This window comes from Suricata suricatta, chromosome 9, assembly GCF_006229205.1.
Source record: "Suricata suricatta isolate VVHF042 chromosome 9, meerkat_22Aug2017_6uvM2_HiC, whole genome shotgun sequence".
Lineage (NCBI taxonomy): Eukaryota > Metazoa > Chordata > Mammalia > Carnivora > Herpestidae > Suricata > Suricata suricatta.
Genome location: NC_043708.1, coordinates 84,577,353 through 84,649,441, shown reverse-complemented (window position 1 = coordinate 84,649,441; position 72,089 = coordinate 84,577,353). Strand labels below are relative to the sequence as shown.

The following is a 72,089-nucleotide window of genomic DNA, read 5'->3' as shown; positions in this document are numbered from 1 at the left end:
GATTTACTCTCTTCACATTTTTCCTATAGATCATTCATCAGTGTTAGTTATAGTCATGTTGTACATTATATCCCTAGTACTTATTCATCTCATAACTGGAAGTTTGTAACTTTAGTCCACCTTCCTCCAATTCCCGCCCCCCCACACCCACCTCTGGTAATCACACGTCTGATCTCCTTTTCTATGAGTTTGTTTGCTTTTTTTGGTATTTCATATGTAGGTGAGAACATATAGTACTTTTCTTTCTCTGTGTGACTTATTTCACTTGGCATAATGCCTTCAAGCTCCATCCATGCTATTATCACAAATGGTAAGATTTCCTCCTTTTTTATGACTGAATAATATTATACACACACACACACACACACACACACACACACAGCACAACTTCTTTATTCATTGATGGACACGTGTTGTTTTTATGTCTTGGCTAATGTAAATAATGCTTCTATAAACATGAACATGTAGATACTTTTTCTTATATATATATTTTTAACTTTTCTTTTGAGAGAGAGAGAGACAGAGATGGAGACAGAGCACAAGCAAGGGAGGGGCAGAGAGAGGGGAAGACATAGAATCCCAAGCAGGCTCCATGCTCTGAGCTGCCAGCACAGAGCCTGACACAAGGCTCAAACCCACAAATTGTGAGATCATGACCTGAGCTGAAGTTGGATGCTTAACTCACTGAGTCACCCAGATACCTCAACAGATACCTTTTCACGTTAATGGGTTTTTTGTTCTTTAGATATATTCCCAGAAGTGGAATTGCTAGATCATATGGTAGCTCTATGTTTAATTCTTTGAGGATCTTCCATACTGTTTTCCACAGTGGCTGCACCAAATTAGAATCCCACCAACAGTGCACAAAGGCTCCCTTTCTCTGCAGCCATGCCAGCATTTACTATCTCCTGTCTTTTTGATTATGGTCATTCTAACTGGTATCAGGTTTTAGTTTGCTTTTCCTTAATGACTAGTGATATTGAGCATCTTTTCATGTACCTATTAATCTTTTGTAGGTCTTCTTTGGTCCTTTTACCATTTTTTAATGTCTCATCAATCAAAAGTTAAGTCAGGCATTTGCATTGAAAACAAAAAAAGGAAAGGAAGAAAGGAGGGAGGGAGGAAGGAAGGAGGGAGGGAAGGAGGGAGGGAAGGAAGGAAGGAAGGAAGAAAAATCAGGGCTTGCACTATAATATGAGAATATGTATTTGCAATATAAGGTGATTATTAATCTACCTATTTATTAACAGCATCATGCATATAGGCCTCCAACTCTCCTCCTGATCCTCACCAGGTGCACAACTATTTATTAATCCTAAACTCTAGTCCCTTAGCTTATTCCCAAATCTGGCCCCTCAGTGCCTGCTTTATTCCTTTCTTAAGACTGCTTAAGGTATTTATCTGCCCCATCCTAACTCACCTCTCCTTGCTAGACTAGAGAATGTTGTTGATATGACTGTCACGATTATCCATAATGCTCTCTACTCAGTCCTGCCCTACCTGCCATGCTAGGGTCTGAGGATCTTCTGATGACTCCATGATTACTCTTGCCCAGACACCAGACCATGTCAAGTACATGTTCAGCTGGACAGAGGGATGTGCCCTCATAATCTTTAATAGCCTCAAGTGACAGCCTGACTCCCTGATCCACCCACATTCTAGATGTTAATCTTGTGCATGTATTCACGTGATCTAGCCGCTCAGTCTAACCTTGCCCAGATTCCCAGGAAGCCATTTGTTACTGAGATAAGAGTAGGGCCTCCTGGGATAGATAAGCCAGGAACAGGCAGCCACCAAGAATCTGCCTTTGGGTTGAGAAAAATGAGATCACTGACTACACAAGTGGGTGTAGGGGAGAGGATAGACTTGGAAGAATTGTGTAAATAAGGGAGGCCACAAAAAATACCTCAGAAAAAGTGGACTGGGGAAGGGTGGAAATTCATGGAAACGCTAATACTAACAGTGTAAAAGAAAACAAACCTTCTTATGTCAGGTCACAGATATTATCTCAGGCCTTGGGACAAAGCCCAACCTAAATTATGCCTTGAAGGGATAGAGATGAAGATGAGAATGGAACAGGGGTAGAGAAGAAAACAGGAAGGACTGGATGGCAGTGGGATTGGGGACAGAGAAGATGAGGATGAGGATGAGATTGAACGGAAGAGATTTGGGATCACGTGGAAGGGAGTGGACAGGCTGAGGAGGTGCTCATGCTGAGCTCTGTAGGAGAGTAATGAAGGCTAGCTCTTTGCCTCTTTTTCCCACTTTCCAGACTGAACTTCTGCCCCAACTGAGGGAGGAGAAATTTGACAAGGTGTGGAAAACTTTCTACTCATTTGCTAAGGATTTTCAAGTAAGTGGAGCCAATCTAGCAAAATAGTTAAAAGTAAGGACCCCTTGAGTCAAATTGGGTTTAAAACCCAGCTAGGTAACCTCAAAGGGTGCATGAGTGGCTCAGTCAGTTAAATGTCTGACTCCTGGCTTCGGCTCAAGTCATGATCTCACAGCTTGGGGGTTCGAGCCTTGCATTGGGCTCTGCACTGACAGCATGGAGCCTGGTTGGGATTCTCTCTCTCCCATTCTCTTTGCCACTCCCCTGCTAGTGCACACACATGCATTCACTCTCTCTCTCTCTCTCAAAATAAAAACATAAACTAAAAAAAAAAATACCCAGCTGGGTGACCTTGAACAGACAAAGGAAACATTCAGTGCCTCATTTTGTAGGTTATATGTGTTCAGGAAAAGATAATGTGTGGAAAGCCCTTAACTGTACCTGACACCTAGTTATTTTGTTCCAATTATTACTTTCATCAAGAGAAATTGAGGATCCAGAAGACAGAGCTTTATATCTGAGGAGTTTGGAGTCTTTGGGTCTTGAGTGATGTCAAATACCTTGTTTGTAGTCCAGGCCTGTCCTGTGTGACTGCTCCCCCAACTTTGTATTTCCCCAAAAACAGAGAGGAGGAGGCCTGCCCTATCCTCTAGAGATACCAACCCCCCAAAGCATCTGGAAGTCACCCCATCCTGGCCTTGTCTAATGGAAGGTGACAAGGTGAGCTGACCACTTCCCTGCTGCCCAGTCTCCAGAATTCTATAAAAGGCATGAGAATCTCTGCACCCAGTTTCTTCCCTGGAAAATTGCCTCAGATAAATTGTAACATGAAAGCACTCCCTTATCTGAGAGTGAGAGATTGGCAGTGAAATTCTAGGAGAGACTGCCCAAAACATTGGATGCTGGAATGTGGACCTGGGTTCAATTTCCAGCTGTTCTACTAAAATCACTGTGTAACCTTAGGGATGTCACCTAAGTTCTCCGGGCCTCAGTTTCCTCACCGTGAAAATAAAGGGATTAGGCTAAGACCCCTTGCAGACCTAAAATTTCACTCTTTCCTTCTACACTCCTCATCCCAAATGAATGGAGGCCCCTTATTAGGAAAAAAGACTTCTTTGGCTTCTCATCCAAAGTTCAATTGGCTGGGGAAAGGGAACTGACTTTTAAGGGTTTATATGTGTTAGATCCTATATCACGTTTACATAAATTTCCTCATTTAATCCTTTTAATAGCTTTTTGGATGAGATATTATTGCCCACATTGTGGAGAGGGGGTACCCGAGGCTCAGAGAACACTGCCCACAGGTATCCAGCTAGTAACAGACAATATCAAGATTCGAACCCAGGTCCCATGAAATCTCAGAATCTCTGCTCTTTCCACCCTAGTGCTTCTAAATGTCTAAAACAAGAAGGCAACGAAGAAGAAATCAAACTATAGCATGGTATTGTCTATAGTTAATAATACCATATTGCATGTTTGAAAATGGCTGAGAGTAGATCTTAAAAGTAGTCATCACAAGAAAAAGAATTGTAACTATGTATGGTGATGGATGCTAACAACACTAGCTGCGGTGATCATTTCAGAATATACACTACATCTAATCATTAGGTTGCACACCTGAGTCTAACATACTACTATATGTTACATGTCAACTGTAACCAATAAAAAAGAAGCAATCAACATTTTTATAATTTGTCTCTCATTGTTAATTGTTCAAAAGGTATTCATTGAGTGACTGCTGTGGACACAGAGAGTATGAGATCACACAGGGCCTAAAAGGAATGCAAGACACACTCCTCGTCCCCCAGGAGTGGAAAATCAGCCCAGCTCTTGGGAAGAAGAGCACTACCTCTTGCAAGCACAGTACTTGTGCAGTGTCTCTCTTTCCTGTTATGCTGTAAGCAACCAGAGGGTAAGACCTGTGCGTTGCTGTTCACTGTTATTTCCTCACTGCCTAGCATAGTGTTGGGCACAGAACAAATTCTCAGAGGGTATTTGGTGAATAAATAACATTGCACAATAAGTGATTGATTAAATGCCCAGCTGAGTGGGAGCGCTATGAAGGCTGGGGGAGTTCAGAAAAGATCTCTGGAGGAGGCAGACTATGAGCTGAACCTTGAAGGATAGAAAAGGTCAATTGTACAAACTCATCTCTGGGCTGGAGTCCACTTCTACTGGTCCAGTCTTGAGCTGTGCTCCCCCTCCGCAGCCAGACCTTCCCAAAGATAGCATCCTCAGAAGGAGAGAACATCTCTGAATTTCTATTATCTTTGGATGTGCTGACAACAAGTGTGATATGGTCACACTGGTCGGTTTCAGTGACCTCTGAAAAGGGTTGTCATCTTAGCATGTCATCTTCTGGGAAACAAGAGTCTCACCTGGTCTCGTTTCAGGAGAGGCTGACATTTTGGGAAGGCACAGGTTTTGGAGGATGAGCTGGAGTGGCCCCCAGATGGGACGGAAGGCGGTTAGGGCTGAGCTTTCTGGGAGACAGGTATGCCAGATCCTGGAGTGGTGGAAGTTGCAGACAGGCAAACAAAGTAATGGAGCTGCCCTCCAAGTCAGGCCCGTGGCTGGGTTCCCTAATATGCTTTCTTCATTTAATTTTCTCAGCTACCCTGTGAGGCAGCCGTAGCATCCAACAGCAAGAGAATAGTTAATTAAGTAAGCTACAGAGCCAAACAGAATATTGTGTAACCATTTACAATGAAATCTTTTAGATGAGTAATCTCATATTCAGGATATCTGGCAAATTATCTCCAGAGTCTTAAAATATTTAAGCCCTTCCCCCACCTCCACTCTCCCCACTAATTCTTCTTCTAGGAACCCATCCCAGGAAAACTATAAGAAATCTGGACAAAGATTTACATTTCTAGATGTAAATGCACCAAAATTGTAACAATGATTATTTCTAGGTGACAATGGTATGGTTGATCTTATTTTCCTCTTGTAATTTTGTCTACTTGTTCAAAAATACAAAATATTTCTAATAAGAGGAAAAGAGGAACATTAAAAATGGATTCCACTACTCTTTTTTTTTTAATGTTTTTTATTTATTATTGAAAGACAGAGAGAGACAGTGCGAGCAGGGGAGGGTCAGAGAGAGAGGGAGATACAGAATCTGAAGCAGGTTCCAGGTTCTGAGCTAGCTGTCAGCGCAGAGCCCAACGTGGGGCTAGAATCCATGAACCGTGAGATCATGACCTGATCCGAAGCCGGATGCTTAACTGACTGAGCCACCCAGGTGCCCCCGTGTTTCTGTTTTAACCCATTAAGTGTGTGTTAGTCTTTTTGTGCAGCAAGAGAAAACTATAACATCCTCTAACACATCATCCTGTTTATTTGACTTTCTATAATGTCTCCATCTGCAAGGGTCATATTTATCATCTTTTTCCTTCCAGCCACCACCTTGAGTTAAATGTCAACTCCATATCTGTCTTAGCCACTTCTGTGAATGGACTGGCATAAAATGAATGCTTGGAAAACTGAAAAAAAAAATCAGTGTTTCACCACCAAAAAAGAAAACGTGTTTAAAAGGAACCTAAGAGGAAGAAACAGTGGGAGAAAGCCTGAAGAATTACAAATATCCAATTGATTAAATAGCATTTATTCTGGAGAAAAGAAGAAAATATTTTTGCCTCCCCAAGGGAGCGTATGGGTGATCCTTGAAAATTGCATTAATATCCTAATACTAGTGTTTGGAGTATATCTGCAAGGATATACACCAAATTATTAACAATGTAGGGTTCTACGAAAATGGGGATTGAAGTAAGAAAGACACATTTTGTTTATCAGCTAAGTTAAATCTCCATTATAGAGGAGAGCAAATAATCATCAATGCCAAGAACACTAGCATAGAAAGCCTAAATAGAGCCAAATTAAACAATGAGTTGATCATAATGCAAACCACTCCTGTCCCCACCATTAACCTAAGAGCTAAACAGAGACAATAACACGGTACAAGGGCAACTCTGTGATCAAGAATATCACAAAGAAAATGCAGCATCACTGTGGTTGAGGGAATGGTCAGTGGAGCTCAACCCCCCATGCACCAATTATCTCCACATTCCATCATGCATTGAGCTTCAATTTCCTGCTGAATAAGGAAGATAAGTAAGATGAGATAATGTTTGTAAAGCTCAGAGAGCCACACAATCCTCCGTAACATTTCCCTGCCTGACGACTTGTCAAATTTGTAAATTCTATGATGAGATCAGGTAGGATCACATAAACCTGGGTGCAGTACTTGGTGAATGGTTAGTGGGGTCTGGGAAGAGATGTTTTAAGATGCTAGAATGAGATTTTTTAAGCCTCACTTTTCAAGCCTGGGAAGAGAAGAGCCTGAAAGAAAAGTCCCACAACATGAAGGAAAAGGAACTAGCAACATAAGATAAAGATCCCAGTTGTTGTTGACCCTTGAGGAGCATATTTCAAGGAAAGGAAACCCTGAAAAAATTCAACAACCGAGGAAATTGGCTGTAGAAGTAATTGATAATGACCATGGGGACATGAACACAGAAGTGATTTGAAACACCGAGGTCACATCTAATGGCATGAGGTCTAATTAAATGGTGTATCAACTTTGATATCCTGCGAACGACTATGCAAGTGAATAGTGAGATTCACAGGGTTTTCTCGACAACAATATGATATCAAAGGGTTAGTAAAGCTGGGGAGGAAACGTAAACTCATTTCTCTGAAGCAAGATTAAAATATGAAATTGGTAGTAGAAAGGATAAAAATATTCCACTAAAGCTTCTTACAGTAAAAACCAGTTTAAAAAAACTAGAAAGATTAGGTGACATTCCCTTCTGATCTAATTTTCAAGGACCTAGCAAACACAAAGTCCTCCACAGAAATTGCATATAGGGGAAAGGAAGCAAAAGAAAAAAGCAACTGAGGTAGGGTGAAGAGATGATGAAGGCAAACACATCATAGTCACAGCCATAGTGAGTACCCACTGAGTTCCTCTGACAGTGGAAGGGTCACTGATGATTCAAAAACAAAACTCACAGGGCACCTGGGAAGCTCAGTTGGGTAAGCATCAGCCTTTGGCTCAGGGCATGATCTCACAGTTATGAGTTTGAGCCCCATGTTGAGTTCTGTGCTGACAGCTCAGAGCCTGGAGCCTACTTTGCATTCTGAGTCTTCCTCTCTCTGTGCTGCTCCCCTACTTCTGCTGTCTCTCTTAAAAAAAAAAAAAAAAAAAAAAAAAAAAAAAAAAAAAAAAAAAAAAAAAAAAAAAAAAAAAAAAAAACAAAGAAAGAAAGAAACCCACATACACCCATCAAAAAATGTATAAAATAAATAAAAACAAAAATAAAATTCAGTGCAGTCAAGTCCACAAAACATGGCAAATAAGTAAGATCAAAAGATTCCTCCTATTACCTCCCCCTCAAGTAATACAAAACCTCAAGGGGTAACTGCCATTAACAGTTTCCTATCCATCCTTATTGGTATTTCCCCAATACATATTCAAACATATGTATGTATGTGGTGGGAGTGAATGGGACAAATTATTTAACTTCTGTTCCTCCGTTTTCTCAGCTTTAAAATAGGGAGAATTGGGGCGCCTGGGTGGCTCAGTCGGTTAAGCCTCCGACTTCGGCTCAGGTCAGATCTCACGTTCGTGGGTTCAAGCCCCATATCAGGCTCTGTGCTGACAGCTAGCTCAGAGCCTGGAGCCTGCTTCCGGTTCTGTGTCTCCTCCTCTCTCTGCCCCTTCCCCTCTCATGCTCTGTCTCTCTCTGTATAAAAAATAAATAAAAAGTTAAAAAAATTATTTAAAAAAATAAATAAATAAATAAATAAAAATAGGGAGAATTGTACCTGGGTGACTGAGTTGGTTGGGCATCTGACTTCAGCTCAGGTCATGATCTCAGTTCGTAGCCTCAGGCCCCGTGTTGGGCTCTGTGTTGACAGCTTGGAGCTTGGAGCCTGCTTCAGATTCTGTGTCTCCCTCTCTCTCTGCCCCTCCCCTGTTCGCATCTGTCTCTCTCTCTCTCAAAAATAAACATTAAAAAAATTTTTTAATGGAGAGGGGGAATGATATTAATCCATAGGGTTATTTGAGAGTGATGTGAGTGAAGACATCTGGCATTCTCGGAAGTGTCTGACCCACAGTAAGCCCTTGGGCATTAGCTGTTATGATTATTCCCTCATTCTTTTCCACAGCAGCTAACTGTTCTATTGTATAAATGATAATGCTCCTGAAAGAGGTTTTACCGACCTCACTACCGATGCCCAGGAACACATGCAAATTAAATAGCTCTCCTAAAACTACCTGGGATGGCGGGGATTTGCTTGTTCCAGAACCAAGGATCTGCCTTGGATTTGGTGTTGTTCTTTTTTATGTTTATTTCTTTATTTTTGAGAGAGAGAGAGAAAGCACAAACAGGGGAGGGGCAGAGAGAGAGAGAGGGAAACCCAGAATCTGAAGCAGGCTCCAAGCTCTGAACTGTCAGCACAGAGCCAACCTGGGGCTTGAACCCACAAACTGAGATCATGACCTAAGCCAAGTCAGACGCTTAACTGACTGAGCCACCCAGGCACCCTGGATTCAGTGCTGCTCCTACCACACCACAGGGACCCCCACACTCCCTCTTAAAGTCAAAAAATCCTGGAATGGGCAGCTGGTCCCCATCATATTTGGACTCCAAGCTGTCTCATGGGTCTTCATGGCTGGGAGCTCAAGGCTCAGGCGAACCTTCCTCTTGCTGCAGTCTCCGGACATGCCACTCCTGGGTCTTTGGGGCTTGACTTCCCCTTCTACACAGTGAGTCACGTCAGGGACTCCTGGCCACTCTAGGGTCAGCTCAGGCTGATGGCAGTGGCTGGGACTGGAGAGTGAGGTCTGGCTGCTTATCAGGCTGCGGCCATTTCCAGAGGTCCTTCAGAGTGTGCCAGATGCTAGCCAGTGAGGGATACCGCTATGCCTCCGGAATCCCTGTCCCACTGGACCAACTGCTCAGGGCTTCTGGGTGCAGGGCCTCCTCTGAGTGGTCTCAGGGACAGAGCAGGGCAGGCGGGTAAGAGGCAGCTCCTAAGCGCAGTTACTTGGCTCTCAATCCTGCTCTCTGTCAGGCCTCCAGGTCTACTCCTAGTGCCCTTGCTCTGGCAGGTTTATGGAAGAGCTAAGCGTGCTGGGTCACATCAGGCTGAGGCCTTTTCCACCACCCTGGGAACTTCTCACATACTTCCAAGCACCTTTGCAGACTCCAGGCTCAGACCTGTAAAAGTTGTGGGGATCAGCACCCTGCTCGTTTGCCACATGAAGAGATAAGGTTTGGTGAGGAGCAGGGGCACAGTCATGGTGCCAGGCACCAAGATAAAGACTTCAAAATCGAAGCTCTGTCTGGCAGTTTGATCCACTTTCATCGGTCCTTACAGTTGCTTTTCGGACCCCAGCCACCAAAGTGGCGAAGCAGATTGAAAGGAGGTATGCTTTTCAGGAACCTTGAACAGTGCAGGAGATAAACTTGTAGTTGTTGACTTCTCAGCCACATGGTGTGGACCTTGCAAAATGATCAAGCATTTCTTTCATTTCCTTTCTGAGAAGTATTCCAAGGTGGTGTTCCTTGATGTAAATGTGTATGACTGTCAGGATGTGCTTCGGGGCATGAAGTCAAATGCATGAGAGCCTTCCAGGTGTTTATTTTTTGTTTGTTTTAATGCTTATTTATTTTGAGAGAGAGAGTGAGAAGGAGCATGAGTAGGGGAGGGTCAGAGACAGAGGGAGAGAGAAAGAGAGAAAAAGAGGCGAGAATCCCAAGCAGGCTCCACGCTAGCAGTGCAGAGCCCAACTGGGGGCTTGAAATCAAACCGTGAGATCATGACCTGAGCTGAAATCAAGACTTGGTCACTTAACCCACTGAGCCACCCAGGGACCCTCCTTCTAGTTTTTAAAAAAAAGACAAAAGTGAATTTTCTGTAGCTGATAACGAAACACTTGAAGCCACCGTTAATGAATTAATCTAATTATGTTATGACCTAACAAGTCATTGGCTGTTTAAAACTTGTAATTTTTTTTTTTTTTTTTACGAAAAGACTATATATCCCAACTGCCATCTGGTTATTATTGACAATAAAACATTAATTCTACCCTTAAAAAAAGACTTCAAAATCACTTCATTCTGTTTCTAGGACAGCCTTGAGTTAGGTATTATTTTTCTTGCTTAAAGGATGAAGCACCTGAGGCTTGAAGAATTTAAGTGAGTTGCTTAAGGTCATAAGGAAATGGAGTAGCCTAACCTCTTTCTTACTGCAGGGAGGTCATGACATCTAAACATCCCCTGAGCCTCTTCCTTTGCCACCTCTTCCAAATGCTTGGGAGCTTTTCCTCCAGGCAGGCCCATGACAAGACATAGACTGGATGACAGAACCCCCATCCCCCCAGCCAACCACCCCAGCAATGTCGGTCTTTCCCTGGGAAACATCATTTCCTCTGGAACCTTATTCTTAGAGAAGGCAGCATGGCTTCAGGGGACCAGTGAACAGGGCAATGGTGTTCCTCAGGTTCTAGTTCTGCAGAGAGATGTGGGAATTGTTTACGTGGCACCAGGAGAAGTCAAGTCAGTTTGGCTCTGGGAAGCGCTGGTTGGAGCCTGTCTGTCTCTGTGCTGTGCCAGAAGCTCAGCTGCCCTTCACAACCAGTAGCCCTGAAATCCAAAGGCACAGCTGAGTCACTTTCTTCACCCTGCCCTGGATTACTAATTCCTTTGCCTCTTAGCTTTTTCCTCATTCACTCTTTCTCTGGTCATGCATTGTCCTCTTTCTGTTTACTGCTAACAGGTTTTTTTTTTTTTTTTGGTTGGTTGGTTTTGTTTTTGTTTTCAGAAATTCCTTAGAATCTCAATCCTTGGTACTATTAGCGATGTCGGTCCCATCCCATCCCACCCCATGAAGTGGGTGATTTCCTTCAGCGTTCTTGGAAGCACATGGCACCAATATATAAGCACTTGAAAATCTGTATTGTTAAGCTATATAAACACATTATATATATATATTTGACAAGAGATTAAAATAGTAATATGATGATTTTTAAATCACTCACTCAGAGGACAAGTCCTTAAGAGTCCTACAAATTGCCAATTTCTTGGGGTCTGAGAATCCAAAATTTGTATCTTAATAACTATTCCAGTTTATTCTATGCCCTGTGGATCTGCATAAACTTAAGAGAGGCCAGAGTCAAAAAGGAACATCTACACACACCACCCTCACTTGCTCCTTGTGACTTAGTGAAGTTTGGTGAGTAGTACCCGGAGTCCCCTGGCACTGAGGTTTGACATGTGGGAAGAGAGTCTTCCACTGCTCCATAGTAACCCAGCCACAGTTCCCTATTAATTCTCTGCCAGCCCGTTACAGGAGCTGTTTCTTGTCATCCTCACAGTAGGCCCAGAGCTAGAAGGGACCACTGAGTATTCTTAAAAAAGAAACTGAGGCATAAAGAGGTGGTGACCCATCCAAATTTATAGATGGTGAGGCCCAAGCCTCCAGCTTTCCCAAGACAGACCTAAAGCCAGAGAGCAGGTGGTGTCATGGCCCCATCCTCAACAGCCACTGAAAGCTTTCCTAGACCCCAGCGTCCTCCCACTTGTACGTGGCCTGGGGCACCCCAATCTCAGATTTTGTTAGGTAGTTTCAACAGTATTTTGTTTCCCAGTCTAACTATGTCACCTTTAAAATGTGCATGCCCTTGGGGCTCAGTTGGTTTAGCATCTGACTTTGGCTCAGGTCATGATCTCATGGTTCATGAGTTGAAGCCTCACATTAATCTCTATGCAGACAGCTCAGAGCCTGCATCTGCTTCAGGTTCTGTGTCTCTGCTCTCTGCCTCTCCCCTGCTCAGACTCTCTCTCTCTCAAAAATAAACAAACATTAAAAACAATAGAGTAAATTGTGTATACCCTTTAACCCCGCTATTTTCACCTTAAAACATAACTCTAGAAAGCAACATATGCACAATGTAATCATTGCACTTTGTTGTAAGTCACAAGCCCTGTAGACTATACAAATACCTAAAATACTGTGATTTGCTTTGAGTGACAATATATCCATGCAATGGAATATGGTGATTAGAATAATAATGTGTATAATTATTGACATAAAAAGGAATTTAACAATCTATTAAATAAAAACAATGCGCTGACCCCGTGGAGCCTGTTTGGGATTCTCTCTCCCTCTTTCTGCCCCTCCTCTGCTTATGTGCATGTGCATATGCACACACACACACACATGCACACACACTTTCTCTCTCAAAATAAATAAATAAACATTTAAAAAATAGTGACATTAAAACAAAACAGAGGGTGCCTATAATAGATTAAAAGAAACTTAAGGACACATCTGGGTGGCTCAGTCAGTTGGATGACCTACTTTGGCTCAGGTCGTGATCTCACAGTGGGTTTGCGAGTTTGAGTCCCACTTTGGGCTTGCTGCTCTCAGCCTGTCAGCGCAGAGCCCGCTTTGGATCCTCTGTCCCTCTCTCTCTGCCCTTCCCTCGATTGCATGCTCCACAAAATAAATATTAAAAAAATTAAAAAGAAACTTAAGACATTAACCACATGTATTTGGATCCTTGTTCAAGAAAATGGCATGAGAAAGTCACATTTCTTTTAGAGAATTAGAGAAAAGTTGTACTCAGCTTGATGGAGTGTTTGATGGTATAAAGAAATTACTGTTAATTTCATTAATGAGAATTATGATTAGTTTTGTTTTGTTTTCCATTTCATTAGATTTATTTATGTATTTACTTTTTATTTATCTTTTCAAATGTTTATTTATATTCTAGTTGGCATACAGTACAATATTAGTTCCAGGAGTAGAATTCAGTGATTCATCACTTACATACCACACCCAGTGCTCATCATAAGTGCCCTTCTTAGGATCTATTACCCTTTTAGTCCATGCCAGGCTCACCTCCCTCATTAACCCTGTTTTTTTGTTGCTGTTAAGAGGGAATTGTATTGTGAAATAAAGCGCTAATCTGTTATAGGGGAAAATGGGGGGGGATAGGTAAAGAAGATTCTCATTTCTGATTATAAATGCACATGCATGCCTTATATGTATAGAGATGCACAGAGGAAAGCTGGAAGATTTGCCTGCCACCTGGGATGTGGGCCCCTTTGTTGGCTTTCTGTATACCAAGCCTAGGCTGAGCTCATATGCAGAGGACAGTTCTGGGGAAATACAAATATCTAATAAATCCTATTTGCTTCCCACAATTTGAATTTCTGGCCCAAGCAACTACCCCACACGCCCCCACTGCTCTCCCAAAGGGAGTAAAATAGGAGCCAAGAAGGAAGAGGCAGGACTGTGTACAGATAATGGGGGAGGCTGGGATGGCTTGAGAACCAGGGATTCTCCAGAAGTGTCTTCACATCAACATCCACTTCAGCCAGAGACGGACTGCCAGAGAAGTTGCTGGAGCTGTGTCCTCTTTTCTCCTTTCGGGCCCATGGGCTATCCTCCCCCTTCCACACTCTAGCCTGCCTTCAGGGTCCTTCTTCCCAGCTCCCCACCCACACCCCACCCCAGTGCTGGGCGTGCCACCTGGGTGGGGTTCTCTGTTGATTGAAAGCCAACAAGGTGCCAAGCACTAGTGAACACACAGAGGCGGGCAGGGCCATATTCCTGCTTCCGGGACTGATTCACTGAGTTAATCAATATTTATTGAGTACTTAGTGGAGACAGCCGAAGAATCAATGCCTGGGCTTCCTGCAGTTCCTTCCAAACGGCAGTGGGGAACATTTCAATAAAGCTGCAGAGATGAGGGGGCCAGGCACAGCTCAGTAATACCAGCTCTGGCCCTCTCACCACCCAGAGGACTCACTGAGGGCACAGCGCACCAGGACCCCCTCCTGTCACCTTCGCTGCCCCTCTTGGGAACTGTGAAACTGCCCAGTGCTTGGGAGCAGTGAGGGGATTTGGCAACAGGAGGTATTCTCTGAAATGTTTTCCACCAGGTCATCCACTTTATCCCTGCCCAGGTGGCAGCCAACACACCAGGAAATGCTGGACTTCATGATTGTGAGATACGTGACCATGCCTTTGTCCTTGATAGCCCCACCTTTCCAGGGTCCCCTTTGTGGCTCCTAAGTCCCTCTCAGGTTCAGTGGTCTTCTCCCTCCAATAAACCACAAAGGAAAAGTGGCTACTTGTGAACTTCACAGCGAACCCACCTCCCTCAGGAGCATTTCTGTTGGAAGCCTTTTGTCTAGAAGGGGAAGACCTTCTCATTCCACATTCAAGGAACTCTGGACACTGTTGAGCTGGAAGGAGTTTCAAAGAGGCAGCTGTCAAGTCTGGCACTGGAGCTAAGTGGGACTCCAAGAAGTACAAGGGGCTGTGTGGCTGCTGAGCATGTCCAGAAGTCTTGACTCACACCCTCCTCCAGAAAGAATGTGAGAGAGGAAAAGCAGTGGGTAACCCTGAGCAAATTCCTTGATATCTCTATTTCCTGAGCTGTAAAATAATGACCTTTCTGGTTTGCTGTGAGGATTAGAGATCATAAACATAAATTTCCAAGTAAATGGAATTATGTTTGATGCAGAAAATGTGTCACTTTGAGAGATCCTGGATCCTTCCCTTTGTGAAAGGGGTAACCAGAGTCCATTCCTCCCTACAAAGGGGCACAAATGGGCAACAGCAGTCAGGTACCACAAGCACAGTTTATTACCAAAAGCAGTTTGAGGAATTCCAAGCAGTGGTCATGGTCTGCCCCAGGCACAAGAAAGCCAGCGCCTCTGGAAACCCACCCTCTACTCCCAGCTGAAGTGATGGATTACAAGGCTGCAGCCCAAGTCATGTCACAGCTGCGATATTCTCATTCTTGACCAATAATCTCAAAGTCACAAATGGGCATAAAGTGATTTATTTGGACCCAAATCTTACACAAGAAAATCCCACGATCAAAACAAGATTGGAGAGATCATTTAAACAAAGATACCGAGAGCTTGCATAGGCTATGAGGAGGAAAGCTTTCTGTTTATAATTACCAGGATTAAACGGAATTGTCTATCAGCAGCAGCGAATGTGAAGGGAAGCTAACACTGTGGGGCAGTTAGACCTGTGCGCTGGCCAGACCCTCCAGGCAAGCTCTGTGAGGACCCCCCACTGATTGCCTAATGACAAAGGAGCCCTCAGTTATACTGCCCCTGAACGCAGACCTGGGGAGGTGGGGAGCATCGGGAAGGTAGTTTAAGTCACACAGAACTCCTACGAGTTGAAGAAAAGTGATCTTCAAGCAGTATTGAGAACTTCCCTGACTCTTCTTACATTTGGAGAATGCAAGTTGGTGGGACCTTATGAGGGATTTCAGTTTTGTTTCCTTGATGGATTTAAAAATGACCCTAGATGCAGGACGGTCAGTCCCTTAAAGTCTTATACCATCAAACTAAATAGCATTTATGTCTAGAAACACTGTGCTCTAAACTAAAACTGCTGACAACCCTTCATCCCAGACTCTGAGCTGGGATTTTCATGAAAATCAATTTCTGGGCCAGTGAAGTCTTGATGAAATTGTCTCCTCATAACTCAGCTCCCATCCCCACCTGGCCAGCAGTGGTGGAACCAGGAACCCAAAGGGCAGATTTCTTTCCTTGCTCAACTTAGGTGCTCCAGGAAGAAGGGGAGTTCCCAGCACCTGCCTACCAAACTCTGCTTTATTTGCTGAACTTTGCTCTGCATGAACAGGTCATTCTGGGTGCAAATTCCCCTAAACTGTCCCTACTTATATTTTTAAGGCACACCAATTCCTCCATGTAAGGCTTTCTCCCTATAACGAATTATTTTAATTACTCAAGAGAAATTTCTGTATCAAAACCCATCCCTGCCTGGAGATGCTAGCAGTTGTGTCTGGGGGGCGGGGGAGGGGCGGATGATGAGAGCATTAATATTAGGGATTCTGGTCACTGGGGTCGCACTTGAGCATGACTTTCAACCCTAATCCCTTTCTGGATGTTTCAAAGGCTTCCAGAGCTTTCTCCAGAGGAAACCTATGGGTGACTAAGGGCTTTACGTTCACAGACTTGCATTGAAGCATTGAAATCGCCATCGGCCACCTGTAAAAAGATCACAAGTGTTACTTATATTCAGCCTGCAGGAGGAAAGAACTAGGTGCACAAACTACCAAGCACAAGATCAGCTTGGCCATATTTATTTATAGCACTGTGGTTCTGGCGAATCTATTCTATAGACCAACAATGGTGGAAGTGATCTTATGACTTGCAACTTGGGAGTCTAGAGTTTGTTTCCAAACGCTTCCACCCCTCTGCAATGTGTCACAAAGCTTAGAATGCCTTTGGCACGAAAGCATAAGGCATATTGAGGCCACTGTGAAAAGGCAGATTAGCCTCAGAGAAGTTAGTGATAACCCAGCCACACCCCTTTGCAGCTTGGCTTGGCAGAGTTTATTGGAAAACGGCACTCTGCTGAAGGAATGGTCACAGATGGTAATAGTGGGAGTACCGATGCTGGTGGGGAAGATGGTCCTGGGAAAGTTCTCCAGCTGGGGAGAGGGCAGAACCTCAGAGCATGAGGTGGGGTGAACTAAGACCCTCTCACTTCCCAGGGTGGGACCTAGGGCTCTGGGGTGGAAACTAAGGGACTTGAGGTCTTGCTGTTCTGTTGTCTCCTTTCTTTCTTCCCTTTAAAGGGGGACAATGAAGAGCTGGCCACTTGAGGAAACAGAAAAGAGAGGGCCTGGGTGACAAGGGGCAGACACCCAAGAAAAACATGCTTCAAGATCCCCCTCCTGGCCTCCCGCTGCCCATCCTTCCCTCTGCCGTCTCTGCCCTCTTGTTTGCTGCTCTGACTTTGGATCCTTACATGATGGTAAGGGAGAGCCCCTCATGAATAAACAAGAGAAGATCTTGTCCCCAGAGGCCACGCAGGGGTCTTGCTGGCCACTCACTACCCTGGCTCACCCACAACATACTCACGTGTTGCAATATCGAAACACGCCCTTGATATCCACCTCCCGGATGGCTGCATGCACGAGGGGCACGGTGGTCATCTCAGGGCCCAGCCCTACGAGCACCAAGGTCCCACCAGAACGAGTGGCCTGAAGAGAAGACAAGACCAAGAAAACCCAGAAGGTCAGAAAATGCAGACTTCTCACTCAAAATGACTTTTGTCACACAAATATCTGTCTGCATCAGGTGAGTATCCAAATACTTCGGAGAATATGATTCTTTCTGTATTGTTGAACTCTTCCATATGTTGACCGTACTTAACAGAGCAGCAGAGTCATCTTCTGTGAAGATCCAGTGGAGGACCAGTTACCCTGGGAGCACCCTCAGCTGTCCAGTTTCCCGGGAAATAGCCAAGGTTCTCCAGACCCCAGTGAGAAACCTCCCCTACCAGCACAGTTAACCTTCAGTCCCTGGGCATCTTTCAAAACTTTACTAATTCAGTACCAGATGTTGGCTCAGGTACATCCTCATCTCAGCACCCCCCCCCCACCAGAATGTCAACCCCATAAAAGACAGGACTTTTGTCAAACCTCTAAGGGAGCAGCCTCTTGGTGAGAAAACTACTCACCACATACAAACAGGGAAGGCTATTAGGATCCTCTGGCTTAAACACACAGGCTGGCTGGCATTTAGGAATATTTTTGTTCCAGAGACATTCATCCCAACAGTATCAGCGACAATAGGTTTTGTCTTTCTTCAACATCTGTCTTATCAGTTTTCCCTCCTTGGACTGGGCCAGGGAATGAAATTTCTCCTGACAAACTCCACTCATTCCACTGATTTCACATGAGTGTTGTGACTCTGCCAGAGATTTTTGGGGTTTGGTGTTGAGAAAGACAGAAAAATAGTTCATTTGCCTGAGTCATGAACTTTACCCTAAGTATTTGCCACATTTCTTACCAGACATTTTCTAGACACGAAACTGGCAGGAGTGTGACTCTCAGGTGTGTCCATATGAGGTGCCTCCTCCTAAACTGCCCATTGGTGAGGTGGCCTGTAGCACCCTATAGCATCTGTCATGCATAATGACTCTACTTCCCACTCGGAACAGGTATCAGCTTTAGACCCAGTGAGACCCCTGGGTCACATTTACCTTTGCACCCACCTCCCACTAACCGGGCTCCCACCACCAACACCTGGAGATAGATGCCAACTCTTCCCAGTGTTCTCCAGGCAGGGAACAAGAAGAAAGTCTTGTACTATGAAGCCATGTCTTTTACTGCCTCTCTGTGGAGTAAGGGGCGGGGGGTCACTGACTGCCAACGACTTGAAGAGGGACACACCTATTTGTCACAGCCCTCAAGGTGCCCAGCACAAAGCCAGCAGATGCCCAAGACAAGTCACTGGTTGGCTAATTACACACAGACCCAAAGGGTTCTCTATGCCCCATCCCACATGGCAACTATTATCTCTGACAGTGGAGCAGAGAGAGGGTGAACTGGCTCCAGCTGGAACTTAGGACAGAGCTAAAGTGGCACCTGTTCCTCCCCCATCACGTCACTTCCTCAGTCCCTGATGCCATGGGCACTCGGACAGGAAAACAGCTGGACAGCTCTGCCATGGCACCAGGTCAGCTTTCCCCAGAATGTCCTGCAGGGTGCAAAGTGCTCTTGCGCAAGAGCCAGATATGACTGAGAAGGAAGAAGGAAGTCTGCACTGCTGGAGGAAGCAGCGGCTGGTGTGCTGACAGTGGCCGCGGCTGCCACTGCCCTCCTCAGCCCAGTCCCTCCCACCCTAACACTGTTACCCACTGGCTCCTGGTCCCTTTCTTTCCTTTTCTCCTAACCAGTGGACAGAGTAAGAAAAGCTCAGCCACTGCGGCAGTGTGCTCAAGGCAAGTGACCAGGCCTCTTGCGGTAAAATGTGGGAGGTGATAACTAATCTTCATGGGTATTGGGCAGACTTGGCATCACATTTAAAAAGTACCCAACAGAAGACCCAGCACACGATGAGGCTGGAGCCTAGAAGGTATTCTTTCTCCCCTCTTTTCCTCATACTTGGCATCCATCAGTGCCATTCCCCACGCCCATTCTGCCAACTTCCCATCAACTATTGGTGGGTCACCGAGGTGCAAATCAGGTATTGGCGGCTTATGTGTCCCCAGGTCTGGGAGAGAAGAGTAGTGGCCAACTGTGATGCTAAAAATCACCGTACCTTTGTGACTAACTAAATTAACGGCTCTCACTTTGTATCAATGACTCAAAGACTGCAGTTTTCCTCAATAAAAGAAGATTGGGATTTCCCATACACAACTAAGGCATGGTTCCCATTCCTTCTGTTGATATTTTCCCCAAGAGCACTGCTTTTATGACCATAGATATGATCATGACAGCAACCCCACTTAAAAGGGGTGTGTCTCTTAACAGATTAAGGCCCATATATACCTGTTACCTTGTTTAAACTTTACAATGACCTAATAAGGATGCTAGGCAAGTGAGATTAAAAAAAGAGAAGGAAAAAACACCTGGGGTACCGAGATTATCTAATTTTGCTTGGGAGGGTCCCATAACAAGGGTGGAGACACCTGTTCCTAGCACTCCTTACTGCTACCAACGCTGCAGTGATTTCCTGGAGCTGCCCATCAGCTTCCGCAACCCGCATCCTACTCACGTAGATGCCCGCTTGGATGGAGTGCTCCACCCCCGAGCACTCGATGGTGACTTCTGGTTTGCACCCCAGTAGATCTTCCACTTTACTGGCAATTTCCTTAGGGCTCTCCTTGGAGATTTGGAGGATGAAATCAGCCCCAACTTCCTTGGCTTTAGACAACCGAGACGCAGACAGATCTAAAGTTGAACAAAAGTTTCTTTCAAACTAAGAACTGGATGGTGGATTGGAGAGAAAATAAAGATGGAGGTGTATGTTTTAATGGCAATGAAACTGGTGTAGTGGGTGGTGTCACTGAGCCCAAAATACTTACACTCTATACCTTCATACTCTCCCATACCACACAGCTGCACGTGCTTACATACACACATACACACACTCTCTCCCTCTGCAGGGTACCTGTTCCTCACACATCTATAAATTCAGATACCTTCTATACACTGATACCTTCTCCACACACAAAAACACTCTGTACGCACATCTCCCACCCATACCACACACCACACACCGCACACACAACACCCTCCTATAAACATATCATACATCCCACTAAGTCCACATCACACACCTTCTTCTCCACAGCAGCCACCATCTCCCCCTGGGTGGGCTTTTCAACCACTGAACCCCAGAGAAAAGAGGAAGAGCTCTTTTAGAAACCTAGCTCCTGTCCCAAACGGTAGGCCAGCTGCTTCCTGTTCAAGAACATTTGAAAAAAAAATTTTTCTTACCAGTCACCACCACTTGAGCTGCACCCATTGCCTTGGCCACGATCAAAGTGACCAGTCCAATTGGCCCTAAATAAAGCAGGAAATGGGAGATGTTTGTGAATTATTAAACATCAGCTCTTCCCCTTGTCCAGGCCATGGACAGGAACCATAGCTTGTGTGCACCTCTAGCATCTACCCCGGTGCCTCCCACATAATGAAGCCTTAACAACTGTCTGTTGAACGAGTAAGTACACGAATATACTCTGTCCTCAGAGCCAGAACTCTTCCATTTACTCTGCTTGGGGATAATGGCAAATAACTAGGGGGCTTGAGGAAATATATTAAGAGAATAAGATGTCTAAGAAAACCTGGATACATCATCCTATTGTCTCTTTGGCCCCTACCTTCTTAGAACACATCACATCTCCCCAAGGAGAGACACAACCCTTACAGGTGTCCTCTGAGGGCCACCTTGGAGGATGCTCTTAAGTGACACAGCTCCATGGGCTGACCCAGCTGCCCAGGCAGCTCAAGAATGTTCAGGTACTTAAATATCAGCCCAGAGAGCACTTGCTTCCCACAGCATGTGCACATGCTGGATGATGTGGTTTTAGAACAAAACCAGACCCAACAAAATGAGGCTGTGCAGATTCTTTGAGGATTTGCTTTTTGACACTGCTTTTGAAAATAATTTTGTGAGTTTCCTCCCAAAGTCAATGACCAATAAAGAGGTCATTAGCTAAAAGAACTACAGCAGGGTGCTACACAGCTATTAAAAATTATGTCATAATGCTTATCTAGTATGATGGAAAGATGTTCCTAATAGATCAATTAAAAAAAAAGTACGTGAAAAAAGGTATGTTTAGTATGATCTCATTTTAAAAAACTGAAAGATTCAGGGTACCTGGGTGGCTCAGTTGATTAAGTGTCTGACTTCGGCTTAGGCTTGTGAGTTTGAGCCCTGCATGAGGCTCTGTGCTAACAGCTCAAAGCCTGGAGCCTGCTTCAGATTCTATGTCTCCCTTTCTCTCTGCCCCTCTCTGACTCTCTCTCAAAAATAAATAAACATTAAAAAAGTTTTAAAAACTTGAAGATTCTACCTCAAAATATTTACAGTGCTTCTCTCTCAGGATGATAGGTGTTGGGGCTATGGTGAACTTCTGTGTGTATACACATGTGGTATGTATGATTTCTGAGTTCTTTTTCTATGTCAAAAAAGTATTACTTATGCAGATTAAAAATATACATATATATATATGTGATCTGTGGGGCTCCTGGATGGCTTAATCAGTTAAGCGTCCAACTCTTGATTTCAGCTCAGGTCATGATCTCACAATTGTGAGACTGAGCCTCGCATTGGGCTCTGTGGTTAGCACAGAGCCTGCTTGGGATTATTATTCTCCCCCCCTCTCTTTCTCTCTCATAAAAATAAATTTAAAAAAAATTAAAACTTCTGCACAGCAAAGAAAATGAGAGAAAACACTTGCAAATAATGTATCTGATAAGGGGTTAATATCTAAAATATATAAAGAATTCACACAATCATAGCAAAAAGCCAAGCTATCTGATTTTAAAATGGGAAGTGGATCTAAAGACATTTTCTTCTTTTATATATACATTTTACACTGTACATATGTATATATTTTTCAGTAATCTGGATACCCAAAGTGGGCCTTGAACTTGCAATCCTGAGATCAAGAGTTGCATGCTCTACTGACTGAGCCAGCCGGCACCCCGGACGGACATTTTCCCAAAGACATACAGGTGGTCAACAGATACATAGAAAAGTACACAACATCACTCATCATCAGGGAAATCCAAATCAAAACCACAATGAACTATCACCTCACACTTGTCAGAATGGCTATGATTAAAAAGACATTAAAAAAAAGTGTTGGCAAGGATATGGAGAAAAGGGAACTCTCGTGCACTGTTGGTGGGAATGTAAATTGGTGCAGGCACTGTGGAAGACAGTGGAGCTTCCTCACAAAATTAAAAATAGAACTAACATATGACCCAGTAATTCCACTTCTGGGTATTTAATGAAAAACACCAACTCAAAAAGATATCTGCAACCCCATGTTCTCTGTACCATTATTTGCAACAGCTAGATACTGGAAACAACCTAAGTGTCCATCCGTAGATGCATATACAAAGAAAATGTATATACATACACAGCAGAATATCATTTAACTGTAAAAAAGGAACCCTTGCTATTTGTGACAACATAGATGGACTTTGAGGGCATTATAGTGAGTAAATAAATCAGACAAAGACAGATACTATATGATCTCACTTATATGTGGAATCTAAGCCAAAATATAACAACAAAACTCACAAATAACAGTGTGAAATGGTTTCCAGATGGGGTGTGGTGGGAGGTAAGTGAAATGGGTGAAGAGGTCCAAAGGTTACAAACTTCCAGTTGAAAAATAAATAAATCATGGTGATATAACATACAGTATGATGATTATAGTCAATAATACCATATTGCATATTTGACAGTTAGTTGTTAAGAGAGTAGATTTTAGAAGTTCTCATCACAAGAAATAATTTTTGTAACTAGGTATAGTGACAGATGTTGACGGGATTTATGGTGGTGATCATTTTGCAATACATGCAAATAGCAAATCATCACATTGTGGACCTGAAACTAAGGTAATGTTATATGTCAATTATACCAGAAGGGCATGTGAGGAACACCAAATCACACCCACAAGGAGTACAAGCATGCTGCTTGTGTCCCTAGCAAGACACCTAGAAGGTTCAGCCTGAGGCTGCTAGGGTTTTGTTCGGGTGGCTGGAGGCAGGGGAGGAGAGAACACAGCCAGCTGCAACCCCAATGCAAGCCGAGTGCTGGCTCATGGTGGCCTGGACTCTGTTCCTTCCACTGGCCACGAGCAGGACCCACCTCAGTTCTGGATGGACCAGGAGACCACTTCTCTGGCATGATTTTTTAAGTTCCAAAAGTCACCCTTACTTTTACCACCAAAAATATTCCCTGTCAAGTTAAAAAATCATCCCAAATTGCCTTCTTTAAATGAGCAAAACAGTTATATTGCCTAGGAAAGAACATGAATTGCTATTATGTCTGCAGATAGTTTATTTAGCAAAGTGCTGGTCCTGTAATCCTCTCCCACGCAGAAAGATTCTGGGACCAGTTCCAGCCATAGGAGGGGAAATGAGACGGAGAGAGGGATCTCCAGACTCCCCGTTAAGGAACTCAGAATGAAGGTGTCATCTGTCTCTTACCAGCTCCACACACAAAGACCTTGTTCCCCAGGGTGACTCCAGCTCGCCGGCAGGCATGGATCCCCACGGACAGTGGCTCAATCAGGGCCCCTTCCTCAAAGGTGACATTATCAGGAAGCCTGGGGTGTCATTCAACAGACTCAGTTAGTCCCTCTGGGTCATCAACAACAAGAGCTAATATTTATTGAGCATTTCTTTATGTGCCTAATAATGTGCTAAGCATTTTATATCTATTCATTCACATCAATCCTTGGAAGAGTTCTGGTGTAGGCAGTAATATTTCCATATTATAAAGAAACAGAGCCTTGCAGAATTCAATGACTTGTGTCAAAGGTTCAAAACTAGTGAGGGGCTCAAAGGGTTTGAGATGGAAACCATATAGTTCTGATTCCAGATCCCATGCCACGCTGTCCTGCTCTGAAAATGGTTTTCTTTGGACAAATCACTTCAGTGAACATGAACCCACTATGTTTTCTTGAACAGGTTACCCAAGATAAGGAAAGGTGTGATTACCATTACTAAAGGAGAAGTTCATTTAACAATAATAAAACCACATTCCAGCATCTCATCTGCTTCTCAAACGTATGTATATAGCCTTTCTGGTTTCACTTCAGCAAACAAATCCCACTATCAGCAGCTTTGCAAGACAGTGATTTAGGAACTGGTGTCACTCGTTTGCTGTCGTTTCCTCCCCCCGCCCCCCCCAGCTATATGTTCCAGAAGAACCACATCTGATGGCAGCAGCTGCCTTGCTGCCCCCAGACTGGTTGTAAAGAGAAAAGGGCCTCTCTTCCAGGCAGTTGATTAAATGCTGTCACCTTCACCACGAGGTTCTTGGTTTTCACTTCCCAGTCCACTGGCATCTTGACCCTATTAGCAACCCCACTGATGATGACAGCAAACATTTGCATAAGGCTTTACAGATTAGAGGGCTTTTTCATCTATTATCTCATTTGATCCTCACCATGACCTTGTCAGGCAGGAAGGACAGGCTTTATTTTTATCTTCATTCTACAGAAGAGGAAACTGAAGCTCAATGACATTCAGAGACTTGCCTAATAAATGAGTGGAAAAGCAAGACCTGAACCCAGGTCTCCTGGTTCTATATCCTGCCTACCCCATATCAGCTGCTTCCTAGTACCAGCAGCAATGTGGTTAATATCTCATTTCTGCTAGTTCCTCACTGTCCAGTATTTTTATTCAGGGCTCCCAAACCTCCGCATGCTAGAACATGACAATCCTCAAGTTCCAACAAGTAAGGTGGCAGCCAAACCATGGGCTCATTCCCACGACCTGTCACTGTTCACACTACTCCACAGAATAAGTAACGAGGCCCACAGTCGGCCTCTGCCTGCTGCCCTCCACCATCTCCTCCCCGTTCCCTTCGGCGTCTCTCACATTATCTCCCCTACTTCAATCCTCTCTCCTGCTTGGATTGCCGCCATCACCCCTTCCCCCCACCCAACCTCTCCCATCAATTCTATAAAAGGGACAAAAGTTTGAAATGAAATAATGAAAATTTCTAAACTCTCAAGGAACCACCAACCACACTCCCTCAGACATACCTGCCCCTTCACATCTGGGATTCCCCCAAAGCCTGTAGGGACTCTGAGTGGAGGCTGGCCTTTGGTCAGAAATGGTGTGTCACACTCTTACCTTAACTCTGATTTCCCCTTGGCAGAATATCCAGGAAAAATTGGATTGAGGATGGTGATGATAAAGGATTATTATGGTGAGATTATTCTGATTAGGCAGTGCTGACTTAATCACCAAGGCAGCCATAGCAGCCCCATGGAGAGGACAGCCTGGCATGTGGGCAGACGTACTGGGCAAAGTCCTGGGCCCAGCACTTTTGCCACTAACCTTTGGAGAGTCTCCGGGTCCTCCTCCACGTCCCCCTCCAACATGACCTTGTTCAGTGGGAGGAAAGGGGTATGGGAACACTCTACATTTCCTCCCAGCTTTGATCTTTCCTGACTTTATAAACACCAGAGAATAACGCAACTTTTCACAATAGGGTTGAGGGAACTGCAAAAGATTAAAGGACAATCAAGAAGCCAAGGGGGAAGTAGGAAGACAAAAAGAAAATAAGGTGGGTAGGAAAATAAAGAGGCTGTGGCAGTATAGGAATCCTCACAAAGAGAAGAGGGTGTGGGTCCAGAGCTGGTGTGGGGACGTGAGCAGAAAGCACCCTGGGAGGAAAAGAGAGGTGGGGGGTTGCATGTCCCCTAGGGGCCCTCCCATTAATATTGCCAACAGAATACACTTCCCCACTATTGCCTACAAATGCCCACCCACCCCCATCCCCAGCGCCCCAGTGCAAGGCTTCTTATAGACCTAACCTGTAGCATCCCCCAGACACAAGGCCACAGCTGTGACATATCATGGCACCATTTATTGAGCACCTGCGATGTGCCAGGCGTCGTGCTGAGTATTTAATAAGCTTTTCTAACTGAATTCTGTCAATAAGTCTATGCATTTCACCATATTGGTGCTATTATCATCTCCATTTTACAAGCAAGGCTACTGAAGTTACAAAGTTTAAGTAACTTACTGAAGGTCACAAAACTGGTAAATGGCCGAGACTAGTGGTTAGTCTTAAAATTTATCATTTTGCTTTTCCGCCTTTCATGAAAACCTTGTTTGGTGCCTGAACTTGGAAAAGGCTCAGACAAGGGAGGCTGGTCGGAAACCACTTGCTAAAAGGTCGACTCTACCCACATAACCTGCTTTCTTCTAGAGCAGTTAGGTGTTGACTTAAACGCATCACGAGGTCTGGCCTGTGACTCCTCTCAAGGCTTCCAGTGGGCACTAGAAAACTCAGATCTGTCAGACTGCCCTTGTGACAGGCATCTGGCCTCCTTCAGACAAGCCCCATCCTGACCAACATGGCCAGGGCCAGGCTGGGATGGGAGGAAAACACACCTGTCAGGCGGTCAGCAGGAAAGTGGCACATCAGCACCCCGGAGCTCCATGGGGGGCAACACTGTGCTCCTGCAGATACCAATTCTCATCCCAAAACCATTTTGAGAGTTGGGGTAGGGTAGTGAGCACAGGGCAGGAACTTAAGACTCAGAGCTGCCCCAGCTGGAGTCCTCACTCTGCCCTGCAGCCTCCTCCTGTGTCTGCACCCTGGCACTAAATAAACCACAGTCCTGGTGCCCACCTCACCTTTATTCTGACGAAGGTTAAATAAGATAAGGCATGTTAAGCACTTATTAGTAAAAGTCCAGGCACGTGGAAATAATAACTGTGATTTCACATGTATTGCTTCATTTAATCTTCAGGTGATTAAATGAGACTGAAGCAGAAGGTTAAGTCATTTCCCCAAGGTCACTCGCTAGGAGAGAGTGGATCCAGGGTCCCAAAGCTCATGCCCTGGCTCCATGCCATGCCTCCTCAGTAAGCTCCAGTTGTTGCTGTTATCAGGGGTCACTGTTGTAGTAAGTTCTCTTTCCTGAGAGCTGCCTAGGAAACCAGTAACAGGGGATGAATGTCAGCAAGTTATCTGCAGGGTGGCTGGAGAGGAATGAGTGATTTTGGCAACAATTTATATCGTTGATCTAGGTGAGGGAAACTTCAGCTCAAAGACTAAAACCAAGGAGTGTGAGTCAGTCTTAGCCCTAGTCAGTCTTCTTCCCTCAGGGCACCAAGAAGGGCACCTGTGGAGGGGATGTTTCATGTCTGGAATTATGAGCTTAAAGAACAAGGAAATCACCGCAGGAAACTAGGAGAAGCAACCCCAACCTAAAGGAGCGGGGGAGGTCCCAGGTGGCCCAGCCAGGCCTTGGGCACTAACTTGTAGCAGAAGTCAGCGTTGTGCTTATAGAACCGGCAGAGGTTCCCATCATCAGGGGGCGTGGCACAGAAGAAGATGGATGGCGACAGATTGTATCGGCCAATCTTGCAGAATTCATCCATTTCTCGAAGAGCACCAGGCTCGATGGCAACACGATCCCCTGGAGAGGAAAACGTGGGCAGGGGCAGAGCTTCTTTGAAGGACCACACACCTCTGGGGAGATGCCAGCAGGGGGAGCCACCCTCCTCCCTGGGATCCCGGGGCCCGCATAGAGAAGCCCAACCCATTAACGCTTTCTTCCACAGAAAACTCGGGATGTTGCACAGAACATGACCAGCACACTTCTCCAGACTGGTCTGGCCTGCCCTATTACCAATCATGGAACAAGCCAAGCCACCCCTCAGCTCCACAACCGCTTCCCAGCTTGGGAAACAGAACCAGTCCCATCTCTGAGGCAAGCCATATCCAGGATTCATCTCAATTTGCTGTATGGAGCTTGCAGACATTTTTTTCTTCACCTGCTTTGAAAATATGGGGCAAGGCCTTTACCAACACAGGAGCCACAATTATGGCATGTCTTACGTTCAGTCTGGTTGCATCTGACAATACCTAGGAGTTAGGTGGTCCCTGGTTAGCAGACCTGCTCAGGCAAATGACCCACAGAGGTCTCAGGCTCCAGCAGAGAGTAATTTCCAGGCTTGTAAACTAGTGTACTTCTCTTCTCTCACTATGCCTGCTTGGAAACCCAGCTCTAGAATTGCTCTTCTATCTTTTCATTATGAAAAATTTCAAACATACATTAAAGCTGGAAGAACTACAGTGAACACCCAGATGTCCTCCACCTCAATTCTTCAGTCAACATGTAGCTAATTCTCTTTATCACATATCTGGCCATCCATCCCATCCATCCACCTCTCCTCCATCCACCGAGCCATCTTCTTTCCTGATGCATTTCCATGTAGCTTCTAGCATTTAGTACCCTCCAAGCTTAAATACTTCAGCCCCTCTATCATTAACTAGACTTCGATACTTGTTTCTAGATCTTTTTTAAAGTAAAATTTAAATATTGGTAAAATGCACAATCTTATATAGATCAGTAGATGAATTTTGAAAGCTGCATTCACCTGTGTTATATAAACCCCTATCAAGATACAAAACATTACCACTACCTTGGAAACTTCCTTCCTTTGTGTCCCTTCCCAGTCAGTCCTCACCCCCACCTGCACAGATGTGGAAGAGTACAGCTAGGGCCCTCCTTAGTCTGAGGAGTGTCACCCGTGGGAGGTTTTCCCTTTACTAAGTAGACACACGTTAAGTTATTTTTGTGTCTTTTGCATTAAAAGTACCCACAGAATAATGCAGAGTCCTGGTATGTAGATAGTGCTCATTAAAAATAGTGATGGCAATGATGAACACAGTAGTAGTAATAGAACTAGTATTTAACTATTTACTGTATTTATCATTATTATAATTATTTGAGCTGGTATTATTGTACAGAAAATTCAAATTATAAGATAGCCAGATTGTATTTAAATTAAGAATTCTTCCATGCCTTAGATTTATTAGTTCTTTAAGATTTATGTTAAATTTATAAGCAAATGTTAAGAACTACTCTGAATGATTTCCTTCTTTCTAGACTAGATGATTAGAATTTTCAGTCCAAATTAGCATATGAAACACTTAAATAAAAACTGTGTTCTAAAAGAAAAAAAAAAGGATCCACAGAAATCCCTGCAATCATCAAATGTATTCCCCCAACCTGTACGTGTCTTCTATCCCTCTCAACTTTCCCTGCGGCCCAGTGAGCTTTCTCCAAATTATGTTCTACCATTGACGATAGCTTCTTCAGTCTAGCATTCAAGAGTCTCCATAATCAGGTAGAGTTTTATATTGCTCAGTTTTGTCTTTAATTATTACATTATAATAATATAATAATTTATTAACAACTTACAGCTGTACAGTGCTTTTTAAAGAGGGACTTTTATACAGATTATGCATTTATATCATCTTCACTAATTCCCCAACACAGAACTTCTACTCTTAGCAGCACAGAATTATTAGCAACCCAGATCTATTATGCTTATCTCTGTGATTTTATTACTGTGTTCCTCTTAACTAGAATATTAGCTTTGGACCCCTTCACTAACTCAAATACAAGACCATTCTCAGGTCTCCAGATGCTGGGCAGGACAGTGGTTCTGAGCACTTGCTTTAGAGTCATATAGACCAAGGCAAGCATCCCAGCTTGAGACTCACTAGTGTGTGACTCTGCGTAATCACCACACTTTACTTTCTTCATCTGTTAAGGAAGAAAATAATGCCTACCTCATAGAGTTGTTTCAGTAATGAAATACATAATTATACTGCAAATATTTAACATGGAGACTAATAGTAAAGCAATGAATATTAGCTATCTTCTATTACTGTTAAGTATCCAGCCCCAAGACCCATCTCCTCCATGAACCTTCATTAACCATCTCTGCCCACCACAAATGGCCTTTTTTTGAACTGCTAGGGCCAATTCTTTTTCATACCTTATAGCTCCCAAAGGTCTTATTCTCTAATTATTGGTATTTATGTCCTGATGTCTGGTCTTCTCAACTAAATGAAAGTATCCAGTATCATATCTTCTCTATTTTCTGTATCCCTCAAAGCACAAGGTTGGATTCCTTGTAGATTGCACTCAGCACTTATTTTAACTGAAATTTAAAGGCCCCCCCCACCCCTTATTATGACTAGTATTTAGGGATCTGGTCCCACAGGTAAGAACCACTCAGTGGCTGTTGGAAACTATGAATCTTCACTTTGGGATAACACCACAAAACCTCAGGGACTTTCTCAACTTCCACTCACGATGAATGGAGAGCCTGACAACATTGCTAAATGAGACACAAGTCTAGCTTCCTCAGGGCCAGACGGTTCCTATTCATGTAACTGTGCTCACAGAGCTTTATAACCAACACAGAAATGGCACCTCCTGCCAACCTTCTCTTTCCCTCAAATAATCTGATGTTGTCTCCAGGCTCATCAGCAAAGGAAGAATAAAGCCAACAATTGGCTGCATCACACAGCTTGAATTTAATTCACTTATTGGGGAACATCACAGGCTGTCAATAGCTGAGAATTCCTCCCTTCAAGAGAATGAATTAAGCAAATCTAGAAAATTATTGGCGGTTTTCCAGTCATCCAATAAGATCGGTGACTGTACCAAAGACCCTGGTTCTCAGCATACGGAGATAGTTTGTGGTTCCTATGCCTGGAATGTTTCCCCCGTCCCTTTACCTGGCTTATTCCTTAGCTGCCTTCAGGTGTTGGAATGAATAATTGTTCCTCCCTCCGAGGAGCCAGGGATCTGGTTAGAACACCCTGATCACACCCCTCTTCTTCTCTGTTGCCCTCAACACAATTGTATTTAAGGAATTGTAGTATGTGCATCCCAGGCCTGTCTTCCTCTGTGGAAGGTATGATCCACTTATGTAGAAATTGAGACTCTTATGCACTGTTGTAATCCCAGGGTTTAACAGAGGCCCTGGCCCCAAGAAAGTGCACACAAATATTTATTCATGTTGAGAGATAAATCAATCAATGAGTTGAAGGGTTTTGCTGACCTGGCTTTAGGTGCTTTACCAATGATCCCACTTTTATGACTGTTCCTGAAGCTTCATGCCCCAGAACCATTGGCTTTTTCACAATAAAATCCCCAATTCGACCATGCTGCCAGTAGTGGACATCTGAGCCGCAGATTCCAACGGAATGCATCCTCAGCAGCACTTCTGATAAAAGGAAGGAGAAAACAAGTGAGGGAAGGAACCATCCCCCCTGCAGCCAGAGGCATCACCATGCTTCCCCTCTGGACAGGAAGAGGGTTTGGTTTCAAAGGCCAGGTACAATATTTAGACCACAGAGAAAAAGCAACCTAAACAGCAACACCAATGAAGGCTTGCAAACCAAGAAAGCTTCCACAGAGCAAAGTAACTGCATTTGAGGGTTAACGCTATGTGTCAGCTTAGCTAGGCTATGGTGCCCAGTTGTTTGGTCAAACGGTAGACGCTGTGGTGAGGCTATGGAGTCTACTGACTCAATAAGTTAATTGTAAAAAGTAAAGCAGATAACTCTGCATAATGTGGGTGGGCCTCGTCCAATCAATTGAGGGCCCTAGGAGAAAAGATTGAGATTTCTTGAAGAAGGAGTTCCCTAAGACTGAAGCATCAACTTTGACCTGATTTTCCAGCCTGCTGGTCAACTCTACAAATTTCAGATTTGCCAGTCCTCACAATCACATGAGCCAAATCCTCAAAATAAATCACTTCCAGGCCTCTCTTCATATATATGTATATATAATATACCTATACGGTTTCTAGACTATTAATATGCTATGGCTGAATCTTATCAATTCCTAAGAAAAAGGCTGGCAAAATCTAGGCTTAGCGACACTTTGTAAGCTATCTGGCTGCATTCTGCATGCCTGTTGTTCAGTTTAAAAGTGCAGATTTAATTTAAACCACCCAAAGATTTCAGCTGGTATTTCCCCTTCACAGATTTGAATCAAGTGAGATTTGTTGGTATTGTTGTTGTCAGTTTTCCAAGTTGAAAATAATAATGCTACTGGCCCCCTCTGCAAAAACAAGTGTGAAAGGATTACTGGCCCAGTCTGACTAATGTGAGCAGGTTGCAAGTATCTCCCTGAGAAAAAGCTCTGCCTTAGAAAGACAAAGAGACCTAAAGCTCTGCTATGCATACAAGTGTCTCACAGGCTGCCCTTGCCACAAATCATGGGTGATCCACAGGTGCGGTTCTGTACCACCTTCCCTGCCCTTGGCTTTGTTGACAGAGTAAGAAATGGCAGGGTGAATACTGAGATCAAAGGTAGAGAAAATGATCTGAGTTTCCTCTCTACCAATTAATAATAAAAAATTAAATTTAACTTGCTAGAAACGCTAGCTGAAATTTGCTATTATTTCCCCTTCCAATTAAGGGCAGTAAAAGACAAAAAAGCAAAAGCAGAATGTTCTGTCAAGGAGAGAAACAGTACCAGGGTCCTTTGAGTCCAAGAGAGCCCTCGTTTGGCTGCTTCTGGAATCCATATAACGTTTCAGGACACAGTGAGGTGCCTCTTTCATGTCTCTGAACACCATATCTTGGTGAAAACACGTAAGCCCTAAATATACATTATGTGCTAAACACTGATAGAAACAGCTATTGTCTATATTCTTATCACTATAAATCAACAACACAGCTGACCTTTGAGTAGCAAAGCTCTTGAGATTCCAGGAAAGTTGCTTTCAATCTGATGTGCACACGGAAGCTACAGTTCTGGGGAAAGGTGAGGTGAGGAGGCACGTCCCCAACTCATCGATGACACAAAGAGGACCTGGTGGGGCAGGTGTTGGGTGTTGGTGTCTATAGACAGCCCCTCCCTTACTCTCAGCCTCACTGCAGCGTCCTGCACAGGGACAGGAGGGATTGGAAAGCCAACAGGGTGGCATAACTTTCCCAGGTACAGACACATTCAAGAAAATGTGCATGTCAGCTGGGCCTCACAGGCTCGACCAGTGACAAGCCAGAAGTCTGGAACAAAGGTGGCAGGAACCCTACCCCAGAGCACTCAGCCACTATCTGTGCTTGGTTGATTAGGACTGTGGGGTAACTAACACTCCATGTAGCCTGTCCCATCCTCACTGGACAGAATATCCTAGCCTTCCTCCAGTGCACTCTCTTTTCTAACTAAGAGATTAAGTTCTGTGGATTTCTTCATTTTCAAAACTTGGGTAAGGTTTAGGGTTAGGACAGGATTTGGCCACCCGAATGAATGGCAGCTGATATAGAGAGAGTCACCTACCTCTAACGTTAGGTCAAACAAGGAACAACTCTGCCTTTTTGTTCAGAAACTGAAGACATTTAATGTTAAAAACTCAGCAGTCTGATATAACTCTTCTGGGTCTACCATTGTTTTTATTTCATGTAGGAGTCAAGTTGAACCTATCCAGTCATGGTGAATAACAAACTAGGTTTATAGCACAGTTTTTAGTTGGAGGCAAAGTAATAAACAGTAGGAAAAGGGGGGTAAGGGAGCAATGCACAGGTGTCTCCAGGGTAAATAATAAACAATGACATGACATGTAAGTTGAGTATCCCAAGGACCTACCATTTGGGCCTGGTTCAGGGATCGGATGGTTTTCCTAAAGGAAATAAAATAGAAAAATCATTTAGTATGCACAATAACTTTCCCTTATGAACATTTTCAATTTTTTAAAAGTAGGCATCATGCTTAGCACAGAGCCCAACATGGGGCTTGAACTCATGACCCTGAGATTAAGACCTGAACTGAAATTGAGAGTTGGATGCTTAACTGGCCACCCAGGTGCCCCTCAACTAATTAATTAATGTGGAGTTTCATTCAAATATTTCTCCTAGGAATTAACACAGGTTCAGACCACACTGTTGCTGGGCGGATGTCTGAGTGGAAACACTAGACAGTGCAGACTCTAATTGCTGACCTCACCCCACCCATGGGTGCAATTTGCCCCAGACTAATAAAAGTATGCTACATGCTCCTGCAGGCAGAAAGGATGTTTGGATGCCTTCCATATCAGATCCTGCCCTCCTCAAAAAGCATTCTTAAGATATAGATTTGTTTGTCTCGCAAATTTACAGGGCAAGGACAGGGTATTCGGTAGTTGCATATGAGGGCTTTGATTTCTAGGCAGGTCAGAGAAAAGTGTGTGCTGCCACTCTTCCCTTCACATCAGCACACAGACCATTGCGTGGTCCTCTCTTCTGAAACCTCGCATGTGGACTGTCAGAGGCCTTTTGGGAACACACAGGACCTGCATTTTGACTACTCTCCAGGTTCAACAAGCAATCTAGGGCATCTGGGTGGCTCAGTTGGTTGAACATTTGACCAGCTCAGGTCATGGTCTCATGGTTCATGAGTTGGAGTCATGCTTCTCTCTCCCTCCCCCTCTTTCTGCCCCTTGCTCACTTGCAGTCTTTCTCTCTCTCTCTCTCAAAAAAAAAAAAAAAAAAAGCAATCTGAGCTATTCTGGCATTCACAACTATTTACTATTACTATTATTATTATTATTATTATTATTATTATTATTATTAACATTAACCAACTTTTCCTCCCATTGCCAACTAGCTAGGAAATTCCTGGTGACAAGAAGGACAGTGAGTGGCTAAATCCAAGTGTTCATTTTATGAATTCTTTGAAGGTAGCCAAGAAGAGAAAGGAATATAAAATGTTCACTGTATCAACTATGTGCCAGACAACATTCTGGCTTCACACACATCATGGCACATGGCCCACAGTTTGCAGATGAGAAAGAAACCTGAGGCTGAGAAGTTAAATAACTTGGTCAAAGCCATACCACCACAGAGTAGATAAACCAGGATTAAACCTGATTCCCCAACTGCCTCTCTGCATCGCACACTGCACCCCAGGGGTAGAATATGCCTTTTCTCCTCCCAGGTGATGCATGAAACAGCCAGATAGATGATGAGAATGTTGGGACTGCGCCCCATGCACAGTGCTCTGGGCACTGCTCAACGCTCGTCCCCTTCACAAAGACTCCCCGCGATGCTTTAATAGGGTAGCAATAAATGACACCCAGGCTAGTTTGCTAACAAAATAACCTTGATGCCAGAGACTTCAATCTCTTTAGCCACCAGGTACAGTGCACAGCCTCAAACATGGGGGGAGGGGGGAGGGGCTTGTTCTTGTTATGTAACCACTCTCCATAACAGACCCTAAGGTCTGTGGTTCTCACTCAACTCAGATTACCAGTCCCTCTGTTGAAGTAGCTTGATGCTAATTTGAACCCCTCATTCCCAGTAGAACGAAGTCCAAAGAGACAATGGTAATGCTGATTAGCTAACATTGACCAATTTTTTTCCTACCAAGTCCTGTGCTAAGTGCTGCACCTGCATCACCTCACTTCCTCCTCACAGCGATGTGTCCCTGGAAGCACTATGATAAAATCGGTGGAACTACATCCAAAGCAGCTTGATGTGGGGAGCCTTGTGTGCTCAAGGCAGTTTTTCATCTCTTCATCTCTTGATAGCTGTGAAAGGAAGGAGGGAGGGTGGGGAGAGGGACTCCATCTAAAACTGGGCAACTCAGGATAGCTGGCTGTCACCAAAACCGCTCAGAGTTACTAGTCCCAACTCTGACATTATTCATCAGGGATTGCCACATAAAGTTCTGTTTCTCTTATAGTAGGTGAGGTTTTAAACTGCAGTTTAATTGAAACTAAAAAGACTAAGGTCTTTATTTCAAACATGGAACAGCACCCCACTCTCCCCCGGAAAGGCACTATTTGCCAAGTTCTGAAGCAACAAGTGATAAATCCACAGCATAAGTCTTCATATCCTTACCTCCATCCAGGCCAGCCTTGAATACCCATTTAAGGGTGGAGAGGGGTAAGAAGATCAAAGCCAACAGCGGGCCCTGAGTCACTGTAGATTACCACTGTAAACGTTTGCTGGAGGTAACAGAGCGGACCAAATTTGGCTGTCCCACGCGCAGAGCTGCAATGACTTTCAGAGACACTAGAGGGCGCTGTGCTGACAGCTGGTTTTTCCTTGGTAACAGCACACTTTGCGGAGAACTTAAATACCTCTCCTTGCAAACCAACTTTTACCCCTTCTCTTTCTTGTTGACTCTAACCACTCTTACAACTCATCTTGGCTCCTGACTCCCCTCTCTGCAGGAGACCATGCCACAGAAGCACAAGACCGTGTTAAGATCAGCCCTTAAGTCTGTAAATGTCAGCCTAAGCATGGCTACAGGAGCTCATGTTGTAGAAAGTTATCACAGTAGGGTCACCAAAAAAACCCTTGCTTTTCGTTTGTGGTTCCTTGGTATGTTGTTGGCCGCAGTCCTCTGTTTACTTAATCTCCTTTTTCTGTTTCAGATTTCGGTGAGGATATTCTTTTGTTCACCCATTTCTTAGCCTGTCTGATATCCCCAGCTTTCCCCTTTACCCCTATAGCCTTTGCATCCCCCCAAAGTTTTGTTATCACACATATTCAAACTTTCCTGAACAGGATTGCTTACTTTCTGTGAGTGACAGTAAACAAAGGGATATGGAGGAATTAACTTCTTTCCCGTAGTTGTGTCCGTTTTCTGGCATTTTTCACAAGTCAGAAATGCGTCACAGACATACCCTCCAGGTCTCCCCCCACCTCCTGGAATGGAATAAGTCATGGAAGTAAGTACTTCAGGAAGAACTCTGTGGGAATATGGAATCCTCCCAGGTGTCTCTTGTATCTTAAATGCTATCTTGCATATCCTAAATATACTTTCTCAAGTTAGCCGAAATATTTCTCTCCTAAACGTATCCTCCTGGCCCCTTATCCTCTACTTCCACCTGCACATCTGAGTTCCCGCCCTCAGTACATCTTGCTTGGGTTGCAGCAATGGCCTCAATATGAGGAGAACTCAAGGGAAGATAAGACGCCTTCTCCCTCCAGCAGCTGACCTGCATGACGCAGGGGTGCAGCACTCAGACTCTGGAACAGCAAGTCCATGTACAAATCCAGGCTCCCCCCCACCAAGCTGCATGACCTCGGGGCAGTTACATAACCTCTTTGTGCCTTCAATTTCTTCCTCTGTATAACGAGGATAATCAGAAAATAGAATGCCGAACTCACAGTAAATAAGTTAGGTCTTATTACAAAAGAAATAGAATCAAAGTTATTTTTTCTATAATTAATTCACAGTATGGTTGAACCAGCTCTAGACAGCCTTGTCATTTCCCTTTTGAAAAGGGTACTTATTTGTTTTAGGGAGAAGTTGTTATTTCCCTTGTTGTCACATCAATATTAAGAGAATTGGACTGCTTCTTAAAAAAGTGGAATTTAGGAGAAAGTGTAATAGGATTCCAGCCGTGTTTTAAGCCTGATTCTACCAGTTGTGGAAAAGCGTATTAGGTCAACCTCCCTGCCTTAGACTGAGGGCTTAGAGGCCGGCCTCACCCCAGGTCCTCAAAGCCCACCTTCGCCTCCCACCCCCACCTGCCAGGTTTCCCTGACAACCTATGGCCTGGCTGCCCTTACACTTAGGAAGAGCAGAGCAGGAGACCTTATTTCTGCTTCCATCCCTCCTCAATTTTCCTCCTCCCTTGAGCGTGTTTTGAGTGTGGGAGGAAAATCCAAAGATTTCCTAATTGGCCATTTTGTCATAAAAGGCTTTGTTCTAGGAGTGTCCAACTTCAGCTCAGGGCATGCTCTCATGGTTCGTGGGTTTGAGTCCCGTGCCCAGCTCTGTGCTGCCAGCTCAGGGCCTTGAGCCTGCTTCGGATTGTATCTCCTCCCCCTGTACACCCCTCCCCTGCTTGCGCTCTGTCTGTCTCTCTCTCTCTCAAAAATAAATAAACGTTGACTAAAAAAAAAAAAAAAAAAAGGCTTTGTTCTAGCCACGTGAGACCTGGCAAACTCGGGGTCAAAGTAGAAGGGTCGAACACTCTCCCAAAGTCCACTGACCCACTCTCTGGCCCAAGCCCTCAGGGCTCCAACCAGTCTTCCACTGCTAACACTCTTTCTAAAATGCAAATCGACTTAAAGTGCCCAGTGGCCTTGTAAAATCCTAAACACTCTATGTCCCCGCCACCATGTACTCTGCAAGCCTCTACAATTCCCAGCACACCCTTGTGCTCACTCACCTCACTGGGACCATTTCCGCCACTAGCTGGTCCTTTTCCTTCAAGATTCCACAGAAGAGGGGAAGTGAGGAGAAGGGAGATATCTGAAATGATTTCCTAATTCCTATGGGAACTCAGGGACATGTAGGCTTAGCTGTGTTGGAACTGCAGTGTCTGGGGACATCCAGGGGAGGCTGTACTCCTGGAACCGGCACTGGGTCAGGGATAGAGACACAAGCGCAATGAAACAATCGTCTCCTATAAAAGCCTTCCTTGTCCTCACCAGGCTGGGAAGTTGCCCACTTCCATTCCTTCTAGCTTCTCTAGCACCTAGGATATTGTATCCATACAGGATGGCTAAAGGACTATTTAATTCTCAGCTGTGATAAATAAATAAACTTTAAATAAGTTATTTCCTCCTAATTAAAATGTTTGAACATAACTGTGCATGAACCTATCAGATGGTTCTTTAAGCAAAAAATGAAGCCTCTTGAGCTTTGCTGTATGCTCTAGTATATTAGTGACATTGATTAAATGCTATGTTCAGGTCTAGGAAATGGAATTAAAAAAATTTTTTTAATGTTTATTTACTTTTGAAAGAGAGACAGAGAAAGAGTGCAAGTGGGGCGGGGAACAGACAGAAAGAGAGACAGAGAAACTGAAGCAGGGTCCAGGCTCAGAGCTGTCAGCACAGAGCCCAAAGCAGGGCTCAAACCCATGAAGCATGAGATCGTGACCTGAGCCAAAGTTGAATGCTTAACTGATTTAGCCACTCAGGCACCCCAGGAAATGGAATATATTTCTCCAAGAATAAACATTAAAAAATAATAAAAACTAAAATTGAGCTACATATCTCTTTGCAAAATCTGAACATATTTCCTCCGGTAATTAGCGTTCTTAGTGTGTCAATATGATTTTGAGAGAACCGCCAGCTTTAATACTAAAAACAGTGAAAAATCTATTAAGTGGATGTCAGCACTGTGCGTGAGTATGTATTTCTCCTTCTTAATTTCTGTCATGCAATTCTGAAAGATAAATCTCCCCCCATACTCATCATTCTAGCTTTTCCCTTCAGAATAGGGCTACTTTTACCTCTTAGTAGTACTAGGACTTATTACATAAAATGTTGTGATCCTATGTGTGGTATTGTTGACTGCTTCTGCCACTTCTAGGGGAAGATGTTAGCTTTGTGCCTCTGGACCTCCTGCAGACATAAGGCACCGTCCTTCCATAGCGGTTGGCAGAATTGGCAGAGATGACCAGATTTGCTGGATTTAATTTCCTGTTGTTTACCTGGGTTTGGGTCTTGTTTTACTGTTGAAACACACTTTACTAAAATAAAGGGAAGTGGTATTTCTTTGGGCTATTTGCCACTACCCTATTTTCCCTTTTTCAGAAGGAGTTTTAGACTGTATTTTTCAGTGCCTCTGACTGATAAATCTAGTTCAGGTGTTAAAGGGTTAAGGAGCCAGCATTTCCTCAGCATAAACTCCCAGTTTAATCCAGCTGATACTTGAAGCCTATCAGGGCCCTTTAATTTGAGTGGATAAATGCAGCTAGTTCTGTCAGCTGATGGCAAAAATAAACAGGGAAAAAAGACACTGCTCAGGACCACCTGAGGTGTCAGTGTTGATGCCCCCCACGTTAAATAATCCTTGTCTTTGCCTACAAATCTTAACAGTAAAGTACATATGCAAGGAAGGGATATTTTCATGTGTTATATTACAGATATAGAATTACTTTACTTTAAAAAAAATAATTATTACAGGGGCACCAGGGTCAGTTAAGCAGTAGACTCCCAATTTTGGCTCATGATTTCACAGTGTGAGATGGAGTCCCGAGTTGGGATTCCATGTGTAAGAGTCACCTTGGGAGTCACCTTGGCATGGCGACTGAGCGGCCATTTTGCTGTGGGTTGGAAAAACACCGTGCACCTACGACCCCGACCCCTCACCTGCAGACCTGGCATGTTCCACGCTGTTTTGAAAACAGCCAATCATGGAGCCCCAGCTTCCCACCACCCTGACAGAGGAGGCAACCTATCCCATCCCGCAAAGTCCCTAAAGTGCCCTTATTTGGTGGTCTGCCCTCCCAGGACCAGACCGGAAGTCTTCCACCCATAAAATACCTCGCCCCTCCTATACCAGAGGCGACTTCCCTGACTCTCCACTCCCGGAGTCAGGAAACCTCGCCTGGGAATTGCAGATCCCAATAAAGACCTTCTTGGCTTCATAACTTGGTCTCCTTCTTTCCTCTCGTCTCTGCCTCCACCCATTAAATCTTACACCATGGAGTCTGCTAAAGAGTCTCTCTCCCTCTCCATCTGCCCTGCCTCTATGAATACATAAATAAATAAACAAATAAATACAGATTCAAATCAATTCTTTTGACCTAGGGCATAACACATTTCCTCAAAGTGCAAAAACTTAAGAAAAAGCTTCATGGGGCCTGATAAATGTTTAATTAAGCTTCATGTTGGTACATTTCCTCTGCCCTTTATAATTAAACATCAACTCATCGTTCTAAAAGGACTATTTTCCCTTTAACTTGTTCTTTCCTCCAGGCAAAAATTTGTCATCCCAAAATTGATCTCTTTGGCATAAGAATTATTTTAGGCTGATTATTTTTAACAAAGAGCAGACCTATGAAAAGCTCTGTAAACTACTTAAGTTATGGTTTACAAGATTTACATTTACAAGGAAAAAATCTCCACTTGTAAGGGTGTCTCCCTCTGTTCCCAGAAGAGGATGACTAAATCTCTAGAAACTCTTATCAAGGAAGAAGGCACAGATTCAAATTTGTATAACCACCTTATCCTTGTTTATTGTGTTTTTTCTTGAAAATCTTCCATAACTGGTTTCCCTCATTCTAAGAAGACCTTTGGTCTCTAGCTGGAAATGGTACTTAAGATGGTGGCTTGGGATATTTCAGGAAATTATTCAGTCTTCCTGGTATCTCCCTTGTATATAGGAGGTGCACTTTATTAAACTTGTGTACCTTTCTCTTGTCAATCTGTCTTTTAGGGGCACCTGGGTGACTCAGTCAGGTAGCATCTCATCGACTTTGCTTCAGGTCATGATCTCGTGGTTTGTGAGTTTGAGCCCTGCATCAGACTCTGCTCTCAGCAGAGCCTGCTTTGGATCCAGTCTAACCTCTCTCTCCCCCTCCCCCATTCTCTCTCTCGCTCTCAAAATGAATACATAAACTTAAAGATACATTTTTATAAATCTGTCTTTTATTACAAGGAATCTCGGCCAATAACGTAGAAGCACAGGGAGAAAAATCACTTTTCATCCCCTACATGATAAAACAAAAATCTGACTATAACCCATCCTAAACCCACTGTTCAGCTTCCTAGACACAGGGTCTGGGTTCTTCCATTCTCCCTGGCCAGATGCTAGTGCCTGAAATCTGGCAGAGCTGTCGGGAGTAAGGCAAACAAAGTGGACACACAGTGAACTCCTGATGCAACGCGAACTATGGACTACTACGTGACACAACACATACAGAAACTGATAGGAGCATTTTGACATTGCTGCAACATCAAAACGCAGCAATACAAGCATATCGGTTCATGGCTAAAAATACAAATTGGTGCTTCATTTGGGATAGTTTTTGAAGCACTACAACAAAGCACCCAGCGCATGTCTGGAATATAGTAGGCACTCAACATGTTCTCTTTGTTTCCCTTACCTTTCAAGTGAAACCTAGAGCATTAAAAAAAAAAAAAAAAAGCCTCCCTCTTCCCCATCACCAAAAACAGCTTCTGTGGAAAAAACTAATTTGACTGTTTTACATCCCCTCTTCATGAACTAGTAACTCAGAGAGAATCCATTTCCCAATCAAAAGCAACTTCTGGATTTATCAAGACTGACCAGGGAGACACAAAGTAATTAGACTGGTTAAGTACAGACGAATATAAGATTATTGCCTGGGCCCACATTTTACAGGCACCATTCCATTGTAATGGTCAAGGGCAGGCTGCCCCAAGATGGGACACACGAAGAGCAATCTAAATTGGAGAGTCTTGGGGCACCTGGGTGACTCAGTCGGTTGAGCATCAGACTTCGGCTCAGATCATGATCTCAGGGTTTGTGGGTTTGAACCCCACATCAGGCTCTCTGCTGTCAGCGAGGAGCCCACTTTGGATCCTGTCCCCCCTCGCTGTCCCTCCCCCACTCAAGCTCTCTGGAAAATTAACATTAAAAAAATAAATAAATTAGAGGGTCTTTACAGATTAAGGGCTATCTATTACCAGAGATAAATTTTATCTGAGTAATCCATCTACAGGGCAGGGCAAACATTTGTTTACCCAACATTTACTTTTTCATTTTTCTGTGAATTGCATTCATTCCCTTTGAAATCAAGCCCCTATCCCCTTTCTCCTTGGTTAAGAATGACACATATGCCTCATTTTGCCTGTCTTTGGAATTTCCATGTCTGTGTGGATTCACTGGACACCTGCTATAAATTTGATTTTCTCCTGTTTGCGGCGCCTGGGTGGCTCAGTCAGTTGAGCATCCGACTTCAGCTCAGGTCATGATCTCACAGTTCGTGGGTTCAAGCCCTGCATTGGGCTCTGTGCTGACCACTAGCTCAGAGCCTGGCGCCTGCTTCAGATTCTATATCTCCCTCTCTCTCTGTCCCTCCCCTGTTCATGCTCCGTCTGTCTCTCAAAAGTAAATAAATGTAAAAAGTAAATAAATTGGATTTCAAAGGGAATGTCTTGTGTCAATTTGATTCTAGGTCCAGCTAGGACCTTTGAGGGGAAGAATTCTTGCTCCCTGACATCATCTAGTCCTCATACACCCGAGATGAGAACTAATGTTATCCCCATTATATAGATGGGAAACTGAAGCAGAAAGTAATTTGGGGAGTCCCACAACTATAAACAACAGAGTTGGCACTAAACACCAGTCTGGGCCTCAACCTGGATCGTGACCTTATTACTGTTTCCTTTTAAAGAGGACCTCAGTGAGCTGACACTTTTTGCTGACAGACTGTTCGCCTCTTTATGCATCAGCTTGGCTGCCTCTCCCCTTGCTCCTTTTTTTTTTGCCTCACATTTTTGTTTTCCTCATTATAAAAGAAAACCACCAGTCAGTGTGTGTGTGTGTGTGTGTGTGTGTGTGTGTGTGTGTATTTAGGTGTACATACTCTCTCTGAATTACCCCCCAACTTACAAATGCTTGGAGCCCAGTCACTGTGGGGGCCTGAATCCCAAAGTCAGGGAGCATTGAAGCTGCCTTGGCCCTTCCTTGCTGTGGCTGAGGTGATCACTAGCTACGTAATAGTCAAGGAATTTAACTTTTCCTTCCACAGGATGCAGCCACAGCATCAAGGAAGAAAAGGGAATCCTGTCTTCTCCATAAGCAGGAAAAAGGGTAGGTGTTCCATTTCCTTGTCAGCAGGTGGAAGATGGCAGGAGTCAGAAGTGGCCCAGGTTACATTTCCCCCACAGAAGCTCAGGCCTAGGAAGGGTCGAGCCCTTGTTTCCAGCTTCAGAACCCTTCCAAATCCTGCTTCAGATTTCAGAAATGGGCCTTTCCCCAGACAGCTCCAGACAGCCCTTTCTATCAGTGGATCCTGACCCTGGTCAGCCAAAATGGCCACAGCCTGCCCTGCCCAGGAAATCTTGGATTTCATTTTGTTTCTGGTGTTCCCTCTGAAAGCTGCCCCAGGACTGTTCCTCCTTGTTGCTTTCTGATTTACTAACAGTACTAACCCCTAGTCCCAATCCACTTACCTATTCCCCCTACAGAAGGGGGTGGATAGGCAGAGATAGTATATGGAAAGGTGGGGTCCTTCTCTGGAGGGAGTGGTAAGGGGCCAGGAGGGTGTTGCATGGCAGGTATCTGAGGCACCATAGACATCCCTGGTCACTCTTCTCGGCTGACAGCTTTCTGCCTCTTCCCCTGACTCTGAGGCTCTCTTCAGGATAATGTTCTCCATTTTCTGCTTTCTCCTTCTACATGTCCTGCTCAGCCTAGGCAAGTTCATTCATCTACAATTTCCCAATAGAGCACTACTTTGGGCAAGGCAATAATATTTTGTTGAGCAGGATGCTATATTTGAGGATGAGGGAACTTTGGGTTCCCCTACTTCTCGGCCAAGTTGATTCCCCCAGCAGGAAAGTGCTATGAACTCAATGAAGTCTGCCCATTCGGTTACTGTGACAAACTCTCCCCCCATTTCCAAATGCCTCATGAGGGGGATGGGGAGAGGTGAAGTCCTGCCCAGTAGAGACACAAATGACTCTGGAACTTACATCTCCAGCCCAAGAAATCTACCCTGCACTCCAGATCCCTACAACCAAGGTAATTTCTCAAAGCACCTAGAAGTTGTGTCCCAGAGGCATCTTACACTCAAACCTGACCTCAACAGTTTAATCTACTTTTGTCTAGTAAATGATCCACCATCTCCTACTCTCAAACAGCCTGAGGCTCTAATGAATCCACCCTGAGCCACTTTAGTGTAACCACAGGCCACATTCTTTAGCCCATCATGCATTTTCTAGAGCTTTTAGGATATACCCACCCCAATTCATCCCAAATTAAGAGTAGATTCTAAGGCAAAGCTGATAAAATAAAATTTTTAAAAATTAAAAAAGATTCTTTTTTAATATTAGAGGGAGAGAGTACATGTGAATAGGAGGAGGGGCAGGAGAGAAAGAATCTCAAGCGGGATCCACACTCAGCACACAGCCCGATATGGGGCTCCATTCCAGCACCCTGGGGTCCTAACCTGAGCTGAAATCAAAAGTCAGATGTGGGGCGCCTGGATGGTTCAGTCGGTTAAGTGTCCTTGGTTAAGTGTCCGACTTCAGCTCAGGTCATGTGAGTTTGAGCCCCATATCAGACTCTATGCTGACAGCCTGGAGCCTGGAGCCTGGAGCCTGCTTCAGATTCTGTGTCTCCCTCTCTCTGTGTCCCTCCCCCACCCATGCCATCTCTTTCTCTCAAAAATAAACATTAAAAAAAATTAAAGAGGGGCGCCTGGGTGGCTCAGTTGGGTAAGTGGCTGCCTTCAGCTCTGGTCATGACCTCACAGTGGTTCAAGCGCCACATCAGGCTCTTTGCTGTAGGTGCAGAGCCTGCTTCAGATGCTCTGTCCCCCTTTCTCTCTGCCCCTCTCCCACTTGGTCTCAGTCTCTCTCTCTCTCTCAAAAATAAATAAATAAAATTTTTTAAAAAATCTAAAGGAAAAAAGTAGAATGCTCAACCACCTGAGCCACCAGTCATCCCTAATGAAAACAAATTATTATTTTTTATAAAATAAATTTTAATTTGTGCTTCCCACTCCCTCCAATCTTCAAGGCTTTGTTCTAGACAGCCGTGACAGAAAAAGGTCATCTGGATGAGCAGTGGGACAGGCTGAGTTTAAGAGTTAAGGCAAGGCTCCCCGCATGGATCCACTGCCTTGGTGAAGTGAAGTCTGTGAGCCCGAGCTTAGAAGCCAGTAATAATAAAGCCCTTTGCTTTTGCATGCATGAAAAAAAAAAAAAAGAGTTAGGGCAAAGCTGATCCTGGGGTTGCAATTCTAGCTCTGCTACTTATTAGGCCCAGGAAGTAAAGCAGGCCCTGAGCAGATGGAGAGGCAGGTCCTGTCCACCAGTGCAGCTTAACCACTCTCCATTCAGTACAGCAACTGTTTGCAGGCCCAGTAAACAGAACCTGTAATCTTGTACTTCCCATATCTTTACACTTGCTGGTACATTTATTTGCCTGAATAACTCCTACTCATCCTTCAAGAACCAGGTCAAGTAGCATCTATCTCCTCTGGGACCCTTTCCCTAGGTTAAAGACCCCTCCCTGTGAGGTCTTTACTCTCTGGTGCAGCTTCCATCAAAGCCCTCACACTGTCTTACTATTAACTTCATCTGGTGTTGTGGCAATAAACACTAATAGTGTCACTTTAATTCAGGACCTTAGGTGAGACTCCACAGTGAGTGGAGAAAGCACTGGAATGGGACTCAACTTCTGAGCTCTCCTCACCTGGGCAAGCCTATCATCCTGGGGACAGGCTTTTTTTTTTTTAATGTTTATATTTAATTTTGAGAGAGAGGCAGAGCACAAGCGGGAAGGGGCAGAGAGAGAGGAAGACAGAGTCCAAAGCAGTTTCCCAGCTCTGAGTTGTCAGCATAGCCCGACACAGGGCTCGAACTCATGGACAAGAGATCATGACCTGAGCCAAAGTTGAAGGCTTAACCAACTGAGCCCCCTAGGCATCCCAGGAATGGCACTTTTCTTCAACTGAGAAAATGGGAGAATTGGCTCAGGGAAGGAGTTCTTGGTCTAGAGTCCACAAACCTCTAGGAGTTCTTGGTCTAGTGTCTACAAACCTCAAGAGGGTCAATGGAGGGATATAAAGGAAGTCTATAAAATCTCTGAACTCTAAACTCATTCCCTCTGTATTTGGTGGGGAGAGAGACCACAGATTCATAAGTAGCCAAGAACTGTTAATCTGGATAATCTCCTGAGTCTCTCCCATCTAGACCCTGGTACATACTCTCTTTGAGGAAGGAGGAGCCAGGGAGCAGTAGAGATGGTTGGCACCACTGCCATCCCAGGCCCACCTGAGATGGACTTTGTCAAGGGATCCCTGGCATGACCACGGGGCTGACGCTGCAGCTCCCTGAACTTTGGCCCCATGAGCCAGGGAGTGGAGGTGCAGTGCAGAGGAGATATACACATAACACTCTTAAACATGGGAGCCGGATCAGAGAGGAAAATGGCTGGAAAGTGAACCAAATGGGGACTAAGGCAGGTGAGAAGAAAAGAATCTTCAGAGACATAGACACTATTCAGCTCCAGAAGTCTGGTATAGGCATAGGAACACCATGAGTCCTGGAGATGGAAACCTGTGCTATAGGAAAAGGGACCGAAACTGGCACTTTCTGAGTACCTAGTTAGTGCTGGGTACTCTTGTGATCATAATAATCCTGCAAAGGAGATGTAATCAGCCCCAGGCAAGACAGATTAAACAGCAGTTCCACAGCTTTTCAATGTCCCTCTGGCCCTCCTTTCTGCCCTGCACTGTATGCCCAGAGAAATTCTGAGCATGTCCTACATCAGGCAGCCTCCTGGTACCTCTTTGGAAAAGTGCAATAAGAAGAGCCAAGACTGAATCTGCAGCTGGCAAAGGAGGGAGAAGGCTTCAATCAGTTTGCAACCTTCTGGGGCTCTGGCCACGTGCCGGCCACGGGGCTGAGTTCCGGGAGGCACATGACAAGAACCTTCCTCTTAGCACCTTACAAACCAGCCAACCCCTCCCCCCAACATGGTAACCAGTTCTGATCTGGGCGGTCAGGGCACAGGGGTGCAGGACCAGAGTAGCGCTGGAACTGCCGAGCTGGGACAGCTGCTGGGCTGAGTTCTGAGGCCGATGGGGCAGCATCCGGCTAGGCTTCCCACTCCCCTTCCCGTTTTACCAGGCGCAGGTCTCCGGGTCCGTGCACCACCAGGGAGAGGTTCTCGGGCTCGGCAGCCGCCATGTCGCTGTCTCCCTCCTCGGTCAAGGCTGCAGTCTGCAGAACGCGTGTAGGTCTGGTGACAGCTCTGAGAGGGTTGGGGGTAAGGTCTGGGAGGCCCCGGTGGTCAGAAAAGGCGCACGCCGGGCCGGGGCGGGGCTTCTCGTCACTGACAACCTGGGCGGGGCTAGCGTGGGGGCGGGGCCTTCCTGCTTCCCTCAGGCGTACCTCGGGGCGCTGGGGGAGGGGAGCCTAAGAAGGAGCCAGAGGAGGGAGCCGGGAAGGGGGCTGAGGAGAGGCGACGCGGGTCCTCCCCAGTCGTCTGCAGTCGTCCAAGGGAACATTGCTGTCCTGAAAGTAACCTGCAGAGGCAACCGCCACCAGACCAATCTCCTCAGACTTGAGCTGCAGAAGAAGGGGGTTCTGCAATGTAGAGCAGATTCTGTGCCCTGAGCCCTGGAGATTCTGTGTCTTAACTAGAGGTGAGGCCCGGGGGTCTATTTGTATTAGCATTGGAAACGTTGAGGCTGCAGGTAGGGCGCGGTCTACACTTTAAGGAACAGGCTCTGCACTGCTGCAGCCTTCATGTGGGCCCTGTATCCCCAAAACCCCGCAAAGTCCCCTGTACAAATAAGAGTGAATGAATGAATTGATGTACCATCCCATGGGCTCGATGCATCAAAGTAAAGAAACTATAAACTGGCTACTTAACTGGCTCTGCTTCCTGTAATGAAGCCGGACCTCTGCCTGCATTCTTCCTTCTGGGCTGTCTTCAGAAACTGTGAGAATTTACTCCAAGAGGGGAGCTGCCCTCAGGCAAGGCCTAAGTCCTTAAAGGCCCTACTCTCCTTAAGGCCCTACCCTCCTTTGAAAATAGCGCTCAGGATTTCTTGCCCTACAAGCTTCTTCCCACACCCAGACCTTCTACTGGATCATTTTATCTCCTCCAGGGGACTTTCCCCAGCACCCATCCCTTGAAAGTAACTCTGTGGCACTCACTGCACACTCCACAGATGTGTCACAGCCCATACTTTCACGTGTAATTATTCCTTCCCCAAATGCTCTGGAAGGTCACTGAGGGTAAGGCCTCATTTCTTAAAAAAAAAAAAGTCTAGCCCATATTGAACTCGAGTTGGAACGAGCGAGTCTCTGATCCCAAAAAGGGGGTAAAACCACCGATCTGTCGCCCCCGCCTGACTCCAGCCATTCAAGGCTGCCGCGGGAGGGGGGAGAGGGCCATGATCCAAAGCATGGATCAGTTGAAATCCATGAGCAGTTGAGAAAACTATTTACTGGTGGTTTGAGCTTTGAAATTACAGATGACAGTTTGAGAACATTTTGAAAAATGGGGCACGCTTACAGATTGTGGAACAAAACGTTCCAAGAGTTTGGTCTTGTGTGTAAGAGGCAGGTGCAGCAATGTGTGCTCCACCCCACAAGGTTGATGGGTGTGTAGTGGAACTGTTATACCCAGATTTTAGTATCGCCCCCAAAAACCGGAGACCGCCAGGGAGACCGAATCACGCATGCAAAAGCCAAGGGCTTTATTACGGGCTTATATAAGCATGGACTCACAGACTCCACCAACACACTGGATCCACGTGGAGTGAGCCCCGAACAAAGATGGGGTAGGGCCTTTTATGAGTTTGGGAAGGGGGAGTCACAGGAAATTGTGACACAGGTATAGTGATCCAATCATTATTATGACAGCAGGTTTAACCATTCACATTGCCTAGAGTATTTGTTACTTTTGGCGGGACCCAATCACAACATTTAGAGTATTGACCAATTACAGAGTGGGCCCAAGACCCTCACGTAGGGCATGACTAGTCTTAGCCTCCATCTTTAGGCCTGCCCTTAGAAATGTTAAAAGGTGTTAGCTGGCCTTTCCTGATTAGGCATGACTAAGGTGGTCCCTCTTGCCTTGGGCATTGTGTGCCCTTCTATTGTCTCATGGAGTCAGTTTCAGACTGCATCCTTACAGAACCAAAGATAGCTGTTTCTAGAGAGGATTCTGTAAAGCCTGGTGCCCATCTAATTGTGAAGAAAATTTGCGTTGGTGGTATTAAAAAGGATACAGAAGAATACAATTCTTGCATGGCAAGATGGGAACCATAGAAGTTATGGAGGACAGGCAGAACAGAAAAAAGAGAGGGTTTGCTTTTGTAACTATTGATAATCATAATGTAGTTGATAAAATTGTTGTTCAGAAATTCCACACTATTAATGAGCATAATTGTGGAGTGGAAAAGGCCCTTTCTAAACAAGAAATGCAGGGGGTGTCTGGGTGGCTTAGTTGGTTAAGCGTCTGACTTTGGCTCAGGTCATGATCTCACCGCTTGTGGGTTTGAGCCCTGTGTAGGGCTCTGTGCTGACAGCTCAGAGCCTGGAGCCTGCTTTAAATCCTGTGTCTCCCTCTCTCTCCTTCCCCCACTTGCCCTCTATCTCTCTCTCCCTCAAAATAATGAATAAATGTTAAAAAAAAATTTTTTTAAATAAACAAGAAATGCAGTCTGCTGGTTCACAAAGAGGTCATGGAAGTGGATCTGGCAACTTTATGGGTGGTGGAGGTGTAATGCCCAAGATTTCAATATCACCCCAAAACCAGAAACCACCAGGGAGACCGAGGCACGCATGTAAAAACAAAGGGCATTTATTATTACGGTTTAGGCTCGCCGGACCTAAGTTCGGTCTCACAGCCTTCACCAACGCAGTGGATCCGTGCTGAGAGCCCAGAACAAGGGCTGAGTAGGGTTTTTATGGGGTTTAGGAAGGGGGAGTTACAGGAAACTGTGACATAGGTACAGTGACCCAATCATAATGGTACAACAGTATTGGCAGCAACTTTAGCCATACACATTGTTCAGAGCATTCATTACTTTGGGTGGGACCCAATCACAACATTTAGGGTATCTTTGAAATTGACCAATTACAGAGCGAGTTCAGGGTCTTGTTTGGTGACTATCGGGTTAACTTTAACATTTGGTAACAGGGTCCTATCTAAAGTTCCCATCTGCAGGTCTCACCCTTAGGAATGTGGGGAGAGGTAGCTGGCCTTTCCTGATTGGATATTGCAAAGTGGTCTCTTCTCTAGTCAATGTGTAACTGCCTAATAGTTCCAGAGAGACTGACCCTTAGATCTTCTAGTTTAGAGGGGGACCTCTGTCATGGAATCTGTTAGGTTCAGCCTTACAGAGGAAACCTTAGAGGTGGTGGTGGTAATGTAAGGACGCAGGTCTGAATCAAACTGACTCCATGACAGGCTTCAAGTTTCCCTCTGACCTTGGAGTCCTAAGTGTCAGTCTCTCAGAATCATTAGACAATGAAAGGGCTCACATTGCCCAAGGCAGGAAGGACCACCCTAGTAACACCCAATCAGAAAAGGCCAGCTAACACCCTTAACATTTCTAAGGGCAGGCCTAGAGATAGAAGCTATAGCTAATCACTTATTGCTTAAGGCGAGTTACACCCTACGTGAGGGTCCTGGGTCCACTCTGTAATTGGTTAACACTCTAAATGTTGTGATTGGGTCCCGCCAAAAGTAATGAACACTCTGGACAGTGTGTATGGTTAAAGTTACTGCTATGTTATGTGATAATGATTGGGTCATTATACCTGTGTCACAATATCCTGTAACTCCCCCTTCCCAAACCCATAAAGGCCCTACGCCGCCTTTGTTCGGGGCTCTCAGCCTGGATCCACCACGCTCGTAGTAAAGTCTGTGAGCCCAAGTTTAGGTCCGGCGAGCCTAAACCCGTAATAAAGCCCTTTGCTTTTGCATGCGTGATTCGGTCTCCCTGGCGGTCTCTGGTTCTTGGGGATGATCATGAAATCTTGGGCATAACAGTAACTTTGGTGGAAGAGGAGGCTATGGTGGTGGAGGTGGTGGCCGCAGAGGTAGTTATGGAGGTGATGATGGCAACTATGGTGGTGGTCCTGCTTATAGTAGTAGAGCAGGCTACAATGGTGGTGACCAGGATGTGGAAACAAAGGCGGTGGATATGGTGGCAGTGGTGGAGGATGTGATGGTTACAATGAAGGAGGAAATTTCGGAAGTGGTAACCATGGTGGTGGTGGGAACTATAATGATTTTGGAAATTATAGTGGACAATAGCAATCAAACTGTGGACCTATGAAAGGGAGCAGTTTCGGTGGAAGAAGCTCCGGGGTGTCCCTAAGGTGGTGGTTATGGATCTGGTGGTGGAAGCGGTGGATATGGTCGCAGAGGGTTCTAAAAATGTTCGGAAGAAAAGGGCTAGGGTTCTTAGCAGGAAAGAGAGCGAGGAGTTGTCAGGGAAGCTGACAGGTTACCTTGTGACAGTCATCACAAATGCATTAGAGGAACTGTAAAAATCTGCCACAGAAGGAACAATGCTGCATAGTCAGAAAAGTTACTGCAGTTTTTTAAAACAGGAAGCCCTTCTTGTTCAGGACTGTCATAGCCACAGTCTGCAGAGTGCAGCTATTATCAATGCATTGTAGTGACAATTACCTGTATATTCCTGAGGTCTTTTATCTGTTGTAGCTTTGTCTTTTTTCTTTTCATTACCTCAGGTATATTGCCCTGTAAATTGTGGTAGTAATACCAGGAATAAAAAATTAAGGAATTTTTAACTTAAAAATAAAAGCCTATTAAGTGTCTTACTTTTCTTTTTTCTTATTTTTTAAATTTTTAAACAGTTTATTAAAGTATAATTGACATACAGTAAACAGCCAATATTTAAAGTATATACTACAATAAGTTTTGAAATATGTATACATCATGAAGCCACCACCATATTCAAGATTATGAGCATATGTATCCTCCTCAAAAGCCCTCTCTCCATCCAAAGCAAACATTGCTCTTCTTTTTGAACTACAGATTAGTTTACATTTTATAGAGTTTTATATAAATAGTATAAAAAGTGGGTATTTTTCTAGCCTGATTTTCTTAATGTTTCTTTACTTTCGAGAGAGAGAGAAAACGCATGAGCGAGTAAGCAGGTGAGGGGTACAGACAGTGGGGGGGGACAGAGGATCCCAAGCGAGCTCTGTGCTGACAGCAGCAAGCCCAACACAGGGCTTCAGCTCACAAACTGTGAATCATGACCTGAGCTGAAGACAGACACTCACCAGCCTGCGCTACCCGGGCACCCCAACATATCACAGTTGTTTTGCGAGTCATCCAAGCTGTTGCATATATCAATAGTTCATTCCTTTTTATTGCTGATGTACCAAAATGTGTTTATCCATGTACATATTGATGGACATTTGGGTTGTTTCTAGTTTTTTACGATTACAAATATGGTTCCAATGGACATTCATATACAAGTTTTGATGTGGACCTATGCTTTCATTTCTTCTAAGTTATCAGGTCATTGTTACTCTATGGTTAGCCTTTTGAGGAACTTCTAAACTGCTTTCCAAAGTGATTGCACCACATTAACTCCCAGAAGCTGTGCAACTGGAAGTGAGAGTCCCAGTTTTTCCAAATCCTCACCAACAGTTGATGTAGTCAGCTGCTAAAAAATTTTAGATGTTCTAATAGGTGTGTAGTGCATTTCATTGTTTTTTTTAATTGAAGCATAATTAACATACACTGTTATATTAGTTTCAGGTGTACAATGTAATAATTCAATAATTCTATACATTTCTCAGTGCTCATCACAATAAATGTACTCTTAATCCCCTTCACCTGTTTCACCCATCCCCTCCCTCACCCACCTCCCCTCTGGCAACCACTAGTTTATTCACTATATTTAAGAGTGTTTTTTTGCTTGCTCTTTTTTATTTGTCTTTTTTCCTAAAGTCCACATAAGAGTGAAATCATTTGGTGTTTGTCTTTCTCTGACTGACTTCTTTCACTTAGCGTAATACCCTCTACATCTATCCATGTTGTTTCAAATGGCAAGAGCTCATTCTTCTTTATGGCTGAGTGTGTGTGTGTGTATGTATATGTATATATGTATATATACACCACTTCTTTATCCATTCATCTGTTGATGGACACTTGGGTGGCTTCCATAATTTAGCTGTTGTAAATAATGCTGCAATAAACATGGGGGGCCGTATATCTTCTCAAATTAATGTCTTTGTTTTCTTTGGATAAATACCCAGTAGTGGAATTATTGGATCATATGATAATTCTGTTTCTAATTTTTTGAGGAACTTCCATACCGTTTATCACAGTGGCTACACCAACTTGTATTCTTACCAACTGTGCCTAAAGGTTCTTTTTCTGTACATCCTCAACAATTGTTTCTTTCTCCAGAATCCTAGCCAAGGCCTCATTTTAAAAAATAGAATCTGATAAAGAATTTTGGACAGTGTAGGAGCTCAAAAAAAAAAAAGAAAAGAAAAAGATTTGATGATGAATGTAGATCAAGCTGATTGTTGGAACTCCAATAATGACAAAAATGGAAGTATGTGTCAGGGCAGGGGGGTGGTGGTAAGGTGCGACAAAGCAATAAGATGGATTTTTGCAGGGGACTTGTAGAGTCATGTTCATTGCTTTGAGACCTATCCCACAAAGCCAGGCTATACTTGATGGGTCCCTCCAGCACCTTCTGCATGCAGCTTCTGAGCAAGCTCTGCTTGGAGAGACAGACTAACTCGGGATTACCGGACTTCATTCATGAAGCTGAACTTAAAACTCAGCTTTCTCTTCTTGGCTTGTGGAGGTCCTTCACAGTCTCCCAAACATGGCTCTCCAGTGGGTGAAGCTGACAATGGAGAAGGCCCTAATGGCTTAATAGCTGAGAGCCATTTGAAGTAGACTCTTACCGACTTTTAAGTTAAGTTAACAGAACACCAGAACCAAGGCAGAGGTCTGTCAGTAAAATATGACACAATGACCACACTTTGGACAGGTATTTGTTTTCTCATGAGCAATAACACTTCGAAACTGTCTTGAAGGTTATTGCCTGGAGTTAAAGAGATTTGGAAAGGCAGGAGACAAATTTAGAAATATATTCTAAGACTAAGGCCCTTTATAGATAACATAAAAGAGTGAGTTGATAAAGATTTTTAAGAAACTGACATTTTTAAAGTAAAAATGCAAGTTGTTATCATAGTATTTAAACAATTTGGTGTGACATTTCTACATAATTTCCTAACAGAGACTAGCATTCATAATGGTGAGGAAAAGACTTTTCTAGGCATTTTACTGAATAGGGATAAAGTGCTGGCTTTGCCTTTGCTGGTGGCCTGCTTGGCACAGCTTCTCTGGGTCTCTGCCTAACTTTCCCAAACACTTTGAGGCACTCTCTCCACGGAATACAACTATAACAAGTTTGATAAATTTCTGCCATGAAAATCTATTTAGAATTCTAAAATGAAATCACAGAATGCATATCCTCCAGGATTGCATATCTAGAAAAAGGGAGACTTTAGTCCAGGCAGCATCTATCCTATCACAAATGCTGGGTTACTTCAGGTGTCAATAATGCAATGTACTATCAAGAAAAATCAGTGTGCCATGGGGCCTTTACAGTTGTAAAATTCTGATTGCCCTATTTCTCTATTTGGTCATCAACTATTCAATTCTTCAATTACAACAAAGGAAAGAATAACAAAACAAAACAAAAAGAATACAAGAAAGAAAGGAGGGAGGGAAGGAAGGAAGGAAGGAAGAAAACCATGATGTTTCTTGCAGACCTTGGAAATAAGGTTACCAATGGGAGTTAAACTAAAATCTGTATACAATGAATATGATTAATGGGCTTTCCTAAGGAACTGGTAACATACCTGCCATTAACAAATTTCAGGGAAGATTAGGAAAAGAAGGAGAGCAGGAATTTTAGTCTAGAACTATGCAGGGGAGAGAGGTGCTTGTGGTAGTGGTGGCAATGTTGCTGGCACAGAAGAGTAGAAGCAAGAGGACCTACTAAATAAAGGTTGCCGCTACGTGGCAGCTATGGATGATGACTGAGATAAATGTTGGAAGTGGACATGGAGTGAAGCAGGTAGGTCCAAGATTTATTTTGGAGCTAGGTAAGGGCCTCAGTAAGGATTAGTTTATAGGAGTTGAGGAGAAGGTAATTGGAAGATTTACTTTCAGATTTCTGACATGATTACTGGATGGATGAAGGCTATTATCTGATATGGGCAGTCCTGAGGGAGGAAGGAAGATTTGGGGGAAAGATCAGGCAGGTAATTTTGGATAGGATAAGTTTGAGATGACTATAAGACATCCAGGAGAAATAAACCAGTGATATGAAGATCTGGGAAAGTCTCAGTTTGGAAAGTCTAGATTAAATTTGTAAACCATTGGTATATAGATTGTATTTAAAGCAATAAAAGAGAAGGAGGTTATATAGGGAAAGTATAGAATGAAAAAAGACTCAATTGAGGTCTAAACATTGAGCATTCAACATCAAGGAAGCAGGAAAAGGAAAGAGGAACTAGCAAAGAATACTGAAAATAAGAGGAATCATAATAGGGAAAGGCAATGTTTTAAGAGGGAAGTGTCCAGCTGTTGAATACTGATGAGAGGTCAAGATAGAAATCAGAAAGTGTCTAGTGGATTTAGCCACAAAAAGGTCATGGGTGTTCATGGCAAAGAGTTTTGGTATGAAGATAGGAGCAGAAGCCACACTGGTTTGGGATCATTCATATATTAATTTAGCAAATACAAATAAGTAATCTATGACATGTCAGGTATAAATATTGGGGATACAAAAACAAGACAGAAACAATCCCCATTCATGGAGGGGAATCCATTGAATAAATGACCACAAAACTATTGACTCTATCATACTTAAAGGTAAGCGCTATGAAGAAAAAGGAAAGGATACCATGAAAGTGTAGAACAGAAAAACTCAGTCCAGCTTGAAAGCAAGGGAAGATTGCCCCCAAGGAAGTGATGTATTAGCTGTAATTAAAAGATTTAGATAGTCACAACAGTGAGGCAAAGGAGAGAGAGTGTGTGTTGCCTGGAAGATGGGGTCCTAGAGAGGGAAGAGATCATTGTTGAAAGTCAGCAGAGTGGCAGGGCCACAGTGAATGAGGGGACCAACTCAGGGGTGTACATAGGTCTTCCAGTGTTTCACATTGCTGAAATGCAGGAGGACAAGAAGAAATGTGGCAAGAATATCTAAAGCTGGAAAATCACACTGCTCCAAGGTGAGGAGTGCTTTCTGAGGTACAAAGTCCATTTTTGTAACAAGAACAGGGAGTATAGCTGGGAGCATAGAACCTCCCAGAACTAGTTTGATTCTGAGAATCAGAGATGATAGGGTTGAATAGGGAATCCTATTGACAAGTCTTACTTGCAGGAGGGGAGGAGCTGGCAGACTGCTAAGCTGCTGTAGCTGGGAGAAATCGGAGCTAAAAGAGCTCTTACGGGGCCCTTGGGTTGAGTATCCGTCTCTTGATTTTGGCTCAGGTCATGAGTCCAGGGATGTGGGATAGAGCCCTGTGTAGGGCTCCATGCTGGAGCCTGTTTGGGATTCTCTTGGGATTCCTCTCTCTCTCAACCTCTGCCCCTCTCTCCCACTCAACACGCACACACTCTCTCTCTCTCTCTCTCTTTCTGTCTCTCAAAAAAAAAAAAAGCTCCTATAGACAACTTGGGTTATAGAGGAATTTCCTGTTAGCCTTGTCCTCTTCTTTTCTCTTCATGTCATGTCTACAAATAGCTGATCCAGAAGTGATTCGTGTCATTCATTAGTTATCAGTAAAGTTCCAGATAGGAACTGTATAAACATAATAAAGGAAACAGGAAAAAAGGAATAAAGAGAACGGAAAAGAAATAAAGAACATTCACCAGAAAAAAATATTGCTAAGGAACAAATGAATGTTGTGGGAGAACAGTTTGCCATAAAACTGGAGAGGAAGTAAGGGAGTGGGGGGGGCAGCGTAAAGGTGGGAGGAGAGCAGCACAGGTATAGAACCTGAGTGGGATGAGAAGGGCAGCTTCACGGGGAAGTGGTAATAACATGGAGTGTCAAAGCCCTAAAAGGGCAAGGAAGAGAAAACAGCTCAGTGTGAGGTGAAGGAGACTGGGGATGATGAAGAGGACACCCATAGCTAAAGGTCCGTGTTAGATATAGGAGCTTGAATAGGTGGAGGACAGCATTTGCTCAGGTGAGGAGGTTGCCACAGAGATAAGAGATTGGTACATTTAGAGGGATTGAGAAAATAAGTACTACATTAAGGATGATGGGAGCAAGATTTCTCACTATTGGAGAAGAGAGGTATACATATGGAAAGAGAAAAACAGAATGAACTCTGTGTGGTGTTAAAATTGGAGAGATGGGTGTGAACTCATGATCTGCAATAGAGACAGAAATAGAATTGTAAATATATGTGTATACACACACATACGTGATTCTCCATAGTTCTGTCTACAGAAAGAGCTTGGAAATAGTGACACCTGATAGCAAAGAGTATATCTAGCACCCAAATCTTGGTTACCATTCTCCACTATAAGAACCAGCGCTTTCTGAAGAAATGACTTAATCTAGGGCTAGAACAAGAAAACTGCAAGATGAACCTAGAACATCTTGTGCTACAAAGTAAGAAACTATTCCATGAATGCTGGGACATATCAAAGGCCATGGAAGCCAGCTTGAATTGACTTCTACTTAACAAGTCACAGGAAATTTAAGTGTAAACATAAATTAAAATAATAATAGATCATAAACCATTCAGTAAAATAGGAACCATGAGTCCATACTGATAAAAATGAATTAATAAATTGAAATCTTGACAAAAAATGTGTAGTTACAGAACCCAAAGCACCTCCCTACAAAATATCTATTAATAGTATAGGAGAAAAGAGTAACTTTACAGTGGAGAAGCATGGTTATACTGCCTTAATCAAGTGATCAGAATTAATATCATTATCAATGAGACATACTGAAATCATGTACCACTTGAAAGGATGCAATGAGAAGAAAACAGTTGAGATACTCATACAAAAAAATGCATAAGCTCAATCTAATCATGAGAAAACATTAGACAAGCTCAAATTGAAAGATATCCTGCAATACTTGTTTGCAACCTTTAAATGAGTCAATGTCATGGGAGTCAAAGAAAACCTGAAGAAATGTTTCAGATTGAAAGAAACTAAAAAGACAAGACAATTAAATGCAACACATGATTCTGAATCATATCCATTTACATAAAGGACATTATCGGGTCAATTGGTAAAATTCGACTAGGGTCTGAGGGTTATCTGATAGTAATACCATGGATCAGCGTTAATTTCCTGAGTTTAATGGGGCAAAATGTTAACAATTGGGTTAGGAAATAAAGTTCTTTGTATTGTACTTGCAACTTTTCTATAAATAAAATTTACAGAATTAATATATATGAAGGAAAATTCAATAATTTTGAATTTGTATTTGTATTGTATTTGCCTTTGAATTGTTTGCCTTTGTAAGACAATAGTGTATAGTAGAGATGAAAAAGAGAAGCTATAGTGAAATATTAGAAAGAAATGAAATGTGAACTTGGAAGACCCCAGGAAGGAAAGTAGAACAAAACAAAATCATCAAAAGAAGAAAAAGAAGAAGGAGAAGAACAAGAAGAAGAAAGCAACACTGGAAGTATCAAAAAGGAGTAGGCACTATTTAAAACAGTGAGAGACATAGAGGACAGGATGGAGGAAAATGAGCAAAATGAAAGGGAAAGGAACAAGTTTTAAAGGATTAGAGAAAAAATGATATGGAAGATAGGCAAAAGAGATTCAATATTTGCATAATAGCTTTCCTGATGAAGATACCCAAAATAATAGGATAAAAATAATTTTAATATATAATTCAAGAGAAGTTTCTACAAATGAAATATTAAATCTACCAACTGAAAGTTCATACCATGTCCAAGGAAATGTTAATGTGGAAATTGAAAAAAGGTTATTTGATTTCCAAGAAAAATAAAGAATCCTTTGGGCAGCTAGGCAAATAAGAAAGGTGAAAAAACTTCAGGCTTAGCTTAGATTTTCCATAGCAACGTTCATTGCTAGAAACAGTACCTAGGAAATCCTCAAGGAAAGTGTCACCAGTACATTTTATACACAGACTGTGCTTTATATAAGAAGGCACACTGTGACATATTTGAATATGCAAGCATCCAAATATTGCTTCCAAGAGTCTTCCTTGAAGTAACTACTAGAAGATGACACACAGTAGTCATAACACAGTAGTAGGAACCTTATAGACATAAAAGGTCTAAATTGCGTAATTAATAACATAAAACTTGGTATTCTAAAAAGAGAATATATTTTCTTTTAAGTATCCATGAGTAATTCACAAAAACTGACCATATACTAGGCCAAAAGGAAAATCTCAGTAACATGCAAATGGTACAAATAAACAGGTAACATTTTCTAAACATAAAGTAATTTTAAAAAAATAGACAAGACTGGAGCACCTGGGCGGCTCAGTTGGGTAAGCGTCCAACTTCGGCTCAGGTCATGATTTCTTGGTTTGAGTTCAGTCCCGCCTTGGACTCTGTGCTGACAGCTCAGAGCCTGGAGCCTGCTTCAGATTCTGGCTCCCTCTCTCGGTCCCTCCCCTGCTTGCGCTCTGTCTCGCTCTTCTCAAAAATAAACAAATATTTTTTTTAAAAATCCCAGACACAATTTCTAACTGGTTTTATGATGCAAGCATAACCCTAATACCCAAACCAGACAAACCAGACATTACAAAAAAGGAAGGTTGCAAAAAAAAAAAAATATTACAAGCAATCTGTCTAATCAATATAGATGCAAAAATCCTAAACAAAATATTATCAGGTCTAGTTGCAGTAATATGTTAAAAGCATGCATGTTTTTTAAAAGCTCAGTAACATGATTAGATATGCAGTCAGGTTTGAACCACTGTTGTGCATAAAGAAGATGTCATCACCAGAGAACATAATAGTAAATTCCCTATTGAAATGTCATTTTGGAAGTGTCATTTTTCATAGTCATTTCAGTATTATGTAAGATGAAGCTGAACTTTGAAATCAGACTGATCTGAGATTAAGTAATGCTTCTATAATTTATCAAGCTATGTGATTTTGGACAAGTTTGAGCAAGTCTTGGGGTCAGTTTTTTTAAGCCTTAAAATGAGAATGACACTAGTTACTCCATATTAATTTATGGAATTAATGAGACAGTATATATATGGGCAATAAGTTGGACTGACACCTCAAAGTATCCTCAAATTTAGAATAAAATCTGCAAGACCCAAATGAAAGGAATGAGAGTGTGCAACAGCAGAAATTATATAACCAAAAGGATTATTTGTAAACGTGTAATAGATGAATCTCAGGGACATCCAGATCAATTTTTTAAGTAGTTTATTGTCAAATTAGTTTCCATACAACACCCAGTGCTCTTCCCCACAAGTGCCCTCCTCCATCACCACCACCTTTTCCCCCCTCCCCCTTTCCCTTCAACTCTCAGTTCCTTTTCAGTATTCAATAGTCTCTCAAGTTTTGCATCCCTCTCTCTCCCCAACTCTCTTTCCCTCTTCCCCTCCCCCAGGTCCTCCATTAGGTTTCTCCTGTTCTCCTGTTAGACCTATGAGTGCAAACATATGGTTTCTGTCCTTCTCTGCCTGACTTATTTCCATCCAGATCAAATTAAAGTGTCTCAGGGAAAATGTGGACTGGATGGGACTAGATTAGGTTAGGTTTAAACCTAATCAATTGCGTGATAATGTGGGAAGAAAAAAATGTGCTAGCAGAAGAGATGTTTGGTCTCCAAAACTGTCCTGGAGAGACAGTTCTCTGACCTGAGGGTATGAGGAGCCAGTTCCCACAACAGCAACTTTCTGATAACAGCTGTGGAAGCATCCGGCCTCCCAAGCAGAGTGACCTCAGCCATTGCAAACATTTAGCCTTTGTAGTGGGATTTTGACTTCCACACAGATTTGTTAAAAGGAAAGGGAGATGAACCAATAGCATATCCACTCAGTCCCATTAGAGCTGTTTAGGTGGAAATCTAGAAGCCCTAAGACCAGGACCTTCTCCTAGTGCCTTGCAGATGCTAGTAAGGATACTCTATTACTTATTGTAGTTTCTGTTTTTTTCTCCCACCCCAGTCTAGTCTGGTCACATGTCCAAAAGGAGGGGAAAAGGAAGCTTTGGTGATTCTAGTTTCTAGGGTCACTGCTACATGCTTCATCAAAGACAGTGCTGTGATGATGGTTTCTCAGGAGTACCAAACACGAGCTCGCACTTACCCATCTGAAGAAAAACAGATCTTTTATGGGATGGCTCATTTATATAGCTGCTGCTGCTTTCTGTCCTGTTTTAGAGACAGTCATAATCAAACTCCCTCCCCTTCTTCTTGCCTAATTCTAAGCCTTTCTTTTCTTGTTCTCTTTCCTCATGTTTCATTATCTCTCAGAAACGCAGTACTCCTCCTATCACATACTTCCTATCACTTTTCCTTCATACTATGCTTTTCTCCACTATTGGCCCAGAATGCTTATCATTTTGACCTTGCAGATTACTCTTTCTTCATAGTTTATTTGCTGATTTGACCTTCTCCTGTTGAATGACGTCCATCTTCTATCCTTCCCGTAATATGCTGCGTTTAACCACAGTCCCATGATGCCGGGAAGACTAGAACACACTGCTTTAATAAAACACCATTTACTCTTTACAGAACAAAGTGAGATGTTTTCCTGAAGAGAAGTTATCATCTCTGTATGTCCCAGACCAATAGAGTGGCTGACCTTTAGAAGGTAAAACTAAACTTCTCTGTTTCAAGTCACCTCACTATGTCAGCCTCTAAGGGTTGGCAAAATAAGGATGTGGATTTTGTTCTGTTTTATCTGTACTGTTTGCACTTAATTCTTAATGGTCTCCAGCTTTGATGGTTAAATCAACAACATTGATTTCATTTTCAGTATGTACAGAACACCAAGCCACAAGGGACAGTGCATGACAGACTCCCAGTCTGTGGGGAAGGATGTTTCCTCCCCAAGAAAACATGCAGCCACTCAAATGACTGAAATAGAAAAGTAGGATGGAGCTTCACAATTCTGTAAGGAGAGAGTAAGAGGGGTGCTCCGCAAAGCCAGACTGTGATAGTGGCTAAGAACATGGGTCTGGGTTTAGTGTCTTGAGTTGGAATTCCACTTGCCATCTGATTTTAAGCAACTACTAAAGCTTTCAAACCTCTTTTCTGTAAGATAGGGATATAGTCTCTACCTCATAGTGTTGTAGTGAGGATTAAATGAGATAATACACATGAAGTACTTAACACAGGAATAATAATATCTAATGTTCCTTAGGCATTTTCCATATGCCAGTGTGGCAAGCTGAATAACAGCCCCAAAGATATCCAGGTGTTAATCCCTGGAACCTACGAATGTTACCTTATGTGGCAAAAGGGACTTTATAGATGTAATTAAATTAAGGATCTTGAAATGAGGAAGTTAACCTGGTCGAACATGTTGGGTCCTAAATGTAACCAAAAGTGTCCTTATAAGAGGGAGTCAAAGGAATATTTTACTACAGAAAAAGTCAATGTGATGCCTGAAAGCAAGACGCTACACTGCTGACTTTCAAGGTGGAGGAAAGTGCCACCAAAGAATGCTGCTCTCAATGCTGGAAAACACCAGGAAATAGGTATTTCACTATGCCCTGGAAGGGTGTGTGGCCTTGCAGATATCTTGATTTCAGCCCACTGAAACAAATTTTAGACTTTTGATCTCCAGAACTGTAAGATAATAAATGTGTGGTGATGGGGTGCCTAGGGTGGCTCAGTCTGTTGAGAGTCTGATTCTTGATTTCAACTTGGGTCATGATCCCAAGGCTGTGGGATTGAGCCCCAAGTTAGGCTCCTCACTGAGTGTGGAGCCTGCTTAAGATTTTCTCTCTCTCCCTCTGCCCCTTTCCCCCATTCTCTCTCTCTCTCTCAAAAAAAAAAGTGTGATGGTGGTATTTTTTCAAGCTTTACGGGGATATCATTGATCAATAACGTTGTATAAGTTTAAGGTGCATAATGTGATGTTTTGATATGCATATATACTGGGAGATGTTTACTGCAATAGGGTTGGTTACATCCGTCATCAGCTCACATAATTACCATTTTTTGCTGTTATGGAGAGAACAGCAAGCTCTATTCTCATAGCAACTTTCAAGGACACAATACAGTATTGTTAACTATAGTCACCATGCTGTACACTGGATCCCCAGAACATATGCATTTTATAACTGAAAGTTGTACCCTCAGACTGTCTCCCCACTACTACCACCCCTCAGCCTCTGGCAACCACCATTCTACTCTGTTTCTATGAGTTCAATGTTTTTAGACTCCACATATAAGTGAAGTCTTTGTCTCTGTTGGACTATTTCACTCAGGAAAATGCCCTTAATGTCCATTCTTAAGAATGGACCTAAAAAAAAAAAAAAAGAATGGACCTTATTCTCACAAATGGCAGAATTTTCTTCTTTCTCATGGCTGAATGACATATGTTCCTTCTATATCCAATTTGTTGAGTGTTTTTATCATGAAAGAGTGTTGAATTTTGTCAAACTCTTTCTGCATCTATTGAGACAATCATGATTATTGTCTTTCATCCTATTAATGTGGTATGTCATATTTATTGATTTCCATGTATTGAACCATCTTTGCATCCAGGGATAAATTCCTCTTGCTTGTGGTATGTGATCCTTTTAGTGCTGTTGAATTTGGCTTGCTAGTGTTTTGTTGAGAAATTTTGTGTCTATATTTATCAGGAATATTGACCTGTAGATTTCATTTTTTGTTGTGTTCTTTTTTAAAGGGTTTTTAAAAATCTTATTTTAAAATATTTTAAAATTCTAATTGCAGTGTAGTTAACATACAGTGTTATATTAGTTTCAGATGTGCAATATAATGATTTAACAGTTCCATATATTACTCAGTGCTCATAAAGATAAGTGTACTCTCATTTCATATAGTGTGCTTACCTAGCTTTAGAATCAGGGTAATGCAGGCCTCATAAAATGGGTTTGAGAGTGTTTCCTCTTCAAAATTTAGAAGAGTTTGAGAAGAATTCCATCAACTCTTTAAATGCTGGGTAAAATTCACTAGTGAAACCATCCAGTCCTGAGCTTTCCTTTGTTGGGAGGTTTTTCATTACTGTTTCAATCTTCTCACTTGCTACTGGTCTATTCAGATTTTATAAAAAAAATTTTAAATGTTTATTTTTGAGAGAGAGAGAGAAAGAGAGAGAGAGAGAGAGGGAGAGAGAAGGGGAGGGGCAGAGAGAGCAGACACAGAATTCAAAGCAGGCTCCAGGCTCCCAGTTGTCAGCACAGAGCCTGATGTGGGGCTCAAACCCACAAACTGTGAGATCATGATCTGAGCTGAAGTCAGACACTTAACCAACTGAGCCATGCAGGCACCCTGGGTCTATTCAGATTTTCTATTTCTTAATGATTCAGACTTGGAAGGTTGTATGTTTCTAAGAGTTTATTCATTTCTTCTAAGTTGTCCAATTTGTTGGTGTACAGTCACTCATAAAAATCTCTTACCATTCTTTGTATTTCTGTGGTATTGGTTGTAATATCTCATTTTTCATTTATAATTTTATTTATCTGAGTCTATTCTCCTTTTCTTGGTAAATGTAGCTAAAAGTTTCTCAGTTTTGCATGTTTTTTCAAAAAACCAACTCTTACTTTTGTTGATCTTTTCTACTATCTTTCCATTCTCTATTTCATTTATTTCTGCTCTGACTTTTATTATCTCTTTCCTTCTGATAAATTTGGAATTCGTTTGTTCTTCTTTTTCTAGTTCCTTGATGTGTGAAGCTAGCCTATTTATTTATTTATTTTTGTTGTTGTTAGCATATAGTGCAACAATAATTTCAGCCCATCCCCCCAAACCCTCCAGCAACCGTCTGTTCTCTATATTTAAGAGTCTCCTATGTTTTGTCCTCCTCCCTGTTTTTATATTATTTTTGCTTCCCTTCCCTTATGTTCATCTATTTTGTATCTTAAAGTCTCAAATGAGTGAAGTCATATGATATTTGTCTTTCTCTGACTAGCTAATTTTGCTTAGCATAATACCCTCTAGTTCCACTTACATAGTTGCAAATGGCAAGATTTCATTCTTTTTGAATGCTGAGTAATACTCCATTGTATATACTCTATTCATCCATCAATGGACATTTGGGCTCTTTCCATATCTTGATTATTGTCAATAGTCCTGCTATAAACATTGGGGTGCACGTGCCCCTTTCAAAACAGCACACCTGTATCCCTTGGATAAAGACCTAGTAGTGCAATTGCTGGGTCATAGGTTAGTTCTATTTTTAATTTTTTGAGGACCCTCTATACTGTTTTCCAGAGTGGTTGCACCAGTTTGCATTCCCACCAGGAGTGCAAAAGAGATCCTATTTCTTCACATCCTCACCAAAATCTGATGTTGCCTGAGTTGTTAGGCATTCTGACAGGTGTGAGGTGGTATCTCATTGTGGTTTTGATTTATGTTTCCCTGATGGTGAGTAATGTTGAGCATTTTTTCATTGTGTTGGTTGGCCATGTGGATGTCTTCTCTAGAAAAGTGTCTATTCCTGTCTTTTCCCCATTTCTTCACCAGATGATTTGTTTTTTGCATGTTAAGTCTGATAAGTTCTTTATATATTTTGGATACTAACCCTTTATCTGACATGTTTGCAAATATCTTCTCCCATTCTGTTGGTTGCCTTTTAGTTCTGCTGATTGTTTCCTTTGCTGTGCAGAAGCTTTTTATCTTGATGAGGCCCCAATAGTTCATTTTTACTTTTGTTTCTCTTGCCTCTGGAGACATGTTGAGTAAGAAGTTGCTGCAGCCGATGTCAAAGAGGTTTTTGTTTGCCTGCTTTCTCCTTAAGGATTTTGATGGCTATCTGTCTTATGTTTAGGTCTTTCACCATTTTGAGTTTATTTTTGTGTATGGTGTAAGAAAGTGATCCAGGTTCATTTTTCTGCATGTCGCCTCCAGTTTTCCCAGCACAATTTGCTGAAGAGACTGTCTTCATTCTACTGGATATTCTTTCTAGCTTTGTCAAAAATTAGTTGGCCATACGTTTGTGGGTCCATATCTGAGTTCTCTATTCTGTCCCATTGATCTGCGTGTCTGTTTTTGTGCCAGTACCATACTGTCTTGATGATTACAGCTTTGTAATACAGCTTGAAGTCCAGGATTGTGGTGCCTCCAGCTTTGGTTTTCTTTTTCAGGATTGCTTTGGCTATTCGGGGTCTTTTCTGGTTCCATACACATTTTAGGATTGTTTGTTCTAGCTCTGTGAAGAATGCTGGTATTATTTTGATGGGGATTTCAGCCTTTTTATTTCAATTTTTTTTTCCTAATGTAGACATTTCTGGCTGCAAACTTCTCTCTTAACATTGCATTTGCTGCATCCTGTAAGTTTTGATACGTTGTGTCTATTTTAATTGCTTTCAATATACTTTTTTATTTCTCTTTTGATTTCGTCTTTGACCATTTATTCTGGAATATGCTGCTAGACTTCCACATTATTTGTGAATTTTCCAGTTTTCCTACTGTTATTAATTTTTAATTTCATACCATTGTGATCAGAAAAGATACTTGAGGGGCACCTGGGTGGCTCAGTCAGTTGAGCTTCCAGCTTTTGCTCAGGTCATGATCTCATGGTTTCTGAGTTTGAGCCCTACAATGCCTCTCTGCTATCAGTACAGATTATGCTTTGGATGCTTTCTCCCATTCTTTCTGCTCCACCCTCGCGGTCTCTCTCCCTCTCTCAAAAATAAACATTAAAAAATATATATTAGGGGTGCCAGACTGGCTCAGTTAGTTGAACATCTAATTTAGGCTCAGGTCATGATCTCACAGTTTGTGGGTTTGAGTCCCATGTGGGGCTCTGTGCTGACAGCTCAGAGCCTGGAACCTGCTACAGATTCTGTGTTTCCCTCTCTCTCTTTCTTCCACTCCCCTGCTGGTGCTGTCTATCTGTCTCTCTTAAAAATAAACAAACATTTAAAAAATTAAAGAGGGCCTGGGTGGCTCAGTTGTTAAGCACCTGACTTAGTCTCATGTCATGATCTCACAGTTCTTGAGTTTGAGCCACATGTCAGGTGAGCATGAGCCCTGCTTCAGGCAAAGCATGAGCCCTGGGAGTGCCCCACTTTCTCTCTCTCTCTGCCTCTCACTCACTTGTGCCCTCTCTTTCTCTAAATAAATAAATAAATAAATAAATAATAAATTTTAAAAAAGAAAAGGTACTTGATACGGTATCACTATTTTTTTTTTTAACTTGCTGAGACTTGTTTTGTGACTTATCATGATCTATCTTGGAGAATGTTCCAGGTGTGCTTGAGATGAATTGTCCTCTGTATGCTTGTTAGGTCCACTTGGCCTAAAGAATAGCCAGGTCCAATGTTTCCTTATTGATTTTCTGTATGGATGATCTACCCATTATTGAAAATGGGGAATTGAAGTCCCCTTTTATTATTGTATAATTGTCTATGACTCCTTTCAGATTTGTTTAATATATTTAAGTACTCCAATGTTGGGTGTGTATATATTTATAATTGTTTTACCCACTTGATGAAATGACCCCTTCAGCATTATATAATGACCTTCTTTGTCTCTTGTTAGTTTTTGACTTAAAGTCTATTTTGTCTGAGGTAAGTATAGTTACCTTTGCTGTCTTTTCATTTCTCCTTGCATAAAATATCCTTTTCTATCCTTTGCTTTGAGTCTGTATGTGTCCTTGAAGCTGAAGTGAAGTTTTTATCAGCAGCATGTAGTTGAGTCTTGTTTCTTCATCTATATCTTTTGATTTTGATTGTGACTGTGTATCCATTAATAAATTATCGTGGTTATCACTGTTTTTAATACTCCTGTTCCTCAAGCTTTATATTAGAAATAAGTGGTAAACACACCACTGTATTACATTACTAAAGTCTTCTCAATCTGACTATATACTTGCCTTTACCAGTCTGTTGTTTTCACATGTTTTTACATTACTAGGTAGCATCCTTTTGTTTCAGCTTGAAGACCTTTTTCAGCATTTCTTGTAAAGTAAGTCTAGTGATGGTGAACAGTCTTTGGTGGCACCAGGTCTGGGGTCATGATGACTTGTCAGCTCAGGCTGTCGGGGTCTACTACATCGACAACTATGTGGTCCTTATCAAGGGCTGGTTGCTCACCCCGCTCCTCCTTTCCTGGTGAGGGGAGGGAGCTCTTTCTACCTTGGGAGTTTCCTCTTGATGCTGAGCCGTGCTGGCTGGGGGAGAGGGGGGGTTTGCTGCAGCAAAACGAAGCTGCTCCTCCTTCCCTTTTTGTGTGGTTATTCTTAAGGTTTTTGTTTAACTGCATTGCTGACATAGATTAAGTGGAACCCAGAGCTGTTTTTATTTGTGGAGAACTGTCTAATTGCTGATCTTCATGAGGAATTGGAGAAGACTCCTACTCTGCCATCTTGGTAATGTCACTCCCAAATGTGTATTGTTTTGAGCTACTGAGTTTGTGGTGATTTATTACCGCAGCCTTGGTAAGTGAATACAGCTAGGCATTATTCTAAAGGCTCCCCTTATATTACTTCATTCAACTCTCACCTTTTCCCATCTCCTCACTAATCAGGGAGAGGTATGTTAGCAAGTACTCACTAATCTACCATTCCCAGTTTGTGCCACCACACCCACCCTGTGCCCACACGTGCAGACTCTGCCTGACCTACTTTATTTGTGAACAGGGAGGACTCTGAAGAACCTCGTGATTTCCCTCAAACTACTCCCACACAAATCCCATAACCCAAGATCCAGAGTAAGATGGAAAGAAGTTGCAATAGGGAAAAAATAATTATGCTTTCATTGACTTGTTTTGTAAATTTGGCTTTTTTATTAGTATAGGAGGATGTGTCTGTATTTACCTTAAAATAGATTATAGTACAAGATGCATCTGTCTTAGGCTTCAACCATCAGGCTCTGTTCTAAGTATTGTTCTTGGTTTGAATCCACAGGACAGTCTCACTCACACACACACACACACACACACACACACACACACACACCATAGGCGAGTTCTCCTAGGAAAACCTGTCCTTTCTGCAGTTGCAGGAGGAACTGAGAGCAGCAGTACTTTTGTCCGACTTCTGACATCTCTCTGCCTGGTAGTTTTGTTTCAAAAGAATTCACTCAACATGCTCCATTGCGGCGATTGTGTGGTGATTTCTGATGGCAGATTTAAGGCCGCATGCTGGCTTTGCATGGCTTTGCCTTGAGTAACCCCGCTGTTCCCCCAGTTTCTTCACCTATAAAAGTAGGTGATATCTATTTGTAAGATTGTTACAAGGACTAAACTAATACAAGTCAAAGGGTCCTGGACAAGGCAGTCGTGGTGACTGGCATGCTCACAGCCCTTGCTGAAAGGGAACTTGGGTAGCCATGTTGGTCCACTGTTGATCACACCATGTGTGGGTATCTGCTACCCCCAAGTCAGCCAGATCCACAGGCTGACCAGATACTAATGATGCAGTGGAGAAAGTTAGTCTAGTGGAGAAAGTTCAGTGGAGAGAAAAGTTTAGTGGAGAGTGGAGTTAGTCTAGTGGAGAAAGTCTAGTTTAGTGGAGAAAGTTCTGTCTAAAAAGTAGGATAACTGCAGGTGGCTCTCTAGACCTTAAAGAGAAAATAAAGAGGGAATTGGGCAATTAGGGACAAGAACTGAAGCTAAAAAGATGTAAAGAAGAAGGGGGGGCAGAAGCAAGATGTAATTGTGACAATTAATAAAAGGAAATTTTATTTAGAAGGGATTTGAGAGGCCAGCAGAGGGTACTCTCACACCGTACTACTCGTGAATTGCAGACCCTATTAGAAGAGAAAGACGTTGCCCATGGGTCTTTCCTTACTATACCAGCAGGAGAGAGAAAGTTTTTCCTCCTCCTCTGGCAACATCCTAGCCAGTGAGACTGTCACAACTTCAACCAAGGAAAAGCCGCTCTACTTTGAACTTCCAGTTTACTTGGAATGGACTTTTTGTTTATAACAGTCCTTCCAACTTCCCCCTTTTCTCTATACAAGAGGGTTCTTCCCCTTTGTTGTCTGGTCTTGCCTGTGGTTTTGCTGTAGCTTGCTTGTCCCAGATTGCAATTCTCTGCTATTTTGAAATAAACCCATTTTTACTAGTAAAATAAATGGAGTTTTACTTTTAAGGTTAACATAGTTTTGAGTAGGGCTGAGTTACTAAGGAAACAGAAACTAGGAGTGTGCAAAAGTAGTGAGGTAAGAAAAGACATAGAATGGATGCTGAGGAAGCCAGAAGTGGAGAACTCTCTAAGCAAAGTCTCAGTAGCTGAGTCACATCAGTGGCAGAACAGTAGAGTCAAGATTCATTTACTTCTGCCGCTGAGATTTCTGCTGCCATCATGGATTCAGAGGGTTCCTGATGTTGGATTTCCATGGTTTGCCAACTTCCTTATTGCCACATGCCATCTTAAAACGAATTCCTATTACTTGAGTTTGTCCATAGGTCCTTATTTCTTGCAAAAGAGGTTAATTAAAACAAAAGGAATCCAAGTGGTAGTTCTGTCTCATTACTAAAATGCTCTTGAAACAGTGGGGCATAAGAGGGGCAGAATATTCCTGGTAAAGGGAATATTCAGGAGTCAGGCTTGGAGGTGAGAGAATATTAAAGATGTTGGTAGGTAAAAAATAGTCAGGGGGCTGTGATCTCTCACACAGATAAGAGTAGTAGGGTGGAGTAAGGTAGTTGGGAACGTAGATGCCCAAAATGGACAACTTTACTATGTTGTCAGAGCGGGAGCTCCTCCGCCAAGGCTCTGTGAGAATTCACATCCTCAGGGCTTTATTTTAGTGGTAAGTATCTTAACATCTTCAAGATCAGTCAACAATTTGTTATTAATTCTCTCAGGCAAAAAGTATACAAATTTGATTAATGGACAAAAACCTAGTTGTTATTATGGAAGATTCTACCTGACCTGTCCCTTATCTTTGCTATTCAAAAGTTGTTTGTGACTTCAAGGAAGCTGCTTGGAAGAATCATAGAAAACAAACCACCTCCTTGTCACATTCATTCCTATGGCCTGAGTCACAGGGAAGTGCAGACAAGATAGAAACAAGTTTCCTGTCTATGGGCTGACTCTGCCCCAGCCCAGACTCAGGGGGTGACTGAAGTCCCTGGGAGTCTGGATACAGGTCAGTATCTGGTAAATACCACTGGGCCTGGAGTCCTGATTCAGTATCAAAATCTGTTTCCCTCAAGTGTTTTCCAAATTTTTTAGGCTTCCTGGACCTGAGAAACAGCCTTTAGAACAGTAGTGATCAATAGTATTATAATACAAGCCCCGTTTCTCATTTTATTATTTTAAAAAATTTTAACGTTTATCTTATTTTTGAGAGAGAGAAGGAGAGAGAGCAGG

At 43.1% G+C, this 72,089-nt stretch overlaps 1 protein-coding gene and 1 pseudogene across 2 annotated transcripts; one reads left to right on the top strand and one right to left on the bottom strand.

Annotated features, from left to right (window-relative positions):
- The first annotated feature begins 9,263 nt into the window (after positions 1–9,263).
- Positions 9,264–10,309, top strand: LOC115302302 (annotated as a pseudogene).
- A 4,672-nt stretch (positions 10,310–14,981) lies between these two features.
- SORD (sorbitol dehydrogenase) lies at positions 14,982–47,951 on the bottom strand. 2 transcript variants are annotated; one of them, XM_029951982.1, is made up of 9 exons: positions 47,743–47,951; positions 33,815–33,848; positions 31,278–31,442; positions 27,670–27,829; positions 23,871–23,989; positions 20,640–20,705; positions 19,915–20,090; positions 17,272–17,393; positions 14,982–16,392 (listed from the first exon to the last, which is right to left on the bottom strand). In XM_029951982.1, exons 1-9 carry the CDS (start codon positions 47,803–47,805, stop codon positions 16,227–16,229), a joined length of 1,071 nt encoding a protein of 356 aa, XP_029807842.1. In that variant the 5' UTR covers positions 47,806–47,951; the 3' UTR covers positions 14,982–16,226. The 2 variants fall into 2 exon arrangements, with proteins under 2 accessions (XP_029807842.1, XP_029807843.1); XM_029951983.1 differs by lacking the exon at positions 47,743–47,951 and adding an exon at positions 32,911–33,040 and having other exon boundaries at positions 33,815–33,834.
- Between the last annotated feature and the right edge of the window lie 24,138 nt (positions 47,952–72,089).

Excerpts from the sequence above, each read along its gene's own strand:
- SORD (XM_029951982.1), bottom strand. The coding sequence starts at position 47,805 with ATGGCGGCTGCCGAGCCCGAGAACCTCTCCCTGGTGGTGCACGGACCC. Across the intron at positions 20,706-23,870 it reads GGTCTTTGTGTGTGGAGCTG|GGCCAATTGGACTGGTCACT; the intron begins GTAAGAGACAGA and ends TGCTTTATTTAG. Across the intron at positions 20,091-20,639 it reads AGCTCAAGTGGTGGTGACTG|ATCTGTCTGCGTCTCGGTTG; the intron begins GTAAGAAAAATT and ends GTTCAACTTTAG.